This window comes from Xenopus laevis, chromosome 5S, assembly GCF_017654675.1.
Source record: "Xenopus laevis strain J_2021 chromosome 5S, Xenopus_laevis_v10.1, whole genome shotgun sequence".
In the NCBI taxonomy this organism is placed as follows: domain Eukaryota; kingdom Metazoa; phylum Chordata; class Amphibia; order Anura; family Pipidae; genus Xenopus; species Xenopus laevis.
This window is the reverse complement of record NC_054380.1, coordinates 40,276,565-40,343,104: the sequence shown is the minus strand read 5'-3', so window position 1 is coordinate 40,343,104 and position 66,540 is coordinate 40,276,565. Positions and strand designations below refer to the sequence as shown.

General features: G+C 41.4%; 1 protein-coding gene and 1 pseudogene across 1 annotated transcript; one reads left to right on the top strand and one right to left on the bottom strand.

Annotated features, from left to right (window-relative positions):
* Positions 1-8,605: 8,605 nt before the first annotated feature.
* zbtb2.S (zinc finger and BTB domain containing 2 S homeolog) lies at positions 8,606-15,669 on the bottom strand. The gene is made up of 3 exons (XM_018265216.2): positions 14,884-15,669; positions 11,727-11,915; positions 8,606-10,310 (listed from the first exon to the last, which is right to left on the bottom strand). The coding sequence occupies exons 2-3, from the start codon at positions 11,897-11,899 to the stop codon at positions 8,945-8,947; spliced, it is 1,539 nt and encodes a 512-aa protein (XP_018120705.1). The 5' UTR covers positions 11,900-11,915; positions 14,884-15,669; the 3' UTR covers positions 8,606-8,944.
* Positions 15,670-36,972: 21,303 nt separating this feature from the next.
* LOC108717833 lies at positions 36,973-65,294 on the top strand (annotated as a pseudogene).
* Positions 65,295-66,540: the final 1,246 nt, after the last annotated feature.

Below are 66,540 nucleotides of genomic sequence, written 5' to 3'. Positions count from 1 at the left end.
GGGCTGTATGTGCCAAGGGGAAACTTGAAGGGAAGCAGGAACAGGTAGATGAGGGCGAAGAGTCAGACTGGAACAGGACGGATAGGACGATGATCAGGACTGGACAAGACAGGAAGAAGAGGGCGACGACTCAACAGGAAAGGACTGGACGTGGCAGGAGTGGAACGGCTTGGATGGGACAGGACAGTGCGGGCGTAGATCAAACTGGGGGATAGAGTGCAGAGGGAGACAGGAGCGGATAGCAAGACAGGACTGGAGCAAGATAGCAAGAGAGGACTGGAGCAAGATAGCAAGAGAGGGAGACTGGAGCAAGATAGCAAGAGAGGACTGGAGCAAGAGAGGGCTGGAGCAAAATAGCAAGAGAGGGAGACTGGAGCAGGATAGCAAGAGAGGGAGACTGGAGCAGGATAGCAAGAGAGGGAGAAGCTGGATAGCAAGAGAGGAGTACAAGGTAGGGTTGGAACAAGGTCGAGGCTAGAAAGGTACAAGATAGGAAAGGTAAGCAGGACAAGACAAGGCAGACTAACAAGGGAGAAGGGGCAAGAGCTAGAAACCTAGTTAGGGGCGATGCCGCAGTACTAGAAAACCATGCAATGCTCTGGCAAGGAGTGGTCTGAGAGCTGCCCTTAAATAGGGAAGAGGCAGCCCTGATTGGTTGATTAAGATAGGCAGCAGCTGAGCTGGGGCTGGAGAGGCCAATCAGGCGGCAGCTGGGCTGGGACTGCAGAGGCCAGGTTACACACAGTGAGTAACCCTACAGGCTGCTCACCTGGCCAAATGGTTAGGGTATCGAGCCAGAAACCCAAAGGTCCCCGGCTCGACTCCCAGCAATACCTGACAGTATCCCCCCCCTCACAAGGCGACTCCCAGGCACCACAGTGACCAACATTTTCGTGCACCTGGGGAACTGGCAATGCTATGGGCAGAACTAACCACATGGGTGCCCAACTAGAAGGTAATGCTATTGTATTAGCCACCCTGGAACTTGGCAGAGCCACCCTGGCGGGTGCCCTGATGCTCGGCAGAGCCACCCTGGCGGGTGCCCTGGGACTCGGAAGAGCCACCCTGGCGGGTGCCCTGGGACTCGGAAGAGCCACCCTGGCGGGTGCCCTGGGACTCGGAAGAGCCACCCTGGCGGGTGCCCTGGGACTCGGAAGAGCCACCCTGGCGGGTGCTCTGGGACTCGGAAGAGCCACCCTGGCGGGTGCTCTGGGACTCGGAAGAGCCACCCTGGCGGGTGCTCTGGGACCTGGAAGAGCCACCCTCACGGGTGCTCTGATACTTGGTAGAACCACCCTCACGGGTGCTCTGATACTAGGTAGAGCCACCCTGGCGGGTGCTCTGGGACCTGGAGGAGCCACCCTCACGGGTACTCTGATACTTGGTAGAGCCACCCTGGTGGGTGCTCTGGGACTCGGAAGAGCCACCCTGGCGGGTGCTCTGATACTCGGTAGAGCCACCCTGGCGGGTGCTCTGATACTCGGTTGAGCCACCCTGGCGGGTGCTCTGGGACTCAGAAGAGCCACCCTGGCGGGTGCTCTGGGACTCAGAAGAGCCACCCTGGCGGGTGCCCAGGTGTTTGGCAGAGCCACCCATGCGGGTGCCCTGGGACTTGGCAACAGTATAGGCAACTCCACCCTCGCGGGTGCCCTCCACATGAGTGCCTGGGTTTTGAGTGTTATTTTAAGGGTTGGTACAGTCACTGTGTTAAGACACTGCAGAAGCCCCCCATCTCGGGGCACAGGATCAGGCAGAAGCCCCACTTCTGGGAGCACAGGATCAGGCAGAAGCCCCACTTCTGGGAGCACAGGATCAGGCAGAAGCCCCACTTCTGGGAGCACAGGATCAGGCAGAAGCCCCACTTCTGGGAGCACAGGATCAGGCAGAAGCCCCACTTCTGGGAGCACAGGATCAGGCAGAAGCCCCACTTCTGGGAGCACAGGATCAGGCAGAAGCCCCACTTCTGGGGGCACAGGATCAGGCAGAAGCCCCACTTCTGGGGGCACAGGATCAGGCAGAAGCCCCACTTCTGGGGGCACAGGATCAGGCAGAAGCCCCACTTCTGGGGGCACAGGATCAGGCAGAAGCCCCACTTCTGGGGGCACAGGATCAGGCAGAAGCCCCACTTCTGGGGGCACAAGATCAGGCAGAAGCCCCACTTCTGGGGGCACAGGACAAGGCATGGGTACAGGAGGCAGCTGCTGTTGAGCCGGCACAAGTGCAGGAGGCAGCCAGTGGGGAGCCAGTCGCCGGGGAAGCCTAGCTGAAGCCATGGGCAGCGGAGGCTGCTGGGGAACCGGCTCTGGAGCTGAAGGCAATGGTGGTTGCAGGGAAGGCCCCACTGGAACTGTAGGCAGCCGATGCTGCTGGGTAGACCCCTTTGGAGCTGTGGCCAGCCGATGCTGCTGGGTAGACCCCTTTGGAGCTGTGGCCAGCCGATGCTGCTGGGTAGGCCCTCTGGAGCTGTGGCCAGCCGATGCTGCTGGGTAGGCCCCTCTGGAGCTGTGGCCAGCCGATGCTGCTGGGTAGGCCCCTCTGGAGCTGTGGCCAGCCGATGCTGCTGGGTAGGCCCCTCTGGAGCTGTGGCCAGCCGATGCTGCTGGGTAGGCCCCTCTGGAGCTGTGGCCAGCCGATGCTGCTGGGTAGGCCCCTCTGGAGCTGTGGCCAGCCGATGCTGCTGGGTAGGCCCCTCTGGAGCTGTGGCCAGCCGATGCTGCTGGGTAGGCCCCTCTGGAGCTGTGGCCAGCCGATGCTGCTGGGTAGGCCCCTCTGGAGCTGTGGCCAGCCGATGCTGCTGGGTAGGCCCCTCTGGAGCTGTGGCCAGCCGATGCTGCTGGGTAGGCCCCTCTGGAGCTGTGGCCAGCCGATGCTGCTGGGTAGGCCCCTCTGGAGCTGTGGGCAGCCGAGGCTGCAGGGGAAGCAGTTGCTGAGGGGTGGCAGGCCCGGGAACCGAAGCAGACTGCAGAGGGATAGCCGGTCCTGGAACTGGAGCAGACTGCGGAGGGATAGCCGGCCCTGGAACTGGAGCAGACTGCGGAGGGATAGCCGGCCCCGGAACTGGAGCAGACTGCGGAGGGATAGCCGGCCCCGGAACTGGAGCAGACTGCGGAGGGATAGCCGGCCCCGGAACTGGAGCAGACTGCGGAGGGATAGCCGGCCCCGGAACTGGAGCAGACTGCGGAGGGATAGCCGGCCCCGGAACTGGAGCAGACTGCGGAGGGATAGCCGGCCCTGGAACTGGAGCAGACTGCGGAGGGATAGCCGGCCCTGGAACTGAGGCAAATTTATCTAGGAATGCCAACAGAAACTGAGCAGTATCGTAGATTATAGGGGATTTACTGCACAGTAAGTTCTCGGCCCAGTAACGAGCTTCACCTTCTAGCAGGAAGAAAATGATTTCCGAAACTTGCTCGACTGGAGGAGCACTTAGAAAGTGTTTTTTTCTCTGAAAGGAGCAGGACTTCCTCTAGAAAGATAGGAATTTTACTTGGGGAGCCATCACAGTATCTGCGGGTCAAAATAGAATATTCAGTCTTTTTGGGAATCCGGTCAGAAGGCACAGGAACAGCCCTTGCAGACTCTTTTGGCCAGAGCATTCTGTCAAGGATTAGGTAGGGGGCGCTGTAGAGTCAGAAGGGAAAGGGCGAGTCCTTGAGGCAGGGGCTGTATGTGCCAAGGGGAAACTTGAAGGGAAGCAGGAACAGGTAGATGAGGGCGAAGAGTCAGACTGGAACAGGACGGATAGGACGATGATCAGGACTGGACAAGACAGGAAGAAGAGGGCGATGACTCAACAGGAAAGGACTGGACGTGGCAGGAGTGGAACGGCATGGATGGGACAGGACGGTGCGGGTGTAGATCAAACTGGGGGATAGAGTGCAGAGGGAGACAGGAGCGGATAGCAAGACAGGACTGGAGCAAGATAGCAAGAGAGGGAGACTGGAGCAAGATAGCAAGAGAGGGAGACTGGAGCAAGATAGCAAGAGAGGACTGGAGCAAGAGAGGGCTGGAGCAGGATAGCAAGAGAGGGAGACTGGAGCAGGATAGCAAGAGAGGGAGACTGGAGCAGGATAGCAAGAGAGGGAGACTGGAGCAGGATAGCAAGAGAGGGAGACTGGAGCAGGATAGCAAGAGAGGGAGACTGGAGCAGGATAGCAAGAGAGGGAGACTGGAGCAGGATAGCAAGAGAGGGAGACTGGAGCAGGATAGCAAGAGAGGGAGACTGGAGCAGGATAGCAAGAGAGGGAGACTGCAGCAGGATAGCAAGAGAGGGAGACTGCAGCAGGATAGCAAGAGAGGGAGACTGCAGCAGGATAGCAAGAGAGGGAGACTGGAGCAGGATAGCAAGAAGGGACTGGAAGCAGGATAGCTAGAGAGCTGGAAGCTGGATAGCAAGAGAGGAGTACAAGGTAGGGTTGGAACAAGGTCGAGGCTAGAAAGGTACAAGATAGGAAAGGTAAGCAGGACAAGACAAGGCAGACTAACAAGGGAGAAGGGGCAAGAGCTAGAAACCTAGTTAGGGGCGATGCCGCAGTACTAGAAAACCATGCAATGCTCTGGCAAGGAGTGGTCTGAGAGCTGCCCTTAAATAGGGAAGAGGCAGCCCTGATTGGTTGATTAAGATAGGCAGCAGCTGAGCTGGGGCTGGAGAGGCCAATCAGGCGGCAGCTGGGCTGGGACTGCAGAGGCCAGGTACACAGTGAGTAACCCTACAGGCTGCTCACCTGGCCAAATGGTTAGGGTATCGAGCCAGAAACCCAAAGGTCCCCGGCTCGACTCCCAGCAATACCTGACAGTCATAGTAGGAGGACATAGTGGGGTGTTGAGTGCAAGTTGGCTTGACAGGATCTGCACAGGTCTGTAGTGTAAGGGTGTAACATACGTTATTTTTTCTGTCAGTATTAAAGGCAGATACTATCCTGGCAGGCCTAAAGGTGGCTACAGACCAGCTGCATAAATATAAAGGAAGCAGGAAGCCCAGGACACGGGGCCTGCTTCCTCCAAGTTATGCAAGTCTCCCCTCTGCAGCTGCTCTTCTAATTGAGAGCTGGCAGGGAGCATCGGGTAGAGTCCTGCTAAGTACCCAGCAAAAAAGCCGATACCCTGCGGAATGAGGGTAGGGTATAGATGCAGGGCTCTTCCTGCTGCAGCTCTCTGTGCAGCTCTCTCTCCAATCATCTTGCCCTCCCATCTGACTTCCGGCATAGCTGCTTTACATCACACAGTGCGCTTCTGTCTCTCTCGGGCACGTTTGATGATGTCACTTCCGGTTTGATGGAGGTCGGCATGTTGTGTGCATAAGGCAGTTGCAGGTCTGGGTTGGGTACTGGTTCAAAGTGGGTAAATATGTGGGTCGCGAAAAGGAGCAACAATTACAATATTTCCTCCGACCATGAAGATCATTCATTTTCAATACACATGTGTAGAGCCGAATCATCAGATATAACAATAGAATTCTACCTGTATCTGAAGATTCAGCAGTAACAATGGCTGATGTTTGGGTTCCTTCAAAGGCTCCTGATTGATCCAAGTCTTCTGCTGATATTGATCAGCTCGTCTGCCACCACACACACACACACACACTGAACTTTTTGTACAATATTATCTGTGCATTTGTTTTTATGAATAAGAATATCGCTCAAATTCTAGATTTTTCTGGCCAAAAGTTTCCTCATCTGGGTTCAGGCGCATCTCCAACATGGAGGGGACACCTTGTCTGCCATATGCCCGAAGGTCTTTTTGGAATCTTAATTAAAATTATGAATTTCCTTCCCCAACCTGCCAAAAAAAAGTAAAAAGAACCCGCAGAACATGTTTTAATAAAGATTGCTTTATTCTGATGAAAATAAAGTTTATATACAGTACATGACAATGGGTATCAAGCAACAAGTTAATTGAAGCGGAACTGCTACAGCTTTTTGTCAGTTAGAGAGAAGCCTATTCCCTTATCAAGGTTCTGTAGCCAGATCCAGCAATGCAATGGAAGTGACAAACCAATCATTTGCTCAGGAATAATGACGGACATTCATAAAGGGAAATTGGAAGATCTCTTTAAATAAAAAAAAATGAAAAAAAGTTCCTCCTGGTTATCTGTGTAAATTTGCACATAATGGCAGAAGATTTGGGCCTCACAGAGGTACTTTGGTTGTGTTTATATTGTGCCTATTATATGTTGCTCGTGTTGGGAGGATCAGGCGGCAGTTACTGGAGGCCTAGAGTTAGTGACTGACAGTGAAGAAGGGAGACAGCAATATAAAAGACGGCTATAGAAAAGAAATTCATGCCATTCATGGTAAAAACAAAGAATTTGTGTTATTTTCCAAATTCAAATGTATAAAGCAGCCAGAAGTTTATTGTTCGCAGACTGATGGGCAATGTGATGGCAGAATTACTTGCAGAATTTTCAGTGCAGCTGATTGGTGGTATAATTATAGAAGGTGCCGGGCAACAGACTGTGGGAAGCTTCCAAAATAAACCCTTTATGTGCTTTTTAGACGTCTCTACATCGCTTTTATTTTATATTCTTCCTAGTCTAAGTCCTAAGCCTGGGTAGGATCTCCTGCAGGTGTTTATATGAAAGAAGAACGCTCAGCTGAAATGACTGATCTTTACGTGAGTGATGTGGGTGGAAGGAACTAGGTAAGTAGTAAGGCACGGCAGGCTGCTGTGCAAAGATTAGTAGGAGTTAAAAGAATAATAATAATGTACATTATCTGCATATACCATGCACAAACACACAGAGCTTTGCTAGATCTGATGGGACAAATCTTGTCTTCTACAAGGTAATGAAAAATAAAATACATCGAAGACCCTGAACAAACTAAAAAATACTAAGAAAAGAGCCATGTTTTGCATTATGGGCCTCTGCATGGTTATATCTGCATATGAACAACCATCGCGAAAATGAAAATGTAATATAAGCTTCACCATACTGAACTTTCTAAATACAATCAATAATTCTGCACCATTTCTGAAATAATCAAGTTCATCTTCACTATTCCTCTCTCAGCATCTGTTTCTCTTCATTCTGTCTTCATGCAGCAGTTGGGTGTCAGGTATTCATTGACAGTTAGATCCAATATATCTCATAGGGGAGCTTCCTTTACTAGCAGATGTATTAGAGCTCATTCAAATAACGGATTCCAATACAAACAAAATAACTGCCTTTTGCACAAATTCTGCATGTAGAGAGACATGATGTCTGGTGATTTTAATAGAGTGAGATCTAATACATCTTTTAGGCAAAAGGAGCCCCCCTATAAGATATATTGGATCTAACTATCAATGAATATCTGACACCCAACTGCTACATTAAGAGAGACTGAAAAGAAACAGATGCTGAGAGAGGGATAGTGAACATAAACTTGATTATTTCAGAAACAGTATCTAATATATAATTGATATATATAAAATACAGAAGTCGGCACTGAGTGGGGAAACATCATGACAACATAGAGCTATGCAATTTATATCTGCTTAAAACAAAATGTGCTGCAAATGGCTATCCTAGATTTGGTAACTGGAATTTGTCATATTTCATATTCATAGTGATGGTATATAGAGGAAACAAATACATATGGTGGTTAAAGGAGAAGAAAAGTCTTCTTCCACTTAGGAGTACCAAATGTTAGGCACCCTCAAGTGATTGTATTTACTTACCTGAAACCCCGGGCCGGTGCTCCTATCAGAAGAAAACTGCACCGGCCCAGGGTTATAACAGTGAGCATCACAGAGCGATCTTCTGGCTTCTTCTTTCTTCTAATTTCCCGGGGCAGATGCATTCGCAGTAGAACGAAATAGCCGACTTTTTCGTTAAAGTTCGGCTTTTCACTCTAATGTGCAGCCGAGCGAAGAAAGAAGAAGCCGGAAGAGGATAACTCTGTGGTGCTCACTGGTATAACCCCAGGCTGGTGCAGTTTTCTGCTGATAGGAGCACTGGCCTGGGGTTTCAGGTAAGTCAATACAGACACTTGGGGTGCCTAACATTTGGCAGCCCCAAGTGCTAAACGACTTTCCTTCGCCTTTAATATGGAGAGACTAGAGGTCTACTGGCAAATCTCATTTCATAACATTTTGTAAAATCTGAATTTGTTTCCATGATGGCCCTGAACCTCAACCAAAATAATATATAATGAATAAAGTCCCCCCTGTTGTAAAATATAAGGATATCAGAAGTCGCCAAGGCGTTCCATGACTATATAAAAGCTTTTATACAGGTAGTGGAACGCTGAGGTTACTTCTAATATCCTATTTTCCAACAAGGGGAACTTTATTGTAATACACAAGTTTTAGTGAGTCATGTGACAAAAATTACATCACTACTCACCATTTATAACGGATGATATAAAGGATATAGGATATAATTTACAAGATATTCATGGCTTTTGTGTATTATATAACTATTATGTGATGAGGGCTGGTGTTGTACCAACTGGATTGAAATAATACGATCTCGGGTATAAAGGGAAGGTTTCCTAATATAAATTGATGTGTTTAAATATTCTGAAGATTAGAAATATGAATTATGGACCATGAATATGAGAAATCATTAAATATGGTTTATGACCACAAACAGTTTGAAAAGAAATCAAGATGATCTATTAAATGTGTATGCATTTCCATTTCTTTATTTTTTTACTCAAAATCCTTGTTTTTCTCATTATTCACAAAAAACACCTGTACAAACCTCCGTAGTTCTACTGACAAAAGGGCCACCGTTCCAGCGGAGTAGGACAAACAGAAGCAATAGTAGTATAAAACAGGGATAAAGGGGGAGCCTTAATGCAAAAGTCTACCTAACACAAACGCCGACCTGTGAGATTCTCACTCTACTCCACACGTGGTAGAAAAAAAGAAAAAGTGATTAAAAAAAAAAAAAGAAAACAGCAGAGTTTCTAAGTAAAAAAAGCAAATAGAAGGAAAGCAAAGTATATAAAGAGCAGAATTAATCCAGCACTCCTTCTTGCTCTTTTTTAATAGACGCCAGCATAGAGTTGTCATTATCTGCAGCTTCGGAGTCCCCACTGCTCAACAGGAGAGACTTCCCTTCCTCTTCAAGAGCAAAGACATCGGAGTTTTGCGATTGGCACGTATGTTTGACCACCTCATTGGGTGTTGAGAATGTTTGGTCACAGATGTTGCACTTGTAACGTTTATTTGTTTGGACTAGCATGTTGTCCATTTGGCTGCCTTCATCAAATGAGCACAGCTCCAGCGTCTGCTTGTCCACCACTGTGTAGGTATCTGAACTCTTTAGACACACATGCCGTGCTGCTTGATTGGCCCTGCAGAAGCTCTTGTCACATGTGCTACACTTGAATGGCTTTCCCGTGTGGATGTACATATGTTCCCTCCAATGGCTTTTTTGGATAAATTTACGCCCGCAAATGGTGCACTCGTATTTCCTGCGCTTCACTTCCCTTTCCTGGTCTGCCTGCTCCAGATTATCAATATCGGCAATGTCGGTAGGGGGCGGGGTTTCTGCCTGCTGCTGTCCATCAATAATTGGCGAGTCAGAAATGTGTGGCAGATCACTATCACTTATTATACTAGCCTCTGTAGTATCCATGGATTCTTTTCCTAAATCAGCTCCGTTGTTGCAAAAAGAGGGGGAAATGCTGGTGTCCATCTGCCCAGTGGCAGAACTAAATGGTATTCCTGTATGAAGCTGAAGGTGCTCGCGAAGGCTACTCCTCAAATTAAAGCGACGGCCACACAGATGACAAGCATAGTATTTAGGAAAGCTGCCGTTCCTTTTCATGATGCTCGGCTTGACATGTGCAATTGTCAGCGATGTATTTTGCTCATCAGTTGGCGATTCCTCCATGCTGTTCTCCTCCAAAGAAGTGGCAGTCGGGAGGACAGATGAACTGGCTTCAGGAGACAGGGGAGCAGGAACTGGCTCAGAGAAAGTTAGATTTGTGCGGTTAGCTGTAGGAAGTGTAGATGGGAGCTGATTTATTTGTACATTCTCTGATGTGGTATCTTGCCTGGAGGTTTGTGAGCGACTATCACGATTTGCCTTTTCAGCTGCTGGAGTGATCTTTGCAGGGGGCCGTATCTGGTGATCTGCAATCTGAATGCCGTACAGAGAGGATGCTAATGGGAATACTTGATCGGCATGGGAAAATCCACCGTGGCTTGCAAGGCTGGCTTCTTGGATGAGGGGGAAAGCATGTAAAAATTTGATGCCTTGTTCCAGACGTACAGGATCAATAAGCTGAGGAGCCATTTTCCCAGTGTACATAAGGTGTAATAGATAGCTAAATATGTCTGGTTGGATGTCTGTTGATTTCAAACGAACACATTCACTGCAAGGAAACACAAGACAAGGATATTATTTTCATTTGGATCAATTATTATAGTAACCAGTAATAAACATACAGTATATTCATTAATAACCCAGTTTTAGAGTAGCAAATCAATTCTTTCTAGCATAGGAATGTGATGGTGCAAAGGATTGTGACATGCTGCACCTTCCCTGCTAACAAATTCCAAATGCACTGAATGTATTTTACTACAAAACAAACTATGCCCTTCTGTAAGCCCTTATATAAATAGAGTTTTAACCTTGTTCTACAAAAGATCTGAGGCAATTTTGTCTAAATTATCCTCATTATGAGGAAGTAAATATGTTATCTATATAAAAGGTAACAAGGCCATAACAGATTTACGAATTGGTGTCCACACACTGGCCAGTGCATTTATTGGGCAGTTATTGCGCAAGTAGACCACATATGTGAATGGTTAGAATGGTTCCTCTGGTCATATAATTTAGGGGAAAAAAGAATATTAATTAATTAATTAATAATAATCACTACAATTAAATGCTAGGTACAGCACCAAAGAGAGCTAATGCTCGTGTTTCAATAAAGTAACTTTCATTTTGCAAGCCTGGATTGGAGGCATATTTTGGAGTGCCTGCCACTTATTTTAATATGATGTTTCAACCTCCTGTGCTGTAGGCTCCCTGAGTGTATTTCTCTATAATACACAAAAGCCATGAATATCCTGTAAATGATATCCTTATAAACGGTGAGTTCTGATGTCATCAGTTATAAACGGTGAGTTCTGATGTCATTTCTGTCACATGACTCACTGAAACTTGTGTATTATAATAAATAAAGTACCCCCAGTTGCAAAATATGAGGGTATTAGAAGTTACCTCGGAGTTCCAAGACCTGTATAAAAACACTCGGCCTTCGGCCTCGTGTTTTTATATGGTGAAACTCCTCGGTAACTTATAATATCCTTATATTTTACAAGAGGGGGTACTTTATTCACTATATATTGTACTACTGTACAGAACTTTGTATCCTAGTAGTTATACATACATGAATACAGACATACAATTGAGAGTCAATAACAATCTTAGGATCTTATGAGTATAGCTCTGTGCTTAAATGAAGTTACACAGGTTAAAATTATGGGAAATTACTAAATGTGATATAATAATGCTATTTTACCAGTAGGGGTAAATGGAGATTTAGCAGTGCGGACAGCAAGAATTGTTTACGAATTGGTATAGATTAAAGGTGGTCTTGATAAGTCTCCAGTATATCCAGCTTCTATTTATGCAGAATTAAACAGGATGGACTGGAAGTAAGAGGCCGGCTCTGGTATAATTCAGGATCCCATTTAATAAGCCGAACTTGTCAATAGATTTCATTCTAGCACCATTTCGCTAAACATGTATTGCTTTGTTAAAGTAAATGAAATATCATTACCTTGTCTGGTGCACAAAGAGCATCTTGAAATAGTTGGAAAATGATGCAAGGACAGACTTGTGAGCCTTAAAGTAGACATCACCAATTGCAACTGTGCAGTCACACAGAAAACCAAACTCTCTCTGGGCATTTAACTGCTGCAGCAGTATTAGTCCATGGTTGGCCAAATCCATCTTTTCTTATGGGAGCCTGAAAAAAATGATATCACGTTAATGCACAAATAAATTTGCTTTCTGTTAATTACAAAGTATTGGCTTAGCTTCCATTGTAGCTATTACCTACACCTCAGTCTGCAATATCAGCACATATATAAAGGCATTGGATGAAAAGGGCGCAATAACGATTTTGTCTGTAAATCAGAGATGAGCAACTACACTAATATAAAGAACTGCATTATCTGCCATACAGCAAGACTGTGGTTGCTCTCCTTAGAAACACCGAACAGAGTTATAACACATCAGTAACAATGTCAGTATACAATTTGTATACATGTGTAGGTCACTGCAGGCAGCAAGCCTGGTGAATGATCCCTTTCTCCAGAAGTATATCATAGGAAGGGTTTCTTTAAAGAGCTACTATACCCTGAATTTTCCCAGCAGAGATGTGTTTTACAGGAGAAGAATACCCATGATTGTATGGATGTATAGTATTGATATGGGTTATACAAAAACCAGGAATGAGAAGGGGCTCTATCTGGCTGGCCATGCCACTAAATAAATCATAGAATTAATTCCCTCCAGGCTCTACTCTGGAATATGTCCCTAAACTCCCTCTTGATGAAGTGGAATAGTCACTTCCTGTTTCCTCTGTCCCGAGGTTTAGGATAAAGGCAACCCCCTGAGGAAGTGGGTCTGGGGAAGTGGTGAAACCAGTGGATGGATCCAGGATTGGCTGATCAGATTAGCACAGAAATCTGCCATACATTGTAAGAGGACTGGCAGGTCACATCCCCTCTGGCTTCTTGTAATGGCAATAAAATACTGTAGCAGACCTATGGGATGTGGCAAGGAGCTTGTGACTGTCCCGACAGTGAAACAATGGCTAAGCAGGCAAGGATAAAACTGCAAGCTGAACCACAAGTACATTTAGCTCTAAAATGAAACTGGGTAAATAGATAGGCTGTGCAAAATAGAAAAAAGTTTTCAATATAGTTATTTAGCCAGAAATGTAATGTATAAAGGCTGGAATGACTGAACGTCTAACACAATAGCCAGAACACTACTTCCTGCTTTGCAGCTCTCTAACTCTGAGTTAGTGACTTAAAAGGGGGTCACATGGGACACAACTGTTCAATGAGTTTGCTCTTGGGTCTGACCTGCGTGCTACAAAACAATACTCACTGAAGTTATGTCCCATGTGGACCCCATTCAAGTCACTGACTCACTAAGAGTTGAGAGAGCTGCAAAACAGGAAATTGGTGTCTGTTCCGTTAAGCAACCAGTCACTCCAGCCTGATATACCTTGGCTTACTATATTAAACACATTTTTTACTATTAACAGCCTATTAACCAAGTTTTATTTTTTAAGAGAATAGTTAGTCAACTCCATAATGTAGTAATGTTGTTTATGGTAAAGTGGCCCTTTAAGGGCAGCAGGATTATGGCTGTACCACAGCATGGCATTATATCAGGAAGTGATGAGTCAAACTAAATGTGACCTCATCCGGAGACTAAAGCCACTGACACTAGCACACTTAGCTCCACCCCTCAAGAGGTCTACTTGGTCAAACATGATTGTGAGGGGGATAGGTTTACTACAAATCCTTGCTACTTAGGGGATTAAGAATGCTGCTACACTGTCTCTATCCAGACCTGCAATACCACACACGAGGTGAGGTGCAGCCTAACAGCAGGTAAAAGACTCCATCATTCTGGCATCTGAACGGCGTGGGAACACCGGAGCTGCACTTTTGCTGAGCACTTTTGATGACGTCACACTGTGCCGGAGCCTTGGCACTTTTGGACCCTTGTACGTTAAAGGAATTGTTCAGTGTAAAAATAAAAACTGGGTAAATAGATTGGCTGTGCAAAATAAAAAAACAAACTAATATAGTTAGTTATCCAAAAATGTAATGTATAAAGGCTGGAGTGACTGGATGTCTAACATAATAGTCAGAACACTACTTCCTGCTTTTCAGCTCTCTTGGTTTACACTGACTGGTTACCCTGATTACAGGCAGTAACCAATCAGAGACTTGAGGGGGGGCCACATGGGTCATATCTGTTGCTTTTGTATCTGAGCTGAATGCTATAGATCAATTGCAAACTCACTGAACAGAAATGTACCATGTGGCCCCCCTTCAAGTCACTGACTAACTCAGAATTAGAGAGCTGCAAAGCAGGAAGTAGTGTTCTGGCTATTATGTTAAGACATACAGTCACTCCAACCTTTATACATTACATTTTTGCCTAACTAACTATATTAGAAACATTTTTTTATTTTGCACAGCCAGTTTACCCAGTTTTTATTTTCACACTGAACTGTTCCTTTAACTGACAATAGACACCCCCCAAAGAAGCATTGAAGGTGGGCGCGCCAGAGTGTTGGTAAGATTGTCAGACACGTGACGTGCCAGATGGACACAGGGAGAGGAGGGCGGCAGCACCGCTGAGGGGGAGGGGCTGGTCGGCACCACCCACTTCCGCGCAGCTGTGTGACAAGAGCAGCGTCTGGTGGGGGGAAAATGTGGAAATAACGATCAAAGATGGCTGCAGCCTTGATTGCTGCTTTTGCGGAGGAGGCGGGGTGAGGAGGAGTGGGCCTGGGCGCCGCAAATACATGGCGAGCAGCAGGGCTAAAGAGGAGGAGGGGTGTGAAACACGGGTTTATGGCCGAGCTTTGTCCGTTCATTCTACCCTGGCTCCTAGTCCTAAACCACCGTGTAACGTGTTTGTGGGAGAGCGGGGCCGCATTTGTCCTGCGTGTTATTCGTGGCACAACAAAGCAAAACATTCCGCTCATATGACAGTAAAAGGCGTTGGGCCCCGTAACCTACTTGGATCCCATGAGCCTAATTCTTATATCACTGCGGGGACGCGGGCGCTACGCTGCCGATATAATTCGGATAAACCCGAACGTACGGGCCGCAACCTCCTCAAAAAGGGGGGCCACGTGGTGCCAGGAGCGGCGCAGCCCAGTGTCAGTGTACGGCACTCACCTCCGCGCTCTTCTCTTGTGGTCTCTGTAGGGACAAGCGAGACCCGTGTGCGGTGCCAGCCGCGTCCTCCGCGCTTCTTCTCTTCCTCTCCGAGGGAGGGGAAAAACGGTCGGTGCTTTCCTGTCCGGTTACGTTAAGGTCACATGACCGGCAGCGGGGGAGGGGGTGAGTCGTGCAGTGAAGCTTTGCATGTTCTCTCCCGCCGGGAGTGTTAGACGAGAGCTCCCCTCCCCCTCCTCCTATCACTGAGCTCTCTGTGTGTGTGGGGCTCGTTGCCTGTGGCGAGAAGAAGCTGTAGACACCGCGGGCCCCACCGTACCGCCGCCATCTCGGTGTTTCCATCCCCCTGGCTGTGTTTTCAGTTCCTTATGAGGGAAAGCAACACACACACACACTAGGCTGAGCCGCGGGGAAATAACGTCCTTAGCAGCCAACTTGCATGTGGGACAAGAACAATGGAACAACAGAACAGTCCGACTATAGTTGCACAGTCCTGTGGGCTGAGCTTGCAAACTTGTAATCTACACACGGCTTCTTCTTTACATACACGCACATGGCACTTTAACTTGCCCTTTAAATGCAGCTTAGCGTCAGCATCTCATTTGCATAGTCTTCATTTTCATGTTTGTGGCATCCTACAGGCTGGCCAGTTGTCATTGTTTAAAGGGGAACTATCCTGAAAACGTAAAAAGCTTCAGCATATTGAAATAAGACTTTCAATTAAATTCTGTAGCGTTTCTGAAACCAAGTTTATGTTCACTATCCATCTCGGCATCGGTTTCTCTTCAGTCTCTCTTCATGAAGCAGCTGGGTGTCAGATATTCATTAGAATGTATAGTGGGCATGCAAACTTCATACCTCCCAACTGTCCCTTTTTCGGAGGGACAGTCCCTCTTTTGACTGCTCAACCTGCAGGCCCTCATTTGTACTCTGCACTGAACAGCCAGAAAAAGAAACAAAGTTTCTCACTTAATTGGCTTTTAGCAGAGAGCCCAGAACAGCTAAGAGGTGCAAATAAGATACTTTGTAACAATTTTGAGACACAAAAACACAGTTTAGATAAGGAGAAATATTTTCAAACTTTCATAACCTGCCAAATTTTGTAAAATGAACATGGTAATTAGGGGGTGTGGCCACAGAAAGAGGTGTGGTCAAAAAATTGCTGCGCTACATGCGGAAAAAAAAATTTTGTCCCTCTTTTTACTTTCATAATGTTGGGAGGTATGCAAACACAAGAATATTTGCAAACAAAAGGGGAGGTATGAAAAGATGTTTCTTTGTCAGTGAGAACTAATACCAAATGAATGCAGGCGCTGCTAGCTTAATTGATTGATTGATTAAATACTTGGTCGCTTATATTTTTACATATTTCCATTTTTACAAACGCTCACCAAGTAGTACATGTGGTTCGGGTGCCGCTGCCTGAACCCGTCGTTAACTTAAACAGTCTTTAGATTCAGGGTCACTCACCGCTCTCCGTTGGAGGTCCGGGTGCTGCGCCCGGGCAGAACACTTCACTTTGCAAATCCACCGTGGGCATGCACTCCAGTGATTCCACAGACGCAGTATAAGATTCAAGGAAAAGTCTTTATTTCACAACAGGTAACACCTTACGCGTTTCGTGTGTTTCCAGCCTATGACTACGTGTGGAAACGCGTAAAGTGTTACCTGTTGTGAAATAAATAGCGTATGCACTTGTCAAGTATGAGAATGTACAGTGAACACGATTCCCTTGCAGCACGCACTCAACGGAACAGCAGACAGCGGTGTGATTAAAACCTCTTTATTCACCAGACAATCCTGACTGCTGTTCTGTTGAGTGCGCGCTGCAAGGGAATCGTGTTCACTGTGAAGTCTCCCCAAGCTGCGGGTTTGGGGTGCTGCACCCAGACCAGAGATGTGCAGCGTTGAGTGACCCGTTAACATCAAATGCTTACTGAACAGTGAAGTTGAATTTTAAGCAGCTGCACCCGGACCCACTCACCCATAGGGTGAGCGTCGCATGATTTAGAGCACTCCCTAGTTGGTATATTTTATATTTAAGGATAAGGATACCCAACATCGGCACTATAGCCTTTGTCAAGGGGAATTCTATTGTTTGAATAAATACCCTTTCAGTTCTACTCAAAAAACTGTTTTCACGCTTTTCCTGCACTTCTGTGATCATGAAGTCACTTCCGCCTATGTCACTTCCTGGATACCAGATCCAGCGTCGTAACGTGGCTCTTTAACCATGCGGTACCCTTGGTTTGCACACATCCGTGTCAAGAACATGAGTATGCTGTATCTTAGCAACCATGGGGAGCATCTAATATCGCAATACATGCAGAGGGATCAGAGCCTCCCCCTGTGGCATACATATTTGGTAATCAAAAGACATGTCTACACTGTACCTGATGCCCACGGAAAAGCGCTACTTTGAGGAGATCAATAACAAAAGTCTGTGCTGCATTCTACACTGGCTTATGAAATTATTTGGAAACACATTAAATCCTAGCAGCTACAGAACTATTGTAACGGTTGGCACCTTAAATCTAGAACCGATGCCAATCACCCTGGTCTCGGCTCGTGCTTCTGCCTGTAGCAGCCACCTTTGGCTTTGGGAGGAGCCCTCAGCTACTCAGATGTCGCCAGGTCTTAAAATGAGCGGTGCAATGTTAGGGGTTCTAGACAAGCAGAGGGGAACAACTGTAAGGAAAAGTATTTGGGCTGAAAGTCACAGTACAAGGTGTGAGACAAAATTGTTGTCAGATCAGGCCGGGTCGGGGCAGGCAGAGAACAAACATAGTCAGGCAGGCAGGGGTCAAACCAGGTAGTCAATCAGAGTGATAAGCAGAATTGGAGTCAGATATCAAGCAAGGGGTCAGGATACAGAAAGTAGAATCATCAAGAACAGGCAGGGGTCACAACAGGTAGTCAATAACAGGTTTCAGAAACAGAATAGCAATAGCTTAGCACCAGGAACAAATCCTATCACGGGCAATGAGTAATGAATGGGATCCCTTTAAATACCCCTTTGAATTTCGCGGCACAGCGCGTCATCACGCCAGCGTAAATATCAACAACGAGACACGGGCGTGCGCGCCCTAAGTAGCCGCAAAGTCGGCCGAATAGGAGCGGCGGGCGTCCCCGCCGCACCACTGGACCACCAGGGTGGGTTATTTTTATGGGTAAGAAGATTTTATTATGCAATTGTGCAATGTTTCTAGGACACGCTCCTTTGCTTGACATCGTCGTTTTAACAAAAGTTCTCTATCACCACCTCTCATGGATATTCTTAACCGTTCTATACTCATGAACTGTAGCTGTCTCACCTGATGCTTTTCCTGCAAAAAACCTGCCTAGGGAGGATGAGTTTCTACCTAATCTGACATCACTTCTGTACTCACCAATTCATACACTTAAAGCTCTTGTAGTTTCTCCTACAAAGAGTTTCCCACAAGGGCACTTGAGGATATATACTACAAAATCAGATTGGCAGTTGATATAATTTGGTAAGCTTTACCAGACATAGGGTTATTGAACTGATCCGTTAGCACCACGAAGTTGCAATTACACTCCTCCCGCATCTATACATCCCTTTAGTTCCACTTAACCAGGTACCTTGTTTTCTGATGGGCTCACTCAGTGCATGGACCAATTGATCTTTCAAATTATTTGCTCTCTTGTACGCCATCATCAGTAGGTTTGTGAACCCAGGGCTTCAACTTTTGGTCCATCTGCAATAGATGCCGATGTCGTCCCAATTGGGCCGAGTATTTAGTCACAAAGGGTAATCTATTTGATTTCTCATTTGTTTTTTTGCACAGCAAGTCTGATCTTGATTTATCCTTTACTTTACTTTTGGCCTCCCCTAAGAGGTCAGCCCCATAACCCCTAGTCCTAAAGTTGGTTATCATCTCCCCTGCTCTCTCTTCATTTTTCTTCAGTGCTTACAATTCATCTTACCTGTAACAGCTGGCTATAGGGTAACCCCCTACTTATAGCGGGGGGGTGGAAGCTGCGTGGATCCAAATATGTTATCCTGTCAGGCGCCTTCCTATAGGTGTCAGTCACCAATCTACCTTGTACCTGATATGTATCATATTCAAGGGTGAATTTAATAGTTGATGTTCAAGTAATCCCTGAACGCACATAGCCGTTTTTCCGATCCCTGCCAGATAAAACAAATCTATGTAGCGAAGTACATAGGGCCAAAATTCAAGATTTTCATATGCGTATGCAAACATTTGAGCCCATAGACGTACCCTGGCTTTGTTCATATAATTTGCCTTCAAAAATGAAAGTTATTTTTAAGGACCCATCCCAAGAACTGTAATAGTAATTCTGCTACACCCTCCGGTAATTGCAATTCTCGAATAACCAGGGCTATTGTTTCAACGCAGTGATTATGTGGAATTGACGTATATAAAGAGGAGACATCCATTGTACAGAGAATCACATTGCTAGGAACTTCACCAACTGTCTCCAATTTATTAATGAAGTCAGTGGAGTCTTTTACATACGATTTCGTTCATACCACAACTGGATTGAGAACACTGTCCAATAGTGTCACGATGGGTTGAAAAATGGATGCCATCCCTGCAACAATGGGTATCCCTGGTGGTCTCTGTGGACCCTTGTATATCTTAGGAAGGAGATAAAAAGCAGGTATAATTGGATTATCAACTTGTAAGAATTTCCTTAAGCGACTTGTATTCACTCCTTCCTCCTCCTGTACCTTTAGAACACAATCTATCATCACTTTTAAACTGCCTGTGGGATCACCCTCAAGTAATCTATAATGTGAGGAAACACCTAGCTGTTCTAATGCTTCCCTCCTGTAGTATTCAGTGTCCATCACTACAATCGCTCCACCTTTGTCTGCAGGCTATATAGTGATAGAAACGTCATCCCAGAGACTCTGTAGGGCAATACTTTCAGCTTTAGTTAAATTTAGGGATTTCTTTTGTCCAACTGCATACTTTAATTTGCCAACGTCCCTCTCGACTGCCTGCACTAAAGCCTTAACACAGTGATTGGTCATAGGAAGGAACTTCTAGATTTGCTCTTACTGGTCAGAAGCGTAACTAGAGGGGGGCGGGCCCTGGTGCAGGACGCGCAGCCGGGCCCCCGTCCCCCTCCGTACACCCAGAACTGGCTGGGAATAGGCGCCGCACAGCAGTGCACGGACTGCCGGGGGGCCCTGAGGGGGTGCGGGCCCTGGCCCGCTCGCACCCCCTGCTCCCCCGGTAGTTCCGCCACTGTTACTGGTATCATACCAAGCTTCAGATTGTGTATTTTCAACTTCTTGTAGATCCTCACTATCATCCTCATCAAATGGCAGCCAAACATAATCAGATGTAACCTGTGAAAAATGGGCTTTAAGTCTTAATACATTTTTCCAACTCAACATTTAAAACCAATTTATCCCCATTATATGTGGATACATACCCCAAACCTTTGCTTAATACACACATTTCCGGTTCGGTCAGGGTCTTTCCACTAATATGCACCACAATTGAGTTCTCTTCCTGGTTGAAATCTGGAAGGCAACCGGTTCTTTTGTTCCTCTCTTTCCTTTTCCTCCCTTTCCTCATTTTCCTCTTGTACTTCTGTCTAAAAAAGAACTAGAGGAAATATCCGAATTCTCTGAGCTACTGGCTCCCTCACTTTCCACTGACCTGTTTGTACTATACTGTCTATTCCTAAAAAAGGGTCTCCTCCAATTATATACCCTATCCTCCTGGTAATCAGTAGTGTCTCTCTTAAATATATATTGTATTGGGTTTTGGGTACTAACTCTGGATGCACCCTTGGGTTGTCTGCACCTCATATACATATTGTATGAGCGAATCTATAGAAAAAACCTTTGTTTGTTTGTTGCTGTGTTTGGAGTGCCCTCTATTAATTTGTATCTTTGTCAGATATTCATTGGCAGTTACATCCAATATATCTTATGGGGGGGGGGGCTTCCTTTCTTAGCAGATGTATTAGAGCTCAATCTATTAAAATCACCAGGCATCATGTCTCTCTACATGCAAGGTTTGTGCAAAAGGCAGTTATATTGTTAGATTTTGTTTGTACTGAAATCAGTTATGAGGAGCTCTAATTCATCTGCTAGGAAAGGAGCCCTCCCCTATAAGATATATTTGATCTAACTTTCAATGAGCATCTGACACCCAACTCCTGCATAAAGACAGAATGAAGAGAAACAGATGCTGAGAGAGGAATAGTGAACATAAACTTGATTATTTCAGAAACCATGCAGAATTTTTAATTGTATTTAGAAAGTTCAGTTTCAGTATGCTGAAGATTATATTAAATTTTCATGATAGTTCCCCTTTAATAGAACACACCAATCTTTGAGGCAGCAAACTCCGGGATCTTTTTGGAAGAACTTCTCGTTCCGCGATTATAAGTAAAATCACAGTCTTTATTAACACATCTGATTAACAAGTAAAAGCAGCGCCTGAGGTCTTATGCTTTTTGTGTCTACAACCTCCGAATGGCCAATTCTAAGCAACTTTTCAATTGATCACCATTTATTTTTTATAGATTTTGAAGTATTTGCATTCTTCTTGTGACTTTCAAAAGGGGTTCACTGACCCCATCTAAAAACAAATGTTCTGTAAGGCTACAAATTTATTGTTATTGCTACTTTTTATTACTCTTTCTATTCAGGACTCTCCTATTCATATTTCAGTCTCTTATTCAAATCAATGCATGCTTGCTAAGGTCATTTGGACCCTAGCAACCAGACTGCTGAAATTGCAAACTGGAGAGCTGCTGAACGAAAAGTTAAATAAAAAATTAAAACCAATTGCAAATTGTCTCAGTATATCATCCACTACATCATACTAAAAGTTAATTTAAAATCAAAGGGGAAATATTGCAAACATGATCAAGGTTAACACTCCAAAATTCCTCATACTTGCATCTTAGTAAACTGCAGATGTTGTAGTTTTTGTTTTGTTTGTGGCAGAAATTCCATGGAGCATATTTAGTGAAATGCTACCCCTCTCTATTAATTTCTCTAAAACTGTTGGTAATTCTTTATGATACGTTTATGCACCAATCGGTAGCCATTGAATGTGCTTCTCTACACAGCTGGGACTTTATGGGGTTTTTTTGGTTCTTCCCTCCCTTGGTTTGGAGGGAAGTGGACAGTCTGATAGATCATGTCAGGGAGAGGTCCAAGAAAAATTTTGCAGTTGAGAATTGGCAGAAATGATGAGATATGTGAGGTGAAGGACAGAGTAGTCAAGGAGGCGCCCAAGGTTAGGAGCTCTCCATTGCTGCCTTCCCCTACATTTTCCTCATCCAGGGCCCTTACTAGGGTTACTGTAAGTAGACAGAAGGGGTGCATGCTTATCGTCTTCACTATTGTGTCCTAGTCATGGGCCTCTCCTGCTTCCCCTAGTTCTGACCCTGAGCATAGTTATAGTCCTTGCAGGTTCTTTATCACCAGAATTTGTCTTGGGTACAGGAGGGCATTACCACTGACCAGTATGGTTATTTTCCTTACGTAATGGGCTTCTGCTGCACTGTTCATCTAATATGGAACTAAACATGGAGTAATCCCTGTTGCCCTGTTTAGTCCAAGGAAATACAAAAACCAAACCCTTTTCCTGATTAAAACAGACAAGAAGTATGTTAAACAGAAACCCCAATCATTGTGCTTATATTAACCAATAGGGAATGCTGCCCCTTTAATGGACATGTCTTTTTCTACACTTGAAATTGAGAAAGTCTGACAATTAAGAGTGACCTTGATAAATACAGTATCTTTATCCTTTAAAGAAGTAGTGATGCCAGCACTTTCTATGTACTGAAATGTCAGCTTAATGTCTGCCAAGCCTGCTGGTTCCTCTTTATTTTACAAGGTTTATTTTCTAAAGACAGAGCTAAAAATACCAGAGCTGGTGCTATTTCCTGCCCTCTTCCTCTAGGTTAGAAACAATGACACCTAACCCAACCCAAACTTTTATAGTGGTGGAGCATAAGCTCACTAGAATACATTCTACATTGACAAAAAGGGGATCTTGCACTAATTAAGCACTACATGAACATTTACAGCTCCCTACAGATATACCAAGCCTCTCAAATTATTCATTTTATAATTTTTTTGCTAGAAACTGTTGCATTCTCAGCATCAAACCTTGTCCTTTTTGAGCATTGGTGTTTGAATGGTATACCTCCTTACAGGGCAATATCCCTCTTATATCTTCACTTTAAAGGAACAGTTCAGTGTAAAAATAAATACTGGGTAAATAGCCTGTGCAAAAAAAAAAATGTTTCCAATATAGTTAGTGAAAATGTAATGTATAAAGGTTGTGACAGGATATATAACAGAACAGAACACTATTTCCTGCTTTTCAGCTCTCTAACTCTGAGTTAGTCAGTGATTTTAAGGGGGGCCACATGGGACATAACTGTTCAGTGAGTTTGGAATTGATCCTCAACATTGCAGCTCAGATTCAAATGCAAACAGTTATGACCCATGTGCCCCCCCCCTCAAGTCACTGATTGGTTATTGGCTGGTAAGTGGAAACTAAAGGTGGCCATACACGGGCCGATAAAAGCTGCCGACAGACCGTGTCGGCAGCTTATTGGCCTGTGTATGGGGTCCCCCGACGGGCTTCACCGATCGAGATCTGGCCGAAAGTCGGCCAGATCTCGATCGGTTGGGACAAAAAATCCCGTCGGATCGCGGCCGCATCTATTCGTTGATGCGGTCCCGCGATCCGACCGCCCATTGGTATTCGTTAGGATCCGATCGTTGGGCCCTAGGGCCCACGATCGGATCAGCCCGATATTGCCCACCTCAAGGTGGGCATATCGGGGAGAGATCCGCTCGTTTGACAACATCGCCAAACGAGCGGATCTCTCACTGTATGGGCACCTTTAGAGAGCTGAAAATCAGGAAGTAGTGTTCTGGCTATTATGTTACACATTCAGTCAATCCAGCCTTTTTTTATTTTGCTCAGCCTATTTACCCACTTTTTATACTTACTGTATACTGAACAATTCCTTTAACTCCCCAGCGTCAGGCACTAATTTATCTTACATTAAAGCATCGGAACATGAGTTAGGCAGATGTACTGAGAAGAAACAATGGTATAAGCTCTAGGCAAACGTGAAGCATAGTGCCATCACTATGGTGTTGCTAGAAGCAGGTTACAAGGTGCTCTTTAGATGGTATTTGACTCCAGCTAGAATTATACAAATTTGCTTCAGCAGCTAACATTAATTGTTTTCAAGGGTGTTCTGATTTGGGTACTATGTATATATATATATATGGTGGACCTGCCCAGGCCATTCATTTTTGGTCTTTGATATATAACCTGATACCTTATGTTTGTTATATTAATTTGAATTAAAGCCCATATGAAGCCTTGATGTTTGCTTTCCTAGACGATCTCTCAAAAGTTCAATTGCAGTTATTCAGTTGTATACTACTGGCAGCAGGATTTCCCATATCCTGGAAAGTTTGATCAATTTCCCATGCTTTCAAGCAAACAATAGCCTGAATATTGGTTAATGAAAAATAATCCAGTATTACATTAGACAAATACATAAATTTAAGAAAATATGGCAACTACGGATTTCTTACCGATATGGAGGGACACTTCCCGCCTCCAGCCTCCTGTTACTTAGCAGAAAGAGACCACCTTCCATTTTTTGCTTCTATTGTTTACCTTTGCATGTTTGGAATCAACATTAATGTGCTGTTTTATACTTCTGAATCTTTTGCTGTACACTTAGGGGCACATTTACAAAGCTCGAGTGAAGGATTCGAATTAAAAAAACTTCGAATTTCGAAGTGTTTTTTTGGCTACTTCGACCATCGAATGGGCTACTTCGACCTTCGACTACTACTTCGACTTCGAATCGAACGATTCGAACTAAAAATCGTTCGACTATTCGACCATTCGATAATCGAAGTACTGTCTCTTTAAGAAAAACTTCGACCCCCTACTTCGGCAGCTAAAAGCTACCGAAGTCAATGTTAGCCTATGGGGAAGGTCCCCATAGGCTTGCCAGCGTTTTTTTGATCGAAGGATATTCCTTCGATCGTTGTATTAAAATCCTTCGAATCGTTCGATTCGAAGGATTTAATCGTTCGATCGAACGAATAATCCTTCGATCGTTCGATCTAAGGATTAGCGCTAAATCGTTCGACTTCGATATTCGAAGTCGAACGATTTTAGTTCCTAGTCGAATATCGAGGGTTAATTAACCCTCGATATTCGACCCTTAGTAAATCTGCCCCTTATTGTGGGGTGCACTTCCTGTGATTTTATGTTCTTTAAGATTTCATTAAAAAAACGAAAATTCAATAAAACAAACACCCTGACACCTATAAACACTTAACACTGTCATATAGTTTTCTGTGATGCGCCTGTATTTTGTGCTGTGGCTTATGTAAAGAATTGGCCCTTGTTTCTGGACATCTATCAACACGCCTCTTCCTAGTTTTCTCAATGGTTGCACAGTAATTTACAGGTCTAGCCAGTAAAATAGCAGTCAAGGCTAAAACTGGCAAATTATAACATTTTCAAAATTTGTCAAAATAAATTATAAGGATATTTCTGAACATAATAATACATAAAAAACTGCAGGATATGACAGGTCAGGGTAGTGCTGAGATGTAGATTGTGGCATGGCCCAGGATCATCCAACATTTGTACATAAAACATAGCTAGGTCTCTGTCTAATCCACGCTGTGGCGTTAACCACTTGCTAGAAGTGCCCTTGTGCCAGCGCAACCAGTATTCCAGGGTTGTAAATCACAATTATTTCATGTTTGAGAGCCAGTTCTTTGTACAGAAAAGGGCCAATGCAAAGGGCTGTAAATTCACCCCACCATATATAGTTACATAGTTAAATTGGGTTGAAAAAAGACAAAGTCCATCAAGTTCAACCCCTCCAAATGAAAACCCAGCATCCATACACACACCCCTCCCTATTCTAATTAAATCCTATATACCCATACCTATACTAACTATAGAGCTTAGTATCACAATAGCCTTTGATATTATGTCTGTCCAAAAAATCATCCAAGCCATTCTTAAAGGCATTAACTGAATCAGCCATCACAACATCACCCGGCAGTGCATTCCACAACCTCACTGTCCTGACTGTGAAGAACCCCCTACGTTGCTTCAAATGAAAGTTCTTTTCTTCTAGTCTAAAGGGGTGGCCTCTGGTACGGTGATCCACTTTATGGGTAAAAAGGTCCCCTGCTATTTGTCTATAATGTCCTCTAATGTACTTGTAAAGTGTAATCATGTCCCCTCGCAAGCGCCTTTTTTCCAGAGAAAACAACCCCAACCTTGACAGTCTACCTTCATAATTTAAGTCTTCCATCCCTCTAACCAATTTAGTTGCATGTCTCTACACTCTCTCCAGCTCATTTATATCCCTCTTAAGGACTGGAGTCCAAAACTGCACTGCATACTCCAGATGAGGCCTTACCAGGGACCTATAAAGAGCCATAATTATGTTTTCATCCCTTGAGTTAATGCCCTTTTTTATGCAAGACAGAACTTTATTTGCTTTAGTAGCCACAGAATGACACTGCCCAGAATTAGACAACTTGTTATCTAGAACGACCCCTGGATCCTTCTCATTTAAGGAAACTCCCAACACACTGCCATTTAGTGTATAACTTGCATTTATATTATTTTTGCCAAAGTGCATAACCTTGCATTTATCAACATTGAACCTCATTTTCCAGTTTGCTGCCCAGTTTTCCAATTTAGACAAATCACTCTGCAAAGTGGCAGCATCCTGCATGGAACCTATAGTTCTGCACAATTTAGTATCATCTGCAAAAATAGCAACAGCACCTTCAATGCCCACCTCCAGGTCATTAATAAACAAGTTGAAAAGAGCCCTGCGGTACTCTGCTAACAACACTGGTCCAATTAGAAAATTGTAGTCTATTGTAGTCTATCTTTTAGGTACAAATACTATGTTCCAGGCCAACATTCCTTAATTTAACCAGTAACCTTCTGTGTGGCACTGTATCAAATGCTTTAGCAAAGTCTAAGTAAATCACATCCACTGCCATCCCAGAATCGAGGTCTCTACTTACCTTCTCATAAAAAGAAATTAAGTTTATCTGGCAAGATCTATTACGCATAAAACCATGCTGTCACAAACTCATAGTATTATGATTTGCTATGAAGTCCAGTATCTTATCCTTTATTAACCCTTCGAAAAGCTTTCCTACCACTGACGTCAGACTAACTGGCCTATAGTTTTGAGGCTGAGAACGGGATCCTTTTTTGAATAGAGGCACCACATTAGCAATTCGCCAGTCTCTCGGCACTATGTCAGATCTCAATGAATCCTGAAAAATTAAGTAAAGAGGTTTGGCAATCACAGAGCTAAGCTTGCTAATTACCCTGGGATGAATACCATCTGGCCCCGGACCTTTGTTAATCTTAACATGTTCTAGTCTCTTTTGAATTTCTTCATGTGTGAACCATGCATCATTAGTTGTATTACTAGAATTGGGACTATTAAGAAGGAAACCTTCAATTACTGGTTCCCCATTTGTGTAGACAGATGAAAAATATGAGTTCAGAATCTGCACTTTTATTTTGTTTTTATCAACCAGCTGACCCCCCTCTGATAGTTAGGGTCCCACTCCTTCCTGCTTCATTTTTTTACTATTATCATATTTTAAAAAAAAATTTGGATTTTTTTTTACTGCTAGTGATTGGCGAATCTGTCCCGTTTCGCTTCGCCTGAAAATTCTCAAAATGGTGAAAACATTTGCAAAACAGCGAAAAATTTTGAGAAACACATTGAAGTCATTGGGTGTAAAAATTTTTTTGACACTTAACAATTTTGATGTGAGCGACAATTTTTATAGGCGCGACTATTTTGTCCAAATGTACTATGAGCTATCTTCCATAACCTCTTCTCCAATCTGAACAACTCCCATTTGGCCAGTCTTTCCTCATAGCTAAGATTTTCCATACCTTTTACCAGCTTAGTTGCCCTTCACTGTACCCTATCTAATTCAATAATGTCCTGTTTGAGCACTGGAGACCAAAACTGTATGGCATATTCTAGATGGGGCCTTGCCAGTGCTCTATACAGTGGAAGAATGACCCCCTCTTCCAGTTTCCCCTTTAAATACAGCTCAAGACCTTATTTGCCCTTGATGCTGCTGACTGACATTGCTTGCTACAGCCAAGTTTATCATCCACAAGGACACCAAGGTCCTTTTCCATAATGGATTTGCCTAATGCAGTCCCATTAAGGGTATAAGTGGCTTGGATTTTCTTACATCCCAGGTGCATGACTTTACATTTATCAACATTGAATTTCATTTGCCACTTAGCTGCCCAGATTGCCAGTTTGTCAAGATCGTGTTGCAAGGATGCCACATCCTGGATGTAATTAATTGGGATGGGTAGTTTAATGTCATCTGCAAACACTGATACATTACTTACAATACCCTCCCCTAAGTCATTAATGAATAAGTTAAATAAAAGTGGACCCAATACAGAGCCCTGAGGAACCCCACTAAGAACCTTACTCCAAGTAGAGAATGTACCATTAACAGCCACCCGATCCTGTAGCCAGTTTCCTATCCATGTGCAAATGACTTAATTAAGTCCAACAGACCTTAGTTTAGAAAGCAGTCGTTTGTGGGGCACAGTATCAAACGCAAAATGCAAATAGATCATATCTACTGCTCCCCACTGTCCACTCCAGCATCTTACTTACCTCATCATAAAAATCGATCAAGTGACTAGACACTTGTGAGTAGTCTTTTTGGCAGTTTTATTGTTGTGCCTATAATAAAATATTACACTATATTTGGCTCTATATATCTTTAACTGTATTTGATGTTAAGGTGGAGCATCTGAACATTCCAATGCATTTGGGGGCAAGGATGCAGTGAAAGCGTATGGATATTCACTCATATTGTTGATGCGTGAAGTTTGGTGAGTTGGATGGTGGGGTGGAGGAAGGTTACCATAGATTTTTGTACACAACGCATTTCCTGTATGATAAAGTGTTTTATCACTTCCATTGGTCACTTTTTCTATATGTACATGTCCTAATTATTGGATGTTTATTACTTAAATTTATTCACTATAAGCTTCCTTGTACTATACACCTGAGTATTCCAGAGCCGATCAGCTACTAGAAATGATAAAAATCTAATTATTTGTGCACAAAAAGAAGGAGGAATAACAAGGAACTATCACAGATGTAGGTTCAATAGCTGGGGCTTAAAAGCTCCCTGCTTTCTCACTAGAGCTCCTGAGTTAAAGGAACAGTAACATCAAAAAATGAAAGTTTTTTTAAGTAATGAATGTAGTGAATGAATGCAGTGTTGCCTTGCACTGGTAAAACGAGCATGTTTGCTTAAGAAAGACTACTATAGTTTATATAGACAAGCTGCCGTGTAGCCACAGGGGTAGCTATTCAAACACAAGACAAATAGTAGATAACAGATGTATAATCACATTTTAGACTGCAGGGCTTATCTGTTATCTGCTGTGTATCCTGTTCCTTTTCTCCGTTTTTAGCTTTGAATGGCTCCCCCCGTGGCTACACAGCAGCTTGTTTATATAAACTATAGTAGAGTTGCTGAAGCAAATACACCAGTTTACCAGCGCAGGTCAGCAGTGAATTATATTTTAACTAATTTAATACACTTTCATTTGTTGGTGTTTCTGTTCCTTTAAGGCTAAGTGCAACATGGACTTACTACTGTTTGCTGGGGACATGATTTCAAATGTACTAAACAGACCTGGAATTCTAATAAGCAGTGTAGGGCCTTGAGATGGCCTTTATTGACACTTTTGGCCAAAGTGTGGTACTAAAACCTAATTTTTATGTTATTTTTTTAAAGGCAAAGCAGGCACTAGCAATCTTTCTCCCTCTTCTCATGATTGCAGTTAGACCCATTTACCTATAGTACTGAGTTTAGGTTCATTATTTGCCTTTTATACCATCTAACTCTGCACATAAAACACCATGTCCAGTTCGCAACAAGCAACTTGTCTTGTTCATTCCAAATTCTTTTGTCTCTGGAATGAGTTTGGTGGTGCTCATTTGAGCCAACCTGTCACCCCCTCACTCCATGTAGCTGGGGTTGTAAACTCTTTTTATACAAATTAAAATTAATTTAAATTAATTTAAATTAAAAGCAGTATGTTTGTATTGGCAGCCCATGTGCAAAACATTAGTGTTGTCTGTAAGGGACAAAATTGAGCATTTAATACCTGCCAATTTGACCAACAAATAAAATAAGCAGGTAACATTTCAGAGGGTGAAAAAGTATTTATTTGTAGGAAGCCTCAGAACAGAAAAAGACTCAGTATATAAAAAAGAGGGGGGAGAGGAAAAATAATGTAAAAAAATTAGGAAATGTGAAAAAAGAGAATAAATGGTTTACATGGTTTACATGTGGGTGTAAATAGATTGGCTGTTTAGAAAACAAAGGTCTAGGTGATCCCACCCAGTTTTTTACTAAATTAATAAAAATGTAATTCCAGGCAACTCCCCATTATACATTGCACATTTTCACTTGTTTCAGTGTTGTGTAAATATAATCAGTATTTGTTTGTTCCTTTTAATCGCTGGGTCTGACTCAAAACAATGTAACAGAAGTCAGGTCCCCTTCAGGTCTGTTAATCAACCAGCTCGCAACATTGTTTCAGGAGTCAGAGCCAGGAAGTGCAGAAAATGTAAACAGCCAGAAAGATACTGCTTTCAAAATCATTATCTCCTATGTAATAAAATGTTTGCTGCAGGTGTCAGATATCACTTGTAAATGTAAATATAACATTTTGGGGGTTGTTTATCAAAATGCAAATTTTTCTGATTTTTTTTTAATAAAAAAAGTCTGACCAAACTAGAATCTACCATTTGACCTTATTTATTATTTTAAAAGCTTGATTTAATCGGTTTGGGTAAAAACTCAATAAAATCGAGCAAAACCCTGAATCGTGCAATTTTTTTCAGGCTTTTTCCCGAGAAGCCAGCATTTTTCGGATTTTTTGCCCAAAAAGGTTGGACTTTTGGGCTAATTCCGGCGCATACGCCATCTCAGGTGTGAGATGGCGGATTTTCAGATTCAGGCTTTTTACTGCATCAGGCTTTAATAAATCTTGAAAAATGTTTGTTATAAAAAACACGAAAAGCCCAACTGGAATTTACTTTTTCTTGATGATGTTACTTGTCCTTGAATTGTTGGATTATTTCCTATTAATATGATATCATTACATATAGACAGGGAGGAGTGGGACTCTGTATACTGTATGTGCATGGAGTGTGGTCAGTTAAGGCATGCTGATCATTGGGACAAAGAATGTGTGGGGGAAGGGTGCAGTCTGAGGGAGGGTAACTACAAAGGTGCCTCTGGGGAATAAATTAGGTTTGAGGAATGCATTGTGGCTCCATCAAGTTTTCAGCATTTCACTAAAACTTTCTCTATAACTAACGAATTACAGTCTCTATAAGGCATATACATACATTTAACTGCAACAACTCTAGAAGAGCACAATATCTATTTTCAAATTGTAATTTTAAAAACAATACTTGTTTTTAAGTCAACTAAAACCCTTAGTAAAAAGGACACCTTTTAAACCTATACTGCATGTTAATTTGTTTGTTTTATTGCCATTACTACCCCTTCTTTGTTTTTCAGACATATTATATGAAAACAGAGCTTGTGATAAAAGTATTGCTGTATCTGAGAACAGACAATATTTTGTTGCTCACTTGAGCACTTACAGCATGTATAGATGGTGTTCTACATCAGTGCTATCCAGCTGATTACATTTAGTGGGCCGAATAATTCTCATGCAGCATGTTTGAGGGCCAGATTATGTTAAAATGATGATGCCATACAATGAAATCTATAGAGCCCTAGAGCATACTGGGGCTGTGAAAATCCTTTGGAGGGCCAAATCCAACCCTCCAGTTGGACAGCCTTGTCCTACATCATACTGCAGTATTGCCAATTTACTGCCCTTAATATCTAAGCTATTCACACATTACTTTGCTTGCCTTTTAGTTTTGGCATTGTTTCTAAAGGTGGCCATACACGGGCAGATTAAAACTGGCGATATCGGCAGTTTATCTGCCCATGTGTGGGGTCTCCCCGATCAATAGGGGAGACCAAGAACCGCATTAGCTAGTTCAGGTCCTAAGACCCGTCGGCACCCATTTCCTTCGTTATACATAATCTGATCGTTATAGTCTGTTTGTTATGATAGTTGGGCCCTAGGAGTCGTTCCTCCTCATGTGGAGAAGTCTGTTTGACATTAGCCCTAGAACAACATATTGTATCACTAAGACTAATGCACCAATGGCAGCACATAGGATGTTCTCTACCTGCGTTTTTTTGCCAGCATATAAAATGCTATGTTATTATTGCTACTGTTTTTATTGCTCATCATTCTGTAGAGGCCCTCTCCTAATTATATTCCATTCCCGGTATGTTACATAGTTACATAGTTAAATTGGGTTAAAAAAAGACAAATTCCATCAAGTTCAACCCCTCCAAATGAAAACCCAGCATCCAAATGAAAACCCAGCATCCAAATGAAAACCCAGCATCCAAATGAAAACCCAGGTATGTGTGCGGTTTCATTTGATGGGTCTCTCCGATCGACCCTCTCCTAATTATATTCCATTCTGGCTTCAATAAAAATGGCATTAAAAGTCCAATTGGTCGGCAGGTCCAGGGTTTAAGATGGACACTTATACCATTTGTCAAATACAAGAGAGCTTGGAATTAAAAAATAAATTAGAAAAATTAGTCATTTTATAAATCATCTGAGCGGCATACACATATAAAAAAATCTTATGTAACAGTTTCATTTGATTTTTATGTGCATTTGTGACCATCTTGATTGGAAGAAAAGAGAAAATTGTTACATCCAGGCCAAGGTTACGTTTGTGGCACTTTGCTGGCTGAGGTGGCAGACCCAATGTTATCTTCCATGCACAGAGTGGAGCAAGGGTAGGATCGCTAGTGTAGAAAATAGAGATTTGTCGTCCTACACAAATATAGCAAATATTAATTTTACAAAAATAGAAATTTTGATTTTAAACCTGTGAGGGGTTTATTTTGTTGTGCCACCTGAGGCAAGGTTCTTATCTTGTCCCAAGACAAAAGCTTCCATGTCTGGATGGAGATCAACAAGATCAGCTCTCCGCTGCCCCACACGGCACTGCTGCTTGTGTTTTCCACTCATCGCTCTAGTGACCGGCACCCGCAGCTGGGCTCCTAATTAAAATTCTAACACATACAGAACACAGAAAACAGAACTAAAACATAAATCAAAGGAAACACGCACAAACAGGACACACGTGGGAAAGGACACAGGATAAAAAAAGAAACAGAACCCAGAAAAACCAGTCTGTACTGCCTACTTGCAGTAAATGGCCTAAAGAAATGTAAGATATAACATGTCAGGTGAGCATGTCCGGATATCACAGCATGGAGATATATAGCTGTATTAGCTCAGCCCAGCCTGTGAGCCACCACCCTAAGGGTAGGGACACACTGGACGATTTGTCGCCAACGTTTTAAAAAAGTAAATCGCGGCGACAAGACGATCGTCTTTTTTGAACAAACGATTCACAGCGACTATTGGCACTATTTGTATCCCATTACTCTGTGCGGTACGTGCTCCACCCAAACCAGAAACGGTTTGTGCTTCCCGCTGTAACCTGGCGTCTTTACGTGCTTGCGTTCTTGCGTCATTGTGTTCGCATTGTAATTTGAATACAATTGCTGCTACTTATCTGTATGTGTGTGCGTGTCTAGGAGATTTCAGTGCTTTTCTAAGTACATGCTATTTCTGATAAATCGCTCGGAAAAGGGTCTCAGTGCGTTTTGGAGCTACAGGCGATTCACAAACGCGCTGTGGGCACAGGAGCTGGCGTCTTTCATTTGGTTTTGGTCAGAGACAAAACGAGCGATATGTCGCCGCGATTTGCTTTTTAAAAACGTTGGCGACAAATCGTCCAGTGTGTCCTTACCCTAAGGGCAGGAGCACACGGAGCTACTGGTGGAGATTAGCCGCCTCTTCTTTGGGCGACTAATCTCCCCGAACTGCCTCCCAGCCGGCTAGAATCTAGGTCGCCGGCGGGATGGCACTCGAGGAACCTTCGGGATAGCTGAGGGATAGTCGAGGGATAGCTTTGAAAGTTGCTATATAGTGAGTAACTATATAGTGAGACCATTCTGGTCCTGTTTAGTAACTTCCTTGATAGCACCACAGGGGATACAGAGGTTTCTTTCCAAACAAAAGAGATAGTAATTACAGACCTCCAGCTGTTCCACGTGCTTTGTAGGCTGGCCATGTATCCCACATAAAAGGAGCAAGGCTATTGTTCCTTACATAAACGATCTAGCATTGTGTATTTTATAAAAAGAACAAGGCCAGTGGGGATGGTTGCTGCTTATTAAGGGCTAGTCCACACGGGGAGATAGCGACGCGTTTGCGGTCGCGGCGACAAAGCGCCGCGACAGTCGCCACGACCGGCGCAGGCGACAGTTTTGTATGGGCGCCTATGTAAAAACGCCTGTGCTAACCACACGAGGCGATGCGCTTTTCAACAGTCGCCTGAAAAAACCTGGCGAGGCATTTTCAGGCGACTGTTGAAAAGCGCATCGCCTCGTGTGGTTAGCACAGGCGTTTTTACATAGGCGCCCATACAAAACTGTCGCCTGCGCCGGTCGCGGCGACTGTCGCGGCGCTTTGTCGCCGCGACCGCAAACGCGTCGCTATCTCCCCGTGTGGACTAGCCCTAAGGGCTCTTACTGACGAGTGGTTGTAGCTGCGCTCCCCTGCATTCCGTTTTTCTGCGTTCAGCCGCAGGGGAGCACAGGAATAGACGCATTACGTTTTTTCCAATGGGGCTGTACTCACACAGGCGCATGTAGGCGCCGAACGCAGGAAAAATGCAGCATGTTGCGTCTCAACCTGCATTCAGCGCCTGTGTGAGTACAGCCCCATTGGAAAAAACGTAATGCGTCTATTCCTGCGCTCCCCTGCGGCTGAACGCATAAAAACAGAACGCAGGGGATTGCAGCTACAACCACTTGTCAGTAAGAGCCCCTAGATGCACCCCTTGTATGTTGCATACCTAGCCCTCCATATGTGGCTCACAGCTCAAATAAGGATTGATGCAGGTGCCCGTACCTGCATGCTGGGAAATATTTGGCTTGCCACAGCAAAAATATAAATGGAGTCTATATGGAGTCTATATGGAGTCTTTTGACATATATGAAATACTGTAGTATAGCTGCCTATAACTCTGTATAGGCTCACAATTAATAAGTACATTATAAGCCTTTGTAAATATTCATCATAACATATTGAACTTTGATTTTAATGATAGTTTCCCAATGAACCAATAAATGACGATTAATGTGATATTATCCCACTTATCGAAAGAAGTGCCCCCTCTCTCTGGCTCTGTGCCTTACTAACAAGCTTTGTCTTTTATCAATTAGGTATATTGCTTCAAACCTCCCTCAAAGCCTTGAACTATTGGTAATTTAAGCGGTAGAAATCTACTATAGTGTATGAATATCTAAAATTGCTAAAGGTCTATCAAATTCTGGGATCTGTAGTTTAATTAGTCTGTATTTGGAATAATGGGAGTTATAGTTCAAAACTCTGATCAGATGAAGAAATGGGAGTTGTAATGCAACAAGTTCTATATTTGTTGGGGTGCTCAGAGTTGTGCCGGTCTGGAATCTATTGCCCAGAGTGCTTGGATAAGGAATTTTTACATTATTTGGACCACCATACCTTAAATCTGCAAAAAATCACTTAAACATATAATAAAACCCCCAATATGGACTCACGCAGCTTAGTTAGGATTTTTTATAATTATTTATTTTAAACTCTACACAAAAAGTATAATTAGACAGTTAAGAGACTGGCATGTCTGTGAAGATCAAGCTGTGGATGAGTTCATGTGTGTCTAGTAACTGTAAAGACTGGATAACAAAAAGAAGAGAACTATATACCAATGAACAAATGAGTTAGAATCTAGTCCCAAGTGAGTGCTGCAAAGTCCCAGGTAAGTATTACATCCACAAAGATAGTAATAACTCATGTGATGTATGCCATAACACTAAATTGGAGTTATTTTTCTCCCTGTTTTCACCCACTAAGGATGGTGTAGGTTTTTAGCATAAGGCACTGTTTCATTATTACAGAGAAAAAGTAAATAATTTAAAAATAAATAAATGTAAAAATTTAAAAAAAGTTGAAATTGAAATAATATGCTTAGTTCCTGGATAAGGGGTTTTCAGATCATGGATCCAATACCTGTAGTTGAAAAGCATGGATTTATTGGGGAAGTTGAAACAACATGTATCTTAACAAATATCTGTAGTTGTTGGGTGCTGCTGGGAGTTATAGTGCAACTAATAGGTAGGTTTGTGGTAGGTTGGTGAGTCTGGTGAGTGCCTATATAGATAAATACATGACATACTGTATGTCACTTTCTATTGGGTATATTTTGCTAATTATCTTAAAGAAAAGAATTGGGGTGCGCTTCTCTGCAGGTGTGTTTTCATCTAATAATAATAATACAGGTATGGGATCCGTTATCCGGAAACCCATTTGTTGTGTGATTTTATAGATTGATATATATCCGTATAGTGTGTGAAATATAGATTCTGCAATTTACCACAGCCAGGTAAAAGGATGCAAAAGAGGTTCCCAGAGATGAAACGATTTATTGAGATTATAGCACCCAGAAACAGCAAATGATCCAGATACTGTAGTTCTGAATTACAGAAAGGCCATCTCCCATAGAATCCATTATAATCAAATAATTCAGATTTTTAAAAATGATTTCCTTTTTCTCTGTAATAATGAAACAGTACCTTGTACTTAATCCAAACTAAGATATAATTAATCCTTACTGGAAGCAAAACCAGCCTATTGGGTTTATTTAATGTTTACATGATTTTCTAGTAGACAAGGAATGAAGATCCAAATTATGGAAAGATCTGTTATCCGGAAACCCTCAGGTCCGAGCATTCTGGATTACAGGTCCAAAATCTGTAATAATAGGCAGCAGTGTGTGTTGAGCCTGTACAAAATTACAGATTGGAGCTGCACAACTCCATCGTGTTTTTTATGTAGAGTTTTTCAATTATATTTCTTTGTCTGAAGGAGCAGCATCACTGATCGTAAAACACTCCCAGCTGATATAAACACCTCCTCTCTTTGTGCCCATCAGCAGAGCCCTGCCTATGTGTTTACACGTTGCTATGTAACAAGGTCTCTTGGTAACCCTTGAACTCTCAGTGTAGCTGGTAATTTGGTAAAGCTGCTCAGGGAGCAGGAGAAGAGAGGCCCAGCTACACTGTTCTTTCTATTTCTCACAGAATCCTGGCTCCCGATGAGAATGAGGAACAGTATCGGTGACAACCCAACTTCATCTGCTGCTGCAAAAGCTGATTCCTCCTATGTCAGCAGGTTTATTGATGTGAATAGCAACACAACCTTTTGATCCCTGTCCCTGACTGTTCCCACATTAAGAGGAGATTCTGCGGTAAATTGCCCTTTGCAGGATCTTAATTTCAGATGATAGAGGAACGGAAATTACAATTCAGCCAGGTGTCTCACTGAAATTCTAAAGGGGATTTTAAAGTTGTATTTTTTCTGGCAGGTAGCAGAATGGATTGCTGGGAGATATGATATGTACAGTGATATACTGATACAAATTAAAGGTATGAGAGAACACCACTCCTGGGGGCTTTAACTAGAAAGGCAAGACATATGTTGCTAGTAAAAAATGCAAGGGATTCATTGTAAATGAAAGGCGTGTGTGACCTTTATTGTTTTATTTGGCATAAGGTTTTTGTATGAATATGTATATTTTTATTTATAAAGCGCTACCTGAGAGCGCAGCACTGTACAGCAGAACAGGGGTTCATTACATAATAAATACAGGTATGGGATCCGTTATTTGGAAAGCCCTTATACAGAAAGGCTGTCTCTCATACACTCCATTTTATCCAGATGGGTTTTTTTTTTTAAATGATTTCCTTTCTCTCTGTAATAATGAAACATTAACTTGTACTTAACCATTCGCCATCTAAAACCTGTCGACTTGCTGTTTTAGCCTATGGGGGACCTCCTAGAACCTATTTGGAGTCAATTGGTGGACTTTGAAAAATCAAAGTTTTTTTTGGGAAAAAAGTCAAATCGAATTTGATCGAACGCCCTATTCCTTCAATTCGAGCGAATCAAATTCTGCTGAGTACAGGCCTATTCGATCGAAAACTGACCTATTCGACCCCAAAAAAAACCCTTCAACTTAATTTTGGTTGGTCTTTTTGAATTCGAAGTTCTTTAGGTTAGAAATTCGCACCTTGGTAAATATGCCTCTTAGTGTCAAGGAGACAAGAGGAGGATGTTCCTGCCCCATAGAGCTTACAATCTTTTAGGCATTTTAAAAATCATGTCTCTGTAGTAGGTCTGTCTGACCTACTTATTTATCAATCATATACTATGTGGGACCTGCAGTAACTTACCTAAGGCCAATGTTTCTTCTCCTACTTGTAGTTTTATTGTGTACATTATGGTAGCATGGCACATAAGGGATATTTTATGTTACCATTCTGTTTATTTTATTTTAGGTGCAGGAGCAATATGCCCTACATAAATGGCAAGCAGAACATTTGGATGATTTACCTGCACCCTGGAATTCCTGGTAAAGGAAACAAATCAGACTGGGAAATAAGATATAAAGCTAAAACCATTTTTGAAGAAAAGTTAAGCTGGTCATACAAGGGTGCCCAAATAGGGCAAGTAGCAACTCCTTTGGCAATCCATGTATAGCCAGCTCTACAGTGCTTTTTCCTGACTTTCTGAACAGTCATGAAGGGAATCACTACCAAAAAAAATGTATTGAAAGAAGCAAGGATAAAATAAATGTGGGTGGGGGGGTGTTCCAAGTTGATAGGCACCCCATTCAAATACTTGTTTGCACCTGGGGCTGGTGCCTGGCAGACTCGAAATAACTTACAAATAACTGTAAATCCATTAAACATTTTTATTGAATGCTTATTGGAAAGGTGATTAGAATTACATACCGTATATACTCGAGTATAAGCCGAGTTTTTCAGCACACAAAATGTGCTGAAAAAATCTACCTCGGCTTATACTGGAGTCAAAGATCGTTGCGCTCCCTCCTTGGCCGCAACAGACCTTGTGCACCAACAAACAGGATCCGCCGGTACAGCAGACTCGAGAAGAATCATTCCCACAAGGTGCCTAGGCTATGGCCCACCTGGTTTTAGAGTCCCGGTCCAATGGATTGCCCCCCCAGAATTTTCCTCCTTCCGTTAACTTCAGGCCAGGCAGTAGCAGACTCGCCACTGCTGCTGCCTCCAGTTCCCATGCTTAATGCCCACAGAAACTACTGACACTGCCCTGGTACTCGAGGTACCATAAACTGGGGAAAAAAATGGAAGCGCCACACTTGCGGCCTGAGTGTGACCGCTTTCTTCCAACTGCAGTTACGGTAGGTTCAGAATGGCGAAGAATACGCTTCCCGGAAAGTAGATGCAGTCGGACTGGGGCCTCACCAGCCTGCCCAGGAACATAAGCTTCTTCACGTCTTCCTGTAAGTACAGCCTGAGGCTCAGGCAACTATCAGTGCATGGCAGAATGGGGGCAGTGCCGGTGCTCATAATTATACAGAGGGCGGTGAAATAGGTGTCTTTACCTGCGCCCAATATAGGATCCAGGTATACGCAGGATAGCAGTGCCATGATGGAGAAAGACAGCAAGGACCCGACGAGGGGGGGGGGGGGGGTTGATAGCGCAATTTGGCGATTGCCATTGACAGCCCTTATTTGTGTAATGAGAATGCAAAAGGCTATAACAAGAACAAATTTAGAATGTACTGTGTGTCTTTAAAAACCTGCACCCCAGATGCAATATATCATTGATAGACAGTGCTTACAATGGCATTTCTAGAGAAGTCCCAGCACCTGCTGTTTTCATCAGCTCCAGGCAGGAGTCATGTATTGTGCATGTAACTCATTGTACAGAATTTTCTTTTATGAGTACAATTGTGTGTGCTGTATAGATCCTGCCAATTACAGTTTCACTTTGGTAGAGGTGTTCTAAATTTGCGCTTGGGTTGTACCTGTTTTTTTAAAGCTCCTATCATCTTATTTTTACTAAACAGTAATATAGTAACTTAGGTTGAAAAAAGACACATGTCCATCGAGCCTTCGAGCCAACCTTTTATGTCTATACAGAACCTGTTTAACTGCTAGTTGATCCATAAAAAAATGCATTTGAAGTCTCTCCAATTTGCCTCAGGGAAAAAAAATCATGATATATATATATATATATATATATATATATATATATATACGGCTTCAGGTGAGCCGAAACGCGTTGATACACCATGCACCAATAAATTTTTTTGATACATGCTGGATGGCGTTCGCTGTGAGTGCTTTTATGGACTGTGAATAATATATATATATATATATATATATATATATATATATATATATAAATATTCAGTATTTTCTATATATATGTAATGCTATATATAATTTTCCATTTCCAATCTTTTTCCAGACATTGCAGCACAAGAATTACTTATTTTGTTTTTAGCTAGATGACATTATATTACTAGTATGGGTGGAGCACAGATGTTTATATGAGTATATGTGTGTGTGTGTGTCTGGGAACAATCCTACCAACTAAGCCTTATAGTTAGCACTGGTGCATTAACCTGAAGCTTACATGACAGTTCATTATCATACTATAAAAAAGTAAAATATATCTTTAGCAAGTTTTTGTTCCTTATATCTGTTTGTGCCTGGAGTTCAGTCACCCTGACTTCCCAAAAAACAGGACCTTTAAATATTGAGTAACACTTGCTGCTTCCACCACGACTTGAATGACAGAGGGTCATGGACAAACCCATGTGCAGAATTTTTAGAGTTAGTAGTAACTGACCCCTTCACATTTGTAGAATTCAAGTCTTTTAATTTGTTTCAGTGTGGGCCCTGTCTCCATTTATGTCTCCTTCTTTTTATTACTACTTCTGTGCAGCTCTGACAGCCTTAATCATGTATTTTACTCATATCTAAAATACATACATGTTATACTATGTAGTAGTGCTGTTTAAACACTTCTAAGTGCAAATTAAAAGATTCAGATTGACAGGGGCTGGGCGTTTTGGTAAATATGAGGGCTGATTGAAAGTTGCATTGAAAAGGTAAACAGTTAAGCAGTTTTAGACTGCTAATATCAAGATTTTGGCTCAACTGAGAGTCAGCCTCCCATGGGAGATCTGTTGACCCAAAAGTCTGATGTTGGAGGTCTAAAACTGTTTAAAGCTACTAATATCTCAGAAACCACTAAAAATGTACTAAAGTAAATTGTAATAGTGCTCAAAGGACCACTCTTAGTACATTTTTTTGGCTTTATATCCCATTTAAGAATGTACGGTATCCCTAATGTGACTGTATTTCAGCTGCCAGCATGTTTTAATTAATACTTATATGTTGGAGTAGACTGGGAGTTTTAGTTTTGCAACTTTTAGGTGGGGCTAACATCCCTTTTCAGTGTTTTCTTAAAATAACCCACTGAAAATTGAAAAACAACATCTTTTAACGTATCTTAATTCTGTTTGTGTTTAGGCAAAAGACCAGAGCTGAACTTCTTAAAGTGAGTGAACAAGAAGAATGTCATTCCTATAACCAGTATGGTTGTGCCACACAGGTTTCCGCTGTAAAATAAATAAAATAAATTGACTGAAAAAAACCCCAAAGTGACAGTATAATCCTTAAATTAGATATGTTCATGCAAGCGAACTCTTGAACGAATGCTGACACCTGCACTCTTTTGCTTTGTACTATTCTTATATACCTGGTAATGACTTGGATCTTGCTCCTGACTATTCTAATCACTGCCTGATCTTAAAATGCAGTTCCCAACAAGCCTTGGGATTTGCAGAAGTGATGTGTCAGTATTCTTTAAGCCAATAGGCTGCCACCATCACTCACTGGACCTGCTCCAGTTCACCATGAATTCCACTGCCAGACATACACACACTGGGGAAGTGGTAGAAGAAACAGTATAGAATTAAAAAAATCTGTATTCCTTATCACATCACGGATTAATGTGGAAAAGGCATCATAAATGAGCCAGGAAACAGTAACAGTAAAATTGTGTAAAATGTGCATATTTCACACAGTGATTTCAACACCAGTTTGCTGTACTTATACAGTGTTGTTCCCATTCATTTGTAAAAATTCAGTGTGACCCTGGCATACACACATTTATAAATAAAATAAAAACTATTTATTTGTCATAATTATCATTATTTGAGATATACAATATAAAAACAATTTATTTTGTAAGGCTGATCAACCACTTTAGGATTAGGGTTCGTTTTCGGATAAATATCCAGTAAAGCATTTAGGTATAAGCTATTCTGCACAGTTTAATTTGCAATGTGTGGGCCCTTGTTTATGGTCAGTTCAGTGCCCTTTAAATAACATATAATTAATATAATATAGACTGGTGTCTCTACACACTAATGCCTATACACCATTTCACTATTGAGTAATTGTACATAGTTACTCCTTCAGTCTGTGTTTAAATAAACAAAGCTAGTTGCTAAGATGCTCTTTCAAGAGGCTTTACGTTTTGCGTGTTAGTCATTGAGGAAGGGTATTTGTCACCATAGCTCAGTCCAGTTATTAGTGCAGTGTTGTCATAACTAAAAGGTTACACTACAAGGCATCCAAATACCTCAAGTTATTCTATTGCAAATGGTTTGGATACATTTACAGATACTGTTTGGATGTGGCTTTCAATTGAGGAGCCATCTTTTTTCTGAGCTTATCACCTGCAGAACACTAAAGCGTCATTTATGAGCTGCATCCTATTGCATTACAGATGCCCCTTTATCAGTATCAGAGTGATGTGCAAGAAGCCCACCAGAAATACACAGGCCACTTTCCAAACTCTTTTTTGTCCTCTCTTCTAGAACCCTTTTTATTCTTCTTCATCCTTTTCATACTTCAGTTTGTTCTTGAAAAAAATTAGATTTTTTTTCCCCCTTTACAGCTTGACAAGAAAAATTTGAGTCCCTTAGTATGTTATAGAATGGGGAATTCTAAGCAACTTTTCAATTGGCCTTCATTTTTTTTTATTTTCTTTCATTTCTTTTTATATTTTTTATTTATCATCTTCTAAATCTTTCCAGGTTTCAAATGGAGGGTCATTGACCCCATCTATTATGGCCTCTACTATTCATATTCCAGTCTCTTATTCAAAACAATTCATGGTTGCTACGGTAATTTGGACCCTAGCAACAAGATTGCTGAAATGGCAAAAGAGCTGCTGAATACAAAGCTAAATAACTCAAAAAACTCAAATAATAAAAAAAATGAAAACCAATTGCAAATAGTCTTGGAATTGAGCTTTTTGTGTCATGTTAAAAGCTGCTTTTAGGAGCCCATGGCTGTTGAATGTAAAACTCAAATTATTTGCAAGCATTTTGCAGGAACATAAGCCTTGAGGGTTCATAAATCTGCCTCTAATAAGAGAGGCTGTGCACAGGATAAGAAGTCAGCACTCACCATCCATGAACAGTCTTATTTGGTGCATGTCCCAGGCAGCCACTAGCAGCCGAAATTCAGGAACACTTTGCGAAAAGACAGCACCAGACCAATAAGAATTTTCTTAAAAAGCCTTTATTTGAAGGAATTTGTTCAGACAATATACAGCAACGTTTCAGGCTTACATTAGCCTTTCCTCAAGCTGCACAGGGAGGGTTGTCCCTGTCTAGTTTTGAACTGCAGAGGCCATTTTTTTAAAGAATCCTCTTGATCCAGCCCCAAGGTCACAGCTCTGCTCTCCAACATGACCAACCTGCCCCTCTGACATCATCACACTGCCCCTTTGTCTCACTCTTGCTTCTGGCAGAGGTGACCCTATGCATGGGTCTAAGAACTTAGTTATGGCATAATTAATTTCTGAAACAGTTTATTCCATTGTGCAAAATGAATGGACTTTGTTTCTGCTTGTGGTTTGCTTTAGGAATCATGAATTCAGAGTGATGATAGTGCTTGTTATTGAGCTGTGCTGAACATCATCACCCTGTAGAGAGGAATGATATTTGATAAATCAAGCCCTTATTGTCTTAGATTAGGCAAGCCTGAAAATTACAGGTTGGGGGATTTATAAAAGAAGAACAAAAATGTTGCCTAGTTAAACACTATTCATTGACATGAACACACACACATACACAATTGTTTTTTTTTTTTCAGTATTGGGTGAAAATAGCTAATGTATTTTTCCTTTCCAGAGTTCCTTTGACCCCCAGATGCTTGATATCCCTATTACAAGAGAACAGATGAATCATTATCGGATAATCGCTGAAAATGCCCAAAGTGAGCTGGCAGCCCTCCATGTAAAATTTGAAAGTGTACAGACAGACACAGACAGAGACAGGTGAGCATTGCCGACTGATGCTTTCCAATTGCAAGATAAAAAGTCATAAAACTCCTCTGTAGCTTGTGATATTGTTATATTTTATATTAGCATTACAATCTGTAACGCAGGACAATTTGAATGGGGCAGACACCATATAATGGCTTTATAAACTTCATATTCTGATCGAAAACGGTCATTGAAAATCATGTCTTTAGTTTATTCTTTCTGTTTTTAGGAGCAGCCTACAGCCCTGTGGCCTGCTGATAAAGTGGATACCTTAATGTTTATACTTTATTTTTAAAGGAGAAGGAAAGGTTAAAACTAAGTAAGCCTTATCAGAAAGGTCCATCTAAATATACCAGTAAACCCCCAAAGTAGTGCTGCTCTGAGTCCCCTGTCAAAAGAAACACAGCATTTCTTTCCTTCTATTGTGTACTCATGGGCTTCTGCATCAGACTTCCTGCCTTCAGCTTAAACCTCATTGCCCTGGGCAAGAGCATGCTCAGTTTGTTCCTCTTCCCCACCCCCCTCCCTTCTCTACTGTAATCTGAGCCCAGAGCAGGGAGAGACTCAGGCAGGAAGTGATGTCACACCCCATTAATACTGCAGCTCCTATCCTAAACAAACAGAGAGTTTCTAGAGCTTTTTACTCAGGTATGGTAAAACATTCTACAGAATAAATATAGCATTCTAGCTTGCACTATTGCAGCTAATCTATTGCCAATAAAATGCTTCCGTAGCTTTCCTTCTCCTTTAAGCCGGCCATACACAGACAGCTGTTGGCTACTTGGCTTCCAATTTGGTTACATTTCCTCCAGTCAGAATGATTTCATTGAAATCTCATTATTTTGCTTTTTTTTCTTTCCTTGTTTTGTCCCTTGGTAACATTTTGTGGGTCAAATGAATTTGTGAAAACATTTTGTACGTAACTTTGCGACGTCTATGTGTTCAGTGAAAATGTAGGAATGCAAAGAATGAAGCCGCAAGCAATTTTAGAATGCTTCTAATGCCTTGCTGCAGGAAATATATCATAATTTACTGTATGACACATTGCTTTCAACATGTTACACCACTTCTATGGTATTTCCTACCTTCTGCAGTGTAACGGTGAGACTTTACTATGATTAAAAATACATTTTCTCATTTATTAATTATTGCATGCAACTTCTTTCCCACCACTTTTGCCTTAGCAATCATAAACTGGCCGACTTGTAATGCTTTTGTTTACTATATCTATTACTGTATTGGAGGTGCTAGATTTACGTGCAAGTCTGGCCTCCAAGGAAGGCTCTCGGCAAGAACTGAAGGCCGAAGTAGAAAATTATAAAGAGAACACTGCAAGACAGGCGTCACTGATAAGCTCATTGCGAGTCAGAGTCCAGGAAACAGAGGAAGAATCAAGTCGCTTTGCCACTTCCAAAACAAGAGCTGATTATCTATGCAAGTAGTCCTTCAGGAGAATCAGGATTTGAAAGAGAGGATCCAGGATCTTGAATCTAGACTAAAGTAACTTTCTTTTGTATTATTTTTTTCTCATTGCACCTGAAATTAGCCACATGGCTACACATTTATGAGGAAATAAATGAAAGTGACATGTAACTGTCCCAAATGATTAGTTTTTTTTAATTTAAAACAAAACAAGTATCTAAAGCCACTTTCAATAATTCTGTTGTAGAATAGCTATACATACATGGCCATTATGTCTAACTACAGCTTGATGCAGAGCTGTGACTGCATATAGTGTTTGCAGTTCTCATTTTAGTGGACATGTTCGGCATCAATATAGCCGTCACATGGTCCTTGTAACAAATATCCATCTTTAGGTCTAGTCTGGCTCAGTGGGAAGACAGCATGTCCAAATCTTCTCGCTGCAGCAGGAGCCATGGCCATTTACTGTCTCAGCTTTTTACATGTTTGAATATCAATATGAGGACAAGAAGAACCAGAGGATCTGTTGCTTTCCAAGGTATTATCAACTCTACTTGTCATTCCTTCTGTGTGTGTTAGAAAACCTATAAATTTAAAGATGATACTTTAATTCCCCCAGTATAACTATTTGAATGCTTGTGGAGTTTTTAATTCACCCCTTTACATTGCAATCAATTTTATTTTGGGTTATTGGGCCTAACTCTGATTGCAGCCCTTGCAAGTTCTGAAGCCTGTGAGTGGTTACACTGGTCAACGAAAGAATTTTAGGGAAAAATGTGAAATCCATATCTACTGTGAGATTGAGGGATATCCATAAGGACTTTAGCGTTCTTTTTAATGGAATTTTCTGGGCGTTGGAGAGTCATATGGTCACTTACGCCATTAGACTATTCAAGAGAGACCTTTACATCACTAGTGGGGCAGTCCTTAGCCCTCTCGCTACTTTTACATTAAAGAAATACCTATTCTGTAGGTAGGTTGCTACTATACAATAATCAGAAGAGCTGTTTGTGGAAGCCCTACAGAAAAATAATCTCCATTTGTGTATTCTTTTAGATTAACGAGCTGTGCAAAGACAACACAGAGCTCAAAGGCAGCATTGCGAGTTTAGTGCAAACTGTAAATGTCCACGAGATAGAATCAAAAGGTAGCAGGGAAACTATCATGCAACTGGTTTCTGAAGTCAGCAAAGAACAGAAAAAGGCATCATCCTTGGCTAAACAAATAGACAGCCTGCAAAAGGTATGTGTTATACTTGGATGTTTTTAGATGATGCAGTTTGCAGGAATCTGTTACGGGGAATAACATGGAAAAATAGACTCAAACTTCTCGTTGAAGAGCAAACTTAAGTTTTGGAGCCCAATTGCATGTAAAGTAGGACCCCAGTACAACCCTAAATTACTTTGCAGATTCCACTGCGATATCACTGTACGTGTATGGTTTACTAAACACTGTTTCCCAACCACGGCTCACACAAATGTTATCCCATATGCTACACACCAAAATACGATTATAATAAGGGCTAAAACTTGCTGGGAGCTGTATTCCAGCAATGTTAGGGATGGATTCCTTATACAAAATAAAGTTAAACCTTTTCCCATGTATACACAGCCAAAAATTTTCTAGGAGAACCTTGCCTTCTATGTGTAAACCCAACTCACTATTTCTTGCTTGGTGGTGTCTTTCAAAGAAGTCAGTTTTACAAAAGTTAATGGCGATTCAGTCCAGTGAAAAACACTATCCAAAGCTCTTTATTGGTCTTAATTTCTTACCGTCCTCTAGTACAGCTCTTGTGTGTATCCTTTGTCTTCATTTTAACAACAACACAACTGCTAAATCTCCTTAGCTGATGAGAGCACAAGGTCTATTAAACATTTCAAGTGCAATCAGTCTGGCAACAGTACATTATCATTAGGGCAATGGTACATTGTCACCTGAATGAAATCCCAGGAGTCATAATGCCTGAAAATGCCCTTTCATAGCAGAGGATTTGACTTGTCATAAACATGTTAGTAAAATAATGTAATCATTTGAAAATGTATCCCGCTTGTTATGCTGACTACACAGCAATGAGTCCTACTTTTCTCCATGAGACTAAGAAACCCTTGCTGGACTTTCAGTTTGGTCCTAACTTGCAAGTTGGGCTTTAATATCCCAATGGTGCATACCTTTACACCTACCTTTATTTTCTGGCCTTACACATGCATTCTGAATTCAAAGTCCTCATTTTTCCACCAGAAAAAAAAGTTTTAACTGTGCCTTTTACAGACTCTTTAAAACAGTATTGCTAATCCAAAATATGAATTTTAAGTAATCAACATTTCATGAAGATAAAACCTTTTATAAATGTATACAGATTATGGGGCTAATTAAATAATGCGGGTCCTAAATTCCACTAATGCCATTACCCATAGCAACAATCCAAACTTTACTTCCATTTTCTAACTTGTAGCAGACTGAACCAAACCAACTGCTGGCCAGATGCTATGGATAAGTGAACTGCTGAAATTTAATGCTATTTTTGCAAAATCTCACCTTTGTCTTAACCTTTCCTCTCCATTTCTGCATTAAAAATTCCAAGTGGTAAGTGCCTTCTTTGTGCTTGTATTTCAGAACTTTGAGAGTGTCACTGATGACAAAGACAGCCTTGAGAGCGAGATTAAAATATTAAAAGATAGACTGAGCACTTCTCAGCGGGCCTGGGAGGCCAGCAAGCTAGAACTGAGCCAGGTCAAGAAATGCTCCACTGAGCTAGAGCTAAGTTTAAAAGGCACCCATGGAGAGGCCAAGACAGCTCACAGTCTGCATGAATCCTTTGTAGAAGATGTAGCAGCAGCTTTAAGCCGTGACTCTGTGGCCATGAAACCAAAAGAGGAAGCAATTCTGTAAAAAATAAGGGATGTGAACAACAAGGCTGAAAACAAAAAGATGGTAAACCTCCTTTTTTAAAGTGATACTGACACTAAAAAAAATATTTTCAAAATATTAATCTACATTAAAAGCTATGTATAGGTCACATTGATTCTTTTTTGCTGATAGTTCTGCTTTTGTAAGTATTACTTGAAGTTCCTAAACCTGACTGTTTTGCCAACCTTCTCATCTCGGTCTGTCAGTTAGAGTTTCTAATGCTAACGGTCTACTGCTGCACAAATACAGTATGGCAGCCCGCTCATAGAGGAACATAGGGGTAAGAAAGGTAATGTAAAAGCATCAGGCAAATACTTTTATGGCAAAATTATAAATAGCATTCAAAGATAATGTTATGATGGATATAAAAAAAGGTTATTTTCTGGTGTCAGTATCTCTTTAATGCCATGTTTAGGTTAAAAGGCAAGGAAAGCTAATATTTCAAATTTTATTAGAATTTTTTTATTTTTCACCTTCTAAACCAGCTTGGGGGATGGGGGGTGTCACTGGATTTTACTGATCATTTTGTTCTTTTGGTATAAATAAGGTATTGATCAATATGCATTTCATTAGGTATTATTTAGATTTAGTTTATGAAATACAGTCAGTTTTTGTTGAATAAATGAAAACAAAGCTTGCACATGCACATCTAACTTTGGATCCACACCAACTACACAAATTAGATCACACACAAGCATGCAGTTTAGTAAACTGTGTAAATGCATTGCATTTGTACTGGACAACAACATTCTGTTGCTCTAGACTTAAAGGGAAAGCAATTTTTTTCAAAATGAATCAGTTAATAGTGCTGCTCCAGTAGAATTCTGCACTGAAATCCATTTCTCAAAAGAGCAAACAGATTTTTTTACCCTATATTCAATTTTGAAATCTGACATGGGGCGAGACATTTTGTCAATTTCCCAGCTGTCCCAAGTCATGTGACTTGTGCTCTGATAATCTTCAATCACTCTTTACTGCTGTACTGCAAGTTGGAGTGATATCACCCCCCTCCTTTTAGGAGGGTAACAACAGGCTAGCAGTTCCTCGGTGGATCTCTGGTGGATTTTGTGATTTGCCCAGGCCCTTTTTGGGTCTGGGTGAGGTTTTTTTTTCCATAGAAAGATATACTGTAGCCGTTTTTCCCCTTTTTTTTTTTTTTTTGTTTTACATCAAGTATGCCGAAAGGCAATGCTGCTGGCCCCAGAAGTGTATGTACACGCTGCAGGCTTGGGCCAGGGAAAGGTAAAAAGATGAAAGAATTGACAGTAGCTCCTGACAAAAAGAAGCCAAGTGATCACAGAGCAAAAGCAATGGAAAATATAAAATCGGCTGAGTCCCATGAAAGTGTCTCTGTCCCTTCTGATGGTGAGGAAATGGAGTGTACAGCAACACCTTCCAATGCAGAGGCAGGCAAGATGGCGCCTAACCAGAAAGTGGAAGCTCCTACAGGACCATGTGACTCCCAGTGTGCAAGCCCTGTGGTGGAACCGGCCAGTGGTGATGATGTCTGTGAAGAACCGACAGCAGAACTCCAGGCTGGGAAAGTGGCAGCACAAGTGGCAGAAGGAGTACTGCAGGAGGCAGAGGCTGAAGAGGGACAAGCTGCGGAGGTAAGAAATACTGCCAGCTGGAGTGATTTGGGGCAGCAGGAGAGGCAAACAGCAAAGGAGAATAATCAGTATGAGAAGGTTTATGGAGACTGTGTTAAGCATACTGACAATGGGGAAAGTTTTGCTAAAGACTCTGTTCTGGACACTGACTTTGTGGTGGGTGCTCTTAGAGCCATGGATGGGTTGAACAAGAAAAAGCAGTTTTTGGACAGTAACATCTGTAGGATTGCAATGGACATTAAATTGGCAAAGGGTGAGAGCCGAGCAAGGAAGATACGGGAGCTTACAATGTTAAATAAAGATTTGGAGGAGGTGGAAAGTGAAATGGAGACTGTTCTTAAAAAGATTGAGCCCTGGAGAGAGACATATAGTAATAAAGAGAGATTTCAGCAAATGCAGAAAGGAGAATCTGCAGCACAGAAGGAATTTGTTTCTAAAGTGGTGCTTTCTGGTAAAGCTGTGCAGGACATGGAACTAACTATTTTGGACGATTCAAACCCTAATGAGTTAAGTGAAAATGAACTAAGTAATGGTTTAAAGGAAAAAGATTTAAATACAAATGCACTTAGCAAAAGTAATGAAACTGAAAAGGATGAAAATAGTCACAGCAGAAATGAATTGAATGTTTCTAAGGTTCCTCCTGTTTCCAATGTATCTAATAATATTGTTTTAAATGTTATGAGTATGGGGAAGCAGGGGGATGTGGGTGAAGGGTTAAACACAAAAGCAAAGGTGGTTGCAGAGAAAGCAGGTTCAGGTGGGAACAGCAGTGCAATCACTGATAATGCAAAGTTGCCTGAACCCAATGATTCTAATGAGATGCGGGGGAAGGGGGTGGAAAAAGGAAAAGTGGATTTTCAGGCAAGAAATGACTCAGCTACTGTTTGGAGATGGAGCAGTTTGGGTCAGAACAATGGTAACATGGATCAAAATACATTTAAGAGAAAAAATGTTGCAAAAATCAAGTGGACTGGAGAAAAAGGGAAGGAGCCCGGCAGGAGGTTTGTAGCAAGAAACCTTATTAAACAGTCTCTGGGTTTTACACCTGCTGATGTTTTTGCTTTAATCACAATATCTGACAGTGAATATGATGTAAGCTTTAAGTTAACACAAACCTTAGAGGCTTTTTGGTGTAAATATGAACAGAAAAAGGGTGCGGCTGAATGGGAAGGTTTTAAAGCAGTACCTGTTTCTAAACCTGACACTAAGTTTGTAACTGTCTCTTTTAAACATGAATCTGTCCCCCCTGAGGATGTGTTGGTTTGGCTGCGCAGGCTGTGCACTGTGCTCTCCCCTCTCACTAAGGTGTATGATGAGGAAGGCTTCTGGGATTGTGGCTGGAAGGTGCAGGTTCGTTTGAATATGGAGTTGCATGTGCCCAAGCATCTGCCAAACTCTTTTTTCATTGCCTCGGGCAAACCAGGAGGAACCGAAGTAGGACAAGTGAAGGGGGAAAGTTAAAAAGAAAAAAGATCGGAATTCTAATGAGGAAGAGTGGGAATCAATGGAGAAAGATGAGGTGACTGACTGGGATGAAGAAGATGGGCAGCCCAGATTTCAGGTTAAGAAAAGAGGTTCTATTGAGGAGGAGAATGGGGGAGGTAAAAAGTAATACCATGCCAGATTTTTCCTTTAAATTTTTAACATCAAATGTGTGTAGTATAAAATCAGATAAGGCTCATTTTGTTGCATACGAAGTCTGAAGTATTCGGGGGCTAATGTTATCTTCCTTCAGGAAACACGGCTCACAAAGACAGTTGAGATTTTTAGAGCAAAGAGGGACTGGCAATATGGCTGCTCTCTATGGTCTATAGCAGAAGACTCAGCAGGAGGAGTTGCCATCCTTTTTAAGGGTATTAAGATTTTGGAGGTATTTCGTCTGGTAGAAATACAAATAGGCAGATGTCTAATGATTGATGTTAAGATTGAAGGGGTTTTGGTAAGGCTAATAAATATATATGACCCCCAGAGAATATCTGAAAGAAGAGCCTTATTGTCTGAAGTTAGGCAGTTTTTGTGCACTTTCATCCCAGTTATTCTAGCAGGTGATTTTAATCAAGTCCTCCGTGCTAAAGACAGAACTGGGAGGTTTAACAAATATGAGGGTCAGTTTTTTGACAATATTCTGAGTCAGGCAGGTATGGTTGATATTGGTACCTGGGGGGGACGTGTGGGGAAACATACATATTTCTGTGCTGACTGCAGCAGTAGGTTAGACATGATTTTAATAAAAAAGGGGGAGTCATTCTCTGATGTTAAGGAGGAAGCAGTTGAATATTCTAACCATTTAAGGGTATCCTGTGCTTTTGGGGGATTAGAAGGGTTTAGGAGGGGAAAAGGAATATGGAGACTTAATGGGAGTTTGTTGGAAGATGAAGAAGTTCAAATTCTTTTTAAAGATTTTTTTCAGTGTCAGATGTCAAAGGTGGATTTTTTTGATTCTATTTCCCAGTGGTGGGAGCTAAGGTGGAGTTACGTGTATTTTTCAAAAATGAGTCCTTTAAACGGGTGCGTTATAATAACAAAAAGTATCAGTGTTTAAGAAAGAAACTGGAAGCTTGTATATCAGTAGGGGCGGATGGGGAGGAAATTACCCAACTCAAGTTTTTAATGAAACAGTGCCAGTACAGTCGATTCAGATCGTTGGTGTTAGAGAGGGATTATGGGAAATCTGCTTTTCCAGATCCTTTTCAGAACTTTAAGGAATCCGTTAGTAAAAAGATGATCAGTGGCCTTTTTAATAATGATGGTAATTTAGCTGAGACAAAGGAAGGTATCCTAAAGGTGGTGAGGGATTACTATGCTGCTTTGTTTAAAACAAAAGCTTTGCAGAGGGAGGAAATAAAACATTTTTTTGGAAAAGACCCCTGGGCCCGACATTGGTAATGTAGACTTTTCCTTCCTGACAGCAGATATTACAGATGAAGAGGTGGTGGAAGCTATACAGCAGCTAAGGAAAAAGAAAGCTCCAGGACCAGATGGGTTAACTGCTGAGTTCTATATAACTTTCAGGGATCTATTGGTGCCTGTGTTGGTGGAGGTGTTCAATGACTGTTTACAAGGTGGGGGGCTTCCTTTCTCTATGAGGGTTTCTTCCTTAATCCTGTTATCAAAAGGGAAAGATCCGAGACAGGTAGAAAACTGGAGGCCAATTGCTTTGTTAAATACTGACAGAAAACTTCTAGCAAAGATTCTTTTTTCCAGACTCTCTAAGCTTTCTGAGACACTTCTGGTTCCCTTTCAGTACTGCACGGTTAAAGGGCGGAATATTTTTGGAGCTTTGTTAACAATAAGGGAAATTCTGGAGAGGTGTAAGACTCATGGCCATGGGTAGTTTCTGCTGTTATTAGATCAGGCCAAAGCTTTTGACAACATTGACCAAGAGTACTTATGGGCTACTTTGACAAGGTATGGTATTCCCCAACAGTTTGTAATTTGGTTAAGAAAACTCTATGCAGGGGCAAAAAGTTTTCCGTTGATCAATGGCTGGATAGGGGAAAATTTTGAAGTTGAGTCAGGTGTAAGGCAGGGGTGCCCTTTAAGCCCACTCTTGTATAGTTTTGCAATAGACCCTTTTTTAAGATCATTGCAGGAATGTGGATTGGAGGGTATCGTTGTCTCTGACTGTCAGCCCAGAAGATTAGTCGCCTATGCGGACGATGTGACTATTGTCATTTCTAATTCAGATAAATTTGAGGCTGTGGATAGGCACATCAAAGAATATTCAAGGGCCTCTGGTTCTTGCATCAAACGAGCCAAATCAGAAGCTTTTTGGGTTTTGGAGACTGAACCTGTTTTTAAGTGTGGGGATTTTCCTGTAGCCTCTTCCCAGGTTAATATATTAGGTATCAAATTTGGAACAGGTGATAACGCGCAGGTTAATTGGGAAGAAAAACTGGTAACTGCCATGTCAAAGGTTCAGAGATGGAAATCCTGGAGACTGACTTATAAAGAAAGAATTGCTGTTAAAAAGACTCTATTGATTCAGATTTTTCTTTACATTTCATATGTGTTTCCTTTACCAGAAACCTTGTATGCCCGGATGTACAGCCTCTTCTTTCAAATGCTTTGGGGAAATAGGCTGAATCCTGTGATGAGAGGGATAACATTCTTGCCAAGGGAGGAAGGGGGTCTGGCTATGATATGTCCCATTTTGTTCTTTGGTATCATTTTTCTTAAGTTTAATTTGGAGGTTTTATCTAAAAACAATATGTCTCTGTGGGAAAACAGTGTAAAATCTTGGATATTCCCCTTTACTAAGGAATGGTTGCAGGGAGGACGAGTGAAGGAGGTTTGGGTTCGTGGTGGTTCTCTCCCATTGTATTTGGCGTTGGCTCTGAAAATGCTGAGAAAGTGGGGTATTAGCCCTAGAGCGTTGAATCTGACCCCTAGAAAGACCCTTTATAATGAAGTGCTAAAGACTAATTTTTGTTCCCCCATTGTCCTGAGAGACTGCCTCGGTGCCACTGAACAAGAAAGTATAAAGTATCTGAATAGTAAAAGGCTACCTAAAAAATTATTTGATATTTCTTGGTTGGCTTTTCAGGGTAAGCTTTTTGTTAAAGGCAATCTCAGTTACCTGAATGTGGTGGATAGGAACTGCCCATGGAACTGCGGGGAGGCTGAGACTCAGGAGCATTTTTTGGTAGAATGTCCAATAACAAAAACCTTTTATGATCAAGTCAGTAAAAAACTGGGATTTGGTTTTTTGAGTAATTTATGTTTCTCTGAAGCTGCATACGGGATACTGATCCGGGACTGTCTGTGTAATAAGGAAACACTGTATATCATAATTGCAATAATCCGGTATTATTTATGGCATTTATGTTGTAAGAAATCAACAGGTCAAGATGTTGATTCTATTGAATATACGGTCAATGCGGTGTTAAGGGAAATCCTCGTTATTAAGGCACAAGAGGTTAAAATCTATAAGGGAAATCTTAGATTATGGGAAAATGTTAATAACTCCTTTTGATGTTTTCATTCTGATGATATAATGTTCTGATTATCTCTGTGTTTGTTTATTTGTATTATATTGAATTTAATAAAGAAAATTCCCTAACACCAGGGCTGGTCCTATCAAATGTGGGGCCCAATTGGGACCATGTTGGCGGGGCCCCTAGACAAAGTGTTGCTGGCTACTGACACACCAAGTATTTAGGAAAATAAGGGCATACAGGCACAAAATAGAAAGGAAAGGGGCAGACAAGGTAACATAATAGGGGCACACAGGGTAAGAGAGAGAGGGAGGAAATAGGAGAGTGGACTGGGCCAATTAGTTTGGGGCTGGGCCGATTCAGCTTGGGAGCAGGCTTGGTTGGATTGGGGGCAGGCAGGGCCTATCAAGGTTGGAGGAAAGCTGGGCCTATGAGAGTTGGGGGCAGGCTAGACCTATGGATTTGGGGATGGGCTGGACTCTCAAAGTTCGGGGCAGGCCAGGCAGCATCATGTGCTGAGGGAAATATTATCTGTGCTGCCCTGTGGTGCGGGGCCCCCCAGAGGTGCGGGGCCCAATTGGGCCCAATTGGTCCAATTGGCCTAAGGCCGGCCCTGCCTAACACAATGTAACAGCTCCCTGGTAGATCTAAGAACAACACTCAATAGTAAAAACCCATGTCTCACTGAGACACATTCTCTCCTAAAGTATAGGCACAAGTCACATGACTGGGGGCAGCTGGGAAATTGACAAAATGTCTAGCCCCATGTCAGATTTCAAAATTGAATATATCAAAAATCTGTTTGCTCTTTTGAGAAATGGATTTCAGTGCAGAATTCTGATGGAGTAGCACTATTAAAGGACAAGGAAAGTCTAAAATAGAATAAGGCTAGAAATGCTGTATTTTGTATACTAAATATAAACAGGAACTTACTGCACCACAAGCCTAATCAAACAAATAATTTATTCTTTCAAAGTTATCGGCTGTCATATTGTAACTTTGTTAAACATCTTGGCCTGACCCTGACCCTGCACATGCTCAGTGTGGTCTGGGCTGCTTAGGGATCGTCATAAACAAAGCTGCTTGAGTTCTACATGGCTGGGAAGTAAGGCGGGGGCTCCCCCTGCTGTTCGTAAGTATGATTGTTTCCCTGCTCAGCAGTTAGGGACCGTCTGACAATTACTATCCACAGCAGTAAATGAAAGGAGAATTTCACTGCATACAGTCAGGTTTCTTATAAAAACTGTACACATTTTTTAATTAAAGTATATTGGAGAAAGGTTTATTTTTCATTAAAGAATGTAAAAATGGGATTTTATTGTTTTGCCTTTCCTTGTCCTTTAACTGATGTGTTTTGAAAAAAACATGTTTTCCAATGACAGGATCCCTTTAAGCAAAGCAGAGGTATAAATACAGAGGAAGCAGACCCAGACCCAGGAGTATAGAGGGCTCAGTGAGGCCCTAATTAGGGAACAATTTTAATATATTGGTAGAATAGGTCAACTTGCCAATATTTTGGAGCCCTAAATTAAATTTGCTGTGGAACCAAGTAACATCTAGTTATGCCACAGAAGCAAAGTGTCACAAAACACAAAAGCTGGCTGCTGTTTCCCCAATCTAATAATAATTAAAATGCATTAAACAGTTGTACATGGATGATAAATTCTGCAACAAAATTCCAAACAGCATAAAAATATGCATAGTACAGCTATTGAAGAGCTAAAAGTATTTACTAATGCTGGTTTGGCAGATTATCAGGAGAGAAGAGCAGGTTGGAACACTGGGGAACAGAGTAAAGGTTAATGGGGAAAGAATCAGTAGAACCGGGTTAGAACCAATAACCTGCTAGTTTTATTTTTTACATACACAATAGGGCTTTGTGGCAACCAGAAACTTGCTTTTGGCTTTTTTGAATGGCATCACAAGTATACTCAGCTTCCCTGTTGTGGGATCTCTGCAAGTATGTTGTCTAAGATGCCTAAATTCATTTAAATTTTTTTATTAAAGATTACGTTTTAGTATTCTCAGTATAGCAGAATTCGGCTTACACTATAGTGGAATGGTGCATGCTAACGGAATTATCTTGATGGGTTCTTTCCCTCATTAAAATATTTACAATGATTCTTGATTCAGATGCACACCACTACAGTTCTATTCTTATATGGCATGGTGCAGAAGCTAATTTGCTAATTTGCTAATTTGGTTTAGTATAAACTTTAGAAAATGTAGGTACTATATGTTAAAATGGATCTTGAATCCTGCCTACCTCTTTACCTTAATTCAGAGTACATTTCTTTTTCTGTCCAGTAGATGTCAGTCTTGTATGTATCTATCAGTTATGAATTTGTTTTCTTAATGCTGAAACCTAACTGATATTGTCTTTCAGATTCCTATACCTGTTAGTTGATAGTATTCTGAATTTGCTAGGACAGTGATAATTTTTGCAGATATTTTGTTGGTTTTTTTTAGCCTGCCTTCTAAAAATCCAGCACTCCGTATCCTATAATCACTAGGTAATTCTAAGTGCTATCGAAGTTGTTTCAGCCCTTACATTATGTAACATGTGTTACAATATTGGTAACTATTGTGCTTCTAAATGGAAAAGGCACTTATAGATATTCTTCAGTAGAGCATGGGTTACATCGGCATACATGCCATCATTCTGAGAACAATGTAGGTAAGAAGGAGACAATATGGTACATTATATAAAGCAGCTTGCCGCTTCTATCTGCTATACCTGCCATACATACAAGGACAAAACAACCTTTGGACATATAATTCCTTGCCTCATAACAAATATTGTTGCAAGCTCTTAACTTTGCTCTAAGTTAAAGTGGGTAAAAAATGACTCTTGATCAGGTATTTTGATACTGATATTGTAATTCAGTCTTTAGGCCTAGCTGGCAGCAATAACATATATATCCAGTTTATATAGCAATATTGGTCTGGTGGGTAAAATTATACTTGATATTTATAGGGATTAACAAGGCAAGTATTTTTTCTAGAAAAAGTAGAAACCCTATATATATATATATATATATATATATATATATATATATATATATATATATATATATATATATATATATATATATATATATATATATATATATATATATATATGTATGTATATATATATATATATATATATATATATGTATATATATGTATATATATATATATACACCCTATAATAGAATTATATTCTCCCATACAACATTTTCTTCCTCCCTTTTCTTTTTTTCTACAAGTTATCAATTCTCCCCATCCCCTCTCATGTCTTCATACTTCTTCCCCTACTTCTACTATGCTACTATCCTTGTTTTGTTCTGCTCTTCTCCTTCTTTTAGTATGCTTCTCTTCTTGCTTTGTCTTGTTGTCCTCTTCTTTTACCCTTTCCAACTTTACCTGTACACCATTCTCTTATCTTCTCCCTACCCCACAACCCTTTTCTTCATATTCTTCATATTCTCCACCCTTTAGATATCTTAAACCTTCCTTCATAGGCTTTCTCCCCTCTTTCCCTTTCTTTTAAGCTTGAATATGAGTTCCCTGTCTCCAAACCTCCTCCTATTTCTCTTCCACACTTCCCGTATTTTCCTTTTGTTGAGTGTTCCTCCTTATACACTTCCCTTAATTGCTTTCGTTCCCCTTGGTTAGAGTGCAGGCACAGTTCAGAGAATGACATCAGCTGAATGAAAGGGCATGTGATTTATCTTTCTGCCCATCCCAGCATCTGAGCACAATTATACCACAAAGGTGCTACATCATCTGCTGACCTTAATGTGTGCTAGTGTTTGTACCTAGTGCTTGGTCAATGTACTATGTGTCCCAATGTTCAGTAGAGCGGAAGATTGGATAGTCTGAGGCTGAAACTTTGATCCTGCCACCAGTCTATTCAATTCCAGTGAAGTTTGCAGTCACAGAACACTAAGCACTTAGAGAAAAATTTTAGTGATCAAGGAATATTCAGGAGAGGCTGGAGGAGGGGAGAGTTTCACTGATGTTTTATTATGTGTAACATCAGAAGCTTTCAAATATAAGTATTTCTGCCCTATCATGATTCCACTGCACAGTTCCTCGCACAGGTCCCTTTTCCAAATAAAACACCCTTCTTTAGTCTACACCAGCCCAGGTTCTGGAACCACATGAATAGATGGAATTCACCACACAATGTGCTCTAGGCTTGACTTTTCTCTACAATGTATATAATATTTTTGTTCTATTTATAGATAATATCCCAGTTAAAAGAAAAGGTGTTCAAGCTTAGCGAACAACTGCAAACCCAGACAGAATTACACCAGGAAGCTATGAGCAGAGCAAGAAAAATAGAGCAGCAGTATCTGGAAGACCTGGGGGGCCGGCTGAAATTATCTGAATGGGAACTGGTGTCCGGGGATGTAATGAGGGATAACCTCAGTCATGAAAAGCAGAAGGTAAGGTCTCTGTTTTTTTTAGTAGGAGTGAGAGTACCTGATTAATGTACTGTATATATATATTTGTTAAACATCAGCATATTTAATATCACTATAAATAAGGGTGACTAGTGAGCAAGTCTCTGGCGGGTCCTACCAGGGGGGCACAGGCCTGGGTGTCAAACTCACTGTATCCCTGGCAGTTATTCCACTGGCCAATGCCATTTCTGAAGGATCTGACTCTTTGTAAAAGTAACAGTAGCATGAAATAATAAATGAAAAGTTAAAAGTGGTCATCTACTGATCATCAGGGGCACTAGGCTGAACCCATAACATGCTTTTGTGTATGTGTAAAGCTGCACTCTGCATCTCACACTGAATTTAAAATCCGGATCAGGAAGTAGCCCCCCAAATTGCAGCCTGCACCTCCACATGCTACCTAAATTGTGCATTTGACATGTAAGTTAGGGGGTCAGATGGGGTCACCTACATGTCTTTCCCTGTCTGTCCCTCTTAGATAGAGCACTGCCTAACACAGACAACATTCTATTCAAGGGGCTAGCTGCATTTCACTATGCTCCGAAATAGAATACAAACACATGCAGCCATTCTGCAACAGCAGCACGCAGTGTGCAAAGTGCAAAAAAGAGGCAGACAGCTGCTTTTTTGTACTTTGCACACAGTGTTCTGCTTGTAAATTACCCCTATAGTGTCACTTGTTTAAAGCATCGTTTTAAAAACCATGTCCAGCGATCATGGCAATCAAGCAAAATTAAAGGGCCACTGTAAGCAAGAAGATCACAACTAGAAATACATAAAATTATTAATTCACTTTTTCTATCATTATTGTTCTTAGCATCTTTGTTGTTTTTCTGTTTAAGTACATTAAGTTCTTGGAGCAGCGGTCAGAGAAAATGAAAGTGGAAAGAGTTGCCACTGACATAGGCTTTGACATGCGCCTGGAAGCCATCCTTGGCCATGCTGACCAACTGGTAAAACTGGAAGCTAATGCTATCATTGAAAACAAGACCCGGGCTCATGGCTTACAGTCAATCAAATCTGTATTGAACTGAACACTAGTGTGGTTTTGTCAATGTTACAATCTGTACGTTGTTTATACATATCATGACAATACAACAAACTCAACGAAATGGATGGCACATCTGGACAAGGCTTTATTTGGCAGGTAGCTATACAATGCCTACAATGCTGAGGCTGGAGCGGTCCAACTTTGTTTTTTCATTGATATCATGACTATACTATTTATTTTTGACATTAATGTAAAATGTCAGGGTTCATGGCACATGTTTATAAAAAGTCACAGTTTTGACTGATTTATCATCGCATTGACATTGTCTGTGACAATTTTTACTTAGTGCACATAACTTTGACCCTCACTTCAACCAAAATATCACTGGAATCCGGTCATAAACTCAAGCCTGGTCAAATTTCCAGTTTGGCATTGGCAGCTATCCTGACTTTGGCAGAATTATTTGGGCACTTCATAATTATGCAATTGCATTGCTGCAAACCATTGAGTTGTGTAAAGGTAAAAAAAGAAATAGACCCTATGACTGGAGTCATTGTGATGTTCTGAGAGGTACATTTCTCAGGAATAACACACAATTATTGAATAGGGTTATGGCTTAAAAGGGCCAACTCCTATATTGCATTTTTTTTCTGAGACTTGTTGCTTGATTCTGTTGTTTAATATTCAGATGCCACAGACGTATATGTGTTAGGTCTATTACATTTTTTCCTGCCCTCTGTGGATAGTAGTAATTTCCACATAAGTGGCACATTTAGACAAGTGCCAGATAAGCTTTCTAATGTTGTTCCCACAACTCCCCATGTTACTGGGGAAAATGCTGATAACCCAAAGTACAGCAGTAGCTAGCCTAGCACTTTACATAGTGACAGATGAGCAGTGGATGCAGCAATTTATGCATGCGTTGCAACCAATCACAATAAAGGCTCATACACACCCGTGTGTTTTTATGCATTCCATCACAAGGGTTAAAGGAATAGTAACATCAAAAAATGAAAGTGTCCTAAAGTAATAAAAATATAATGTCCTGTTGTGCTGCCCTGGTAAAACCAGTGTTCAGAAACACAACTATAGTTTATATAAATAGAATGCTATGTAGCCATGGGGGCAGCCATTGAAAGCTGAAAAAGGAGAAAAGGCACAGGATACACGGCAGATAACAGATAAGCTCTTTAGCATTTAATCAGAACTTATCTGTTATCAACTATGTGTCCTGTGCTTGAATGGCTGACCCCATGACTACACAGCAGCTTGTTTCTATAAACTATAGTTCTGAAGTAAACACACCCGTTTTACCAGTGCAGGGCAACACTACAGTATATTGTCATTCCTTTAAAACACTTTCATTTTTTGGTGTTCATGTTCTCTTAACTGAGCCCATTGTTTTCTGTTTTGCCTATTCCCATGGCACTGAACCACCAAATGATAGTAAGACTCTACTTGCAGTACCTTGTTTATATTCTGCAGTTCAGTGCTGTGGGTACTATCACTATAGAATAGAATAGGGACAATTAAATCATGTATTTCTTTGCAGTGTAACACATAAAAAGCCACCAAATGCGGGTAAAGCTATGCTACTACGTACCTACTCATTTAGCTGATCAGGAAATAGTTTTGGCTGGATCACTTTATATGCTAGTAGATATTACCCGTTTCTCAATAGCATTTTTCATGATTTTTATCTTTGCTAAGAGCAGTGCTGTTATGCAACGTGCATTTGAGTTGAATTGCTTTAAAATAATCACTATATATATTAATTAAGGCAGAACGTTATTACTTGGCCTGAGACTTAATTAATTTCATTTTGAAAAGCTGGATGCCATAGTTTGCAGATTGTCCCATCGCTTACCGCCATCTGCCATCTGTTAGCAGTTCTTTACATGAGCTACTGCTGTTATACAGAGATTTGTATTAGAAAAATATCCAAATCAGAGTAATGGTATAAAGAGAAAACATATTCATTCAAATTACAATTTTCACCCCTAATGTGTATTTTAATAGAAGGAATATAGAATTGCTGAAATGTATTTTCAAGTTCTTGCATGTAATACAGTATTTATTCTAAACAGATAGCTTTATGTTACAGGTATTGCTGCTCTTGTAACTCAATCAATCTGTAGCTCTCTTCCATCAAACATATGTACACAAATAAGGAGAAAATGACTTGCATTTTATAGTGCATGTGTTCATTTCTATAGTCCACCCAATGCACTTGAAAGCAGAGGACTGGTGTCAGCACCAGTGTAGTAGTAACACCTAATCTAAAAGTGGCTAAACAAGAAGTCACAAACAAGTGGCTTAACAATGAGACAAAGAGTCCCCTGCCACCCTTATCCACAGGCCCCAATATCATGTTATATCGCCCGTGTTCCAGTGCTAGAATGAAATGGCAGGGGTCTGAAAAAGGGATCAATGGCAACCAAAACGGGTATCATGGGTGATTGGGACAGGGAGCTTAGTCAATAGATAACAGGGATCATTTCCGAGCTTCTTCTGTCGCAGGATCCCCTCTATGGTTGTGGAATCTGCTTATCGCTAGTTCTGCCACTGGACAAATGAAGCTGATCCAATAGTTGCTATTTTCATACCTGTCTGATACATTAACTGGACAATTTTCAGGCAGATATAGTTTGGGCAGTCCCCCCACCCTGCCCCAAGGGCACCATACACTGGCCAATAAGCTGCCAACTTATATTAGTCTGTGTATGCCAGCTTTACTTGTATTAGACTGCACTTGTGCATCTAATTTAGTAAATTAGTATTTTATATAGTATCCTATCATTTTAAGTAAAAAAAGAAAAAAACATTTTTTCTTTTATTTGCCTTCCTCTACTGTTTCATTACAGCTTTCAAATAGGGTTCACTGCCCCAGCTACCAAAAAAATATTTCTCTGTACAGTACAGTTCTATTGTTACATCTGTCCCGTTTTCTGCGGGGCGGGACAGTCCCGATTTTGACAGCTTAGCCCACAGTCCTGGGGTTTCTTACTGAAATGTCCTGAGTTTCTCTTTGATCTCCTGCACTGACACCAGAAAAAGATACAAAGTTAAAGAGGCTTTTTGGCAGAGAGCCCAGAACACTAAAGGCCTGCTCTTAGATACATTTGTAACAATTTACGATCAGCAAAGATACAATTGTAACTATTTAAGATAAGCTTAGATAAGAGACACATATGTAACATAAAACATTGCACTAACATTCTCCAAAATGTGTTCAAACTTTTATAACCTGACAAATTGTGTAAAATGGACATGGTAATTAGGGGATGTGGCTATAAAATGGACTGGGTAAAAAAATATACCGAGCTATGCATGGCTCAACTTTTTGTCCCTCTTTTTGTTTTTCAAAAAGAGTATGTTGTTATTGTTACTAATTTTCACTTATCTTTCTATACGGGCCCTCTCCTATTCATATTCAATTATAATACACAAAAGCCATGAATATCTTGTAAATGATATCCTTATAAACGGTGAGTTCTGATGTCATCAGTTATAAACGGTGAGTTCTGATGTCATTTTTGTCACATGAGTCACTGAAATTTGTGTATTATAATAAATAATAAAGTACCCCCAGTTGCAAAATATGAGGATATTAGAAGTTACCTCGGAGTTCCATGACCTGTATAAAAACATTCGGCCTTTGTAAATTAGCCTCATAACAAATATGTTTTTTTTGCACTATGACATTTATATGTTTTTATATGGTCATGAAACTCCTCGGTAACTTATAATATCCTTATATTTTACAAGAGGGGGTACTTTATTCACTATATATCTATTGGTTCTTTATACAAACTGCTTCTTTTAAGGTTTGCATAATGACGCATATCATTTCTGCTTTTGATATAGATAATATATTTTGGAAAAAATTTGGGATGCTAAATGCGATTTCCTCTAAACTTCATTTCCTGTCTTCCAACAAAGTTAAAGGAACAGAAGGAGACACTTGACAGCAAAGAACATCATATGGAGCTTTTAAGGAAAAAAATAGCCCAGCTGGAAGAAGAAAAGCAAGTGAGGATGGCGCTGGCTGTAGAGAGGGATGAAGCTAACCTGACAGTGAGACGCTTACAGAAGAAGGTGGATAGACTGCAGAAGGGACTGAATGTTGCTATAGATTCCAACACTGAACTAAAAGCTAGGCTTTCAGACACTAAACAATTGGGGAGTTAAATAATTCCCTAGATCAGTTAGAGAAGGCAAAAGGGAAGACTCAGAAGAAACTGGTTTCTGTAAAATCAGAGCTGGAGTTCACTGAGTGAGAGGCTCAGGAGGAAAAAGAGAGAGCTGCAAATTTGCTCGAGGTTGTCACCAGTGAGTTGAAGACACTTAAAAGAACTCTGGAAGAAGTTGTTAAAAGGGAAAAACAGGTAAAGTTTCTTAAATGAGTTTTAATACTATGTAACCATTCTGTCAGATCAGATACTGTTAGTGGGTCCAGGGCACAGAGGTGCTAGGCACAGGGTACAGAATTGAGAAGCACAGAGGTAAGAGGCGCAGGACACAGAATTAAAGGGATTGTTCAGTATAAAAATAAAAACTGGATAAATTGCCTGTACAAAATAAAAAATGTTTTCAATATAGTTAGCCAAAAATGTAATCTATAAAGGCTGGAGTGACTGGATGTCATAATAGACAGAACACTACTTCCTGCTTTGCAGCTCTCTTGGTTTTCACTGATTGGTTACTGCCTTGAAGGGGGGCCACATGGGTCATATCTATTGCTTTCGAATCTGAGCTGAATGCTAAGGATCAATTGCAAACTCACTGAACATTTATTTCCCATGTGGCCCCCCTTAAAGTCACTGACTAACTCATACATCCAGTCACTCCAGCCTTTATAGATTACATTTTTGGCTAACTAACTATATTAGAAACTTTTTTTTATTTTGCCCAGTTTTTATTTTTACACTGAACTGTTCCTTTAAAGGAGAAGGAAAGCTACGGAGGAATTTTTTTTGGCAAAAGATTAGCTGCAATAGTGCAAGCTAGAATGCTATATTTATTCTGTAGAATGTTTTACCATACCTGAGTAAAAAGCTCTAGAAACTCTCTGTTTGTTTAGGATAGCAGCTGCAGTATTAATGTGGTGTGACATCACTTCCTGCCTGAGTCTCTCCCTGCTCTGGGCTCAGATTACAGTAGAGAAGGGAGGGGGCGGGGGAGAGGAGCAAACTGAGCATGCTCTTGCCCAGGGCAATGAGGTTTAAGATGTTTGTTTAGGATAGCAGCTGCAGTATTAATGTGGTGTGACATCACTTCCTGCCTGAGTCTCTCCCTGCTCTGGGCTCAGATTACAGTAGAGAAGGGAGGGGGCGGGGGAGAGGAGCAAACTGAGCATGCTCTTGCCCAGGGCAATGAGGTTTAAGATGAAGGCAGGAAGTCTGATACAGAAGCCCATGTGTACACTATAGAAGGAAAGAAATGCAGTGTTTCTTTTGACAGGGGGCTCAGAGCAGCATTACTTTGAGGGTTTACTGGTATATTTAGGTGGACCTTTCTGTTAAGGCTTACTTAGTTTTAACCTTTCCTTCTCCTTTAAGAGGCACTGGGACAGAGGTGAGAGGCACAGAGCACATAATTGAGAGTCACAGGGCACAGAGGAACAGGGCATAGTTGTGCGAGGCACAAAGGTACAAGGGAGCCCTGTACTTTGAATCCCCCAGAGCAGAAGTAAATTTACACCTTTTTGCACATTGTAACAGTGAGCACCTGTATTGTCTTGCATTGTGGAGAAAAATATGGAAAATCAATCACATGTTTTTCCCCACTTTGTAAATTAGCCTCATAACAAATATGTTTTTTTTGCACTATGACATTTAATTA

What these genes read in the sequence shown, in the direction of transcription:
- zbtb2.S (XM_018265216.2), bottom strand. Translation starts at nt 11,899, where the DNA reads ATGGATTTGGCCAACCATGGACTAATACTGCTGCAGCAGTTAAATGCC. An exon ending in CTCTTTGTGCACCAGACAAG is followed by an intron (nt 10,311 to 11,726) that starts GTAATGATATTT and finishes GTTTCCTTGCAG; the next exon opens with TGAATGTGTTCGTTTGAAAT.